General features: G+C 41.6%; 1 protein-coding gene across 6 annotated transcripts; it reads left to right on the top strand.

The window, feature by feature from the left end:
- Positions 1-2566: 2566 nt before the first annotated feature.
- Positions 2567-30499, top strand: DCLK3 (doublecortin like kinase 3). 6 transcript variants are annotated; one of them, XM_083825338.1, is made up of 5 exons: positions 2567-3368; positions 17378-19248; positions 26064-26196; positions 27168-27335; positions 28196-30499. In XM_083825338.1, the coding sequence occupies exons 1-5, from the start codon at positions 3083-3085 to the stop codon at positions 28387-28389; spliced, it is 2652 nt and encodes an 883-aa protein (XP_083681464.1). In that variant the 5' UTR covers positions 2567-3082; the 3' UTR covers positions 28390-30499. The 6 variants fall into 6 exon arrangements, with proteins under 6 accessions (XP_083681464.1, XP_083681463.1, XP_083681468.1 ...); XM_083825337.1 differs by having other exon boundaries at positions 28193-30499; XM_083825339.1 differs by lacking the exon at positions 2567-3368 and adding an exon at positions 3443-3578 and having other exon boundaries at positions 28193-30499.
- The last annotated feature ends 30449 nt before the right edge of the window (positions 30500-60948 follow it).

Here is a 60948-nt window from a genome sequence, read left to right as displayed (position 1 = left end):
TACCTTCTTCCCTTCCCGAGTACTTCATGGATCCTGCCTCTTTAATCAGTCTTGGGCCCTCTGTCAGCTCTCCGCAGAACTGCCACTGTCGATGCACAGTCCCACAAGCAGGAGCGCAACTACTAGTCACACAGCAGGGTTTATATACTTTATTTCTCGATAACCGGGACCCTCCCCTGTTTCCCCACTGAGTGGGTAATCCAGGTTCACAACCTATCCGATGCTTCGCAGACAATGCATGGCCTTCAGTTGCCGGCCTGTTAAATTTCAAATTTTTTTTGACTTTTTTACTGTTTGAAGTGGTAATGTTTCTTCACTTATCTGACTTGACTTGACACCGTGATTTTCACCTAATTGTTCTAAGGAGTCTGGTTGTCTGCATTTTACAAGGTCACCTGCTAAGTTTTCTTATCACTGCAAGCATGTCTCAATACCCCATTCCTTACCTTTAAACAATGTAACTCTGCAAAAATAACATTTTTATTCCCATAACCAGATAATAGTAAGATGGGATACCCCATAAAAATATGGGTGAATGTGACAGAGGATTATGTACCACACTCTGTCATGTTTGATACTTGTGAGGTGTTAGCTTGTGGAGGTTTAAATGCCCAACGACAATCGAGCAGAGAGAACAAATAACTTGGAGAGACCCAACAGCCAGATTGAGAATAGCTGTATGGAAACGATCCTCTATTGCCATCAGAGAAAGGGAGAAACTCAAGGAGAAAACAGGAGAGAAAACAGGAGGCCCTTTTTGAAATGCGGCAGTTCAAACACTTGAGATTGAAACAGGGTATGGGGATGTGAATGCCTGGATAGAATGGGTCAAATATACTGTCCAGAGTCTCAACCATATCAGTTGCTATGCTTGTGCCTCGGGACGACCGATTGTCTAGATAATGCCTTTCCCATTGGGGTGGACCAAGGATTCCCAGGGGATGCGATGCATGATTGCATTGTACCAAGAAAAGACTGCCTGGGGAAATGAGGCTTGTAAGTCTCTCTCTTTGCTGTTCCTTTCCTTGCATGATAGCAATATCAGGGCTCCCCCTGCATTCTCTACAGCTATAGGTAACCATACAGCTTGCCTCTCACGGCAGGGTGTGAGTGCTACCCGACATCTGGGAGAATTTGCCTTGTGCACAAGGACCTTGAATGCTACCGAGGACTTGGTGGGAAACTATTCAAGACTTGAGATCCCCAGGGCAGATCTCTGGTGGTACTGTGGAGGGAAGATCTTACGGTCCGCCCTACCAGCTAACTGGGGAGGCACTTGTGCACTTGTTCAATTAGCTATACCCTTCTCCCTGGCATTTGAAAGAGAAACATCACAAATACCCAGTAGAAGTAAAAGAAGCTTAGGAGTATCATTTGATAATAGAGTGTACATACATTCTACTGGGCTTCCTAGAGGAGTTCCTGATGAACAGTAAGCCAGGAATCAAACTGCTGCAGGGTTTGAGTCACTGTTCTGGTGGGTAGCAATCAATAAGAATGTGGATTGGATTACTTATATTTATTATAGTCAGCAGAGATTCATAAATTATACAAGGGATGCAATAAGAGGAATCGCTGAACAACTAGATGCCACCAGCAAAATGGCTTGGGAAAACAGAATAGCATTAGATATGATGCTTGCGGAGAAAGGAGGTGTATGTGTGTGATACTGAGCAAGCACTATTCCACTTTTATACCCAACAATACTACCCCGGATGGCACAGTAACTAGAGCATTGCAACGGCTTACCACCCTTGCCAGTGAATTGGCAGAAAACTTAGGAACAAACACTTCCATCACAAGATGTTTGGAATCTTGGTTTGGTAAATGGAAAGGGATGGTAATGTCCATATTTACATCCTTGATCGTAGTAGCAGGAGTTTTGACAGCCATTGGTTGTTGCACTATCCCCTGTGTAAAAGGACTAGTACAGTGGTTAACTGAAACTGCACTATTGAAACAAATGACCATGGAGCCACCACCTTACTCAGATAAGATGATGATATTAGAGGAGATGGAAAGCAAAGGAAGTGAAGAAGAGGAAGATATCTACCAAATTACACCTTAGAGAAAAGTTTTGCAAAAATCAGTATTTTATAAAGAAGAAAAGGGGGGAATTGTGGGAATAAAAATGTTGTTTTTGCAGAGTTACATTGTTTAAAGGTAAGGAATGGGGTATTGAGACATGCTTGCAGTGATAAGAAAACTTAGCAGGCGACCTTGTAAAATGCAGACAACCAGACTCCTTAGAACAATTAGGTGAAAATCACGGTGTCAAGTCAAGTCAGATAAGTGAAGAAACATTACCACTTCAAACAGTAAAAAAGTCAAAAGAAATTTGAAATTTAACAAGCCGGCAACTGAAGGCCATGCATTGTCTGCGAAGCATCGGATAGGTTGTGAACCTGGATTACCCAGTCAGTGGGGAAACAGGGGAGGGTCCCGGTCATCAAGAAATAAAGTATATAAACCCTGCTGTGTGACTAGTAGTTGCGCTCCTGCTTGTGGGATGCCTGCCATTGCGATCGCGAATAAATTACTACTTCACTGAGATCCTTGCCTGAGCCTAAGTTATTGGCTACAGAGTGTTTCTCACACCAGCAACCTGCAACGATGATAAATTTGCTTCTAAATCACGGATAAAGTGTCTCTCCATGACTTTACTGAATACTTTGCTTCTCTTACTTGATGTTAGGTAATCAGTTGTTCAGGCATTCAATATATGCTTGATTTACATGGTTTAGCGCTGATCTTCTTACTCCAATGACTAACTAAGGCTACGTGGCATTTGAGGGGCTATAACAAAAGCAGACGCAACCCACCACCCTTGCACTAACAACCGTGAAGCCAGGCAGGACACCCTGGCATCCCCAACGGACTTATCTCCCATGGCAGACAGGTGTTTGGCAACGAGGAAGGTAGGCCACACGGGACGACATCGTGGTACGACTGCACCATCTGCAGCTGAGAGGAGGGCAGCGGGGGGACAGGCTGGAAGCTCCGGGAGGACGAGGAGAGGCGTGAGGAGGGCGGCTCCGGGGGTTGCAGGTACGCAGGACGGAGGGACGGGAAACAGAAGGAGATGAGGACGTGGGCGGTGCGAGAAGATGGCGGCGGGGAGGAGCCCCCGCGTGGGGCTGCCTGTGGAGGGGGGGGCTGCTGCTGGGGAGGTGTGACCGCTTGGCGTGCCCGTAACGTGGCGCCAGCTCCCCTCCGCTGTCATCCTGGCCCTTCCACTGCTCCTGGCAGCCGGGAGAAGGACCCCGGCCCCGAGCGAGCTGAGACCGGACTCGGCACCATGCCAGCCGCCACGCCGCCCCCGCTGCACCCCGCGGCGGGCTTCTGCTGCCCCTACGGCCGCTGCGCGGGTGAGTGGGCTCTCCCTCGCCCCCGGACGGTGGGGTGTAAGGGCGGGGGTCTCTTGGGGGCCCTGGTGGTCGTCCGGGGGGTGCGGGTGAAGGGGGAGGCTGAAGAAAGGCTGAGGTGCTCGGGTGGTTGCTGTTACAGGCGGCAGCCGAGCGGCGTCGTGGTACGGCGCCGGCTGTGTCCCTGTGTCCCCGGCTACTGCACTTGGTCAGGTAGGTTTAACAGCAGAGCAGGTATTTATAGGAAAAGTGCCCCGTAACTTTGTGCTCTGCAGTATTATTTTCTGCCTTCCTCCGGGGACGTTCAGTAGGCGATGGCAGTAAGGCTGGGCGGGCTGCTGGTTGGAGCTAAAGGAACAATTTACAGGTTGCGAGACACCGATCTTGGAAACAACCCCATAAACTAAAACTTTTGCTGCAGTGTGTAATGAAAAGTTTACTTAAAAAGAAAAATAAGACCTCGCTGCAGTGTAACAAAACTCTGGCTCCTTCCTCTGAGCATTTTTACTGTAACGTTTTTGTGTGAGAGGATAATCGGAGTTTATTACCAAATCTGATAGTTCATCTTGCATGCTTTTTCTATGAGCTTTATATAGACATAAAAATATGTGCGTGTCTGCATGTGAGTTTTTCTTCCCATCTCCTCCTCGACTTTTTCTTTAGCCTCCCCTTTCTTCTCTTGGCATGTTTTTTATCCAGTCTAAGTGTGGTTTTGACTTTGAAATGTTGAGAACCAGCAGAGGGTCACAAAACAGTCAGCAAACCCAACAGTGCTTACAAAACCATTACAGCTACTATGTAGAATTCAAGTGCAGTTATTATGGCAACTCTGTCATGGTCTTCTCAAGAGGTGGCTGCGTTTTCTAGCTAAGGAAGCCGTCCTGTGGCTCTTTGGATAGAACTGATTCTGCAGAGTTTCTTTCTTGAGGTGTAACAGGTGTGAATCTCCTGAAATGGCATGACTCTTTCCATGAATGTTTGTTGTAGGATGCTAAGACATCTCATCTGAGAGTTAGCTTCTGGTAAATCTCCATCTGTGGTTCATTAACCTGAATTGGTTACTTGGGCTTAAACTGTCAGCAAAGATAACTTAGTTTTAATTCAAGTTACTGGCAGCTGTTCAAGACTCTGAATTTGAGCTGTGCAGAAGTTACCTCTTCTCTGTTGTATTGCTTTTTGTTTTTTTTTTTTCCTGTAAACTGAAGTTAATTACCTTGGACACGTTAAGCTGGGTTTTAAATGTATTCTTTAGCAGCATCACTATATACTTTGTATATGTCTGCACTGCTGGTTTTTGTAGTAGCGTTCTGCAGAGCTTCACGTTTTTGGCATCTGTGGGGCTCTCAGCTTGTGGTGTCTATGGGAAGTTGTGTGGGATTTACTTCCCATTTCTAAGATCACTTAGCTTAGTTTCTGTTTCTACAGAAACATGTATAGTTCTGTAGAAATCAGGGAAAGCTGATTGTCCTTCCTTTTCCAACAGTTCTAGGGCTAATTGAGTCGGTGTATGTTGCTGTTTTTGCCCTTTTGCTTTGACTTGATGATTCCTAAATGCTTAAAAGCATTTGAAGTCAATGTTTTATAGATTTTCTTGTACATGCAATTAGTGTCAGAACATTACGGTGACTCCAGCAGTCTCACTTAGCTCTGATACTGCTCTCTCTGAAGGTAATGTGAATCTTTTAATTAGCTTCAGTGTAACTTGGATCAGAGCTGGAAATGTAGTAGTTGAAAGGGGTGAATATGACATTTCTGTTAACTTTGCTTCTTAAAAGTATACTGTTTTCCAGGCTTTTCTTGTTTTTAGGGTACATGTTCTGTCCTTTTTGAAAGTATCCACCCAGTAACTGGAAATACTGAAAAAGGAGCACTAAAGCTACTGCCTTGAATGATTCTCAAGTAGATTTGAGGTTTTAGTAATATTTGCAATTTGTTCATCTTGCCTCACAGTAATTTGCATTCACTGCAAGTGAAAGGCTAACTCACCAACTTCCCTCTGTTACTAGTGTAGTTTACTCAGTCTAGTTATTGTAAGAACGCAAAACTATTGCCTATGTCATGTATTCTTAGAGGAAGCTCCCAGTAGTCATTCTGAAAACACCATCTCCTGCTCAATCAGTATTGCTAGCCTGCACGTATACTTTTTTTCATTTTTCTTGTCACCTCAAATAAGGTACTTAATAGAAGTACTGGATATTGTCTGGTGGTGTGAAAATCCTCATTTTTGTGCTTGTCATCATGCTTTTAAGTATAATTAACACTGGCTTAGAGTTTTGTCTGAGAAACCCATTTTTTTTTTAGAAGCATTGTGAAACAATTTGTTTTGCAGCATTAACTTTAAGTATATGGCTCTCTTCTGAAAATGTGGTTCTGTAGTAATGGGGTGGGAATTCTACATTTATATGGGAATTAACCTCTCTTAAATATGCTAGATTTCCAAGCAAAATTTTGTGGTAATGGTCCCTTTTGCAAACCAGATAGAGAATCAGGCTCTGGCTGGGTCTTTCCTTTAGTTATGCAATGAGATTATTGGTAATAAAGAATCTGGAAGCCTAATTAAACCCTCAGTGACACCTCTGCAAGCTCTCTTATTTTCACTGGATTTGCTCAGTTGCAACTGATTAGTCATCAAGTTGAGATTTAGGAAGCAATGGAAGTAAAATCCCACACTAAAGAAACATTGCTGCTCCTTTGGCTGAGACAATGCTGGCTAACAGGATTAAGAAGAAGTGAAAGCTTGCTTTTGATGAAACATGAATAAATAATTTGAAATACATGGCAGTTTAGGGGGTCAAGAGCATCAACATGAAAGCAAAACTGTCTGTACTTTGAGAAACACACAGAGGGCTTTGCCAGATGGATCCTGGCAAATCTTGCAGTCGTGTAAGATGTTCTTGTTTCCTTCTGTCAGTTCTGTCCTCTCCTGGAATATTCCTGATGGAAGGTCCTGGACTGCAGACCTCATGTCCCTGGTTATTGGGGCAGGCCCTAAACCTGTCAAACTTAAGAAAGCAGGCATGGCTGTTACTAATAAAACACACAGCTTGTCATCTTTGAAAGAAATGAGCAGTTTCATAACGTTCTTTTTTTTGGTTTTGTGCAGGGTTATAACTTAAACTGAGTCTTACACCTCCAAATGCACTGATTTATTTCACGTGTAGTGCACTTAGTCTTTACAGATTATGCATCTGTATACTTCTTTAAAGGGATTTCTTTATGGTCACTTCTTAATTTGCTACCCTTAAAATGTCAGAAAGAAAAGGTAATGAAAGTGGGGTTCTGCTATTTAAAAAAAAAAAAAATGATGGCACTTGTGACTCATTACCAGGCTACATGCAATCTTTACCTTCATCTGCTGCTCTGGGGGTGATTCAGCTCAGTTTAACACTAACACATGGCAATAGCCATCTGTGTTTTCAGTAAATATATTTTTTTTAGTTACAAATGGCTTGATTTAGATCTTAAACTGCATGGTGGAGTTGCTGTGGGCCTGCAGGGGGAGTAGGTGAGTGGCTAGGAAGGTAATTTTTGCCTATCCACTGTGACCGATGGGGAAAGGGAGTGTAAAAGCATCGGAGCAAACCAGGCTGCCCTGCAGCAGTCTCGGTCTCTGGGGGGAGCCAGATGGGAGGGGACCAGGGCAGACCGCAAAGAGGCTCAGAGCATTTAGGGACTGAGCAGGGAAGATGAGAGAAAGAGGAAAGCAAAACTCTGAGTTCATCTTCTTTGAGGAGAAAGAAGGAAGACTGGCTGTTAAATGTCATTTATCCCTCACGATTCTCAAATACAGTAAATACGGTCACATGTTCCTGCATGCTGAGCCTCCTACATGTGTTTCACTGCAGGTTGGCACCCACACTGGGCTGTTGGTGACACAGAGGCAGCATCTGTCCTCAGAGTGGAAAAATCCAGAGATTGTAGTGAGGGATCCAATGTGGGCATCCCACAGTCTTCCTCCCTTGGCTAGAGTCCAGCCAGCCGCAGGGTTTTTCATCCAGGCCCTCCCTCCAGACAGACCTTCCCATCTGAGGAGCTCTCTCGCTACGTCTGCCTGCTTTTTAGCTTCTCTGATACTCTTTGCCCTCTGTGATCTCCCATAAAGTCAGGGGTCTGTGTCCCAAAACTGCCAGTGAAGTGACATTGAGAGAACTGAGCAGGGAGAAGGGACTAGAGTAAATGCGTGAAAGAATGGGAATGGGCATTTATGGGACTGAAAGATTTGGAGGTCTCTAGATTCTAGTTTGCATGTGTGAGAAATACTCCGTAGCCAATAACTTAGGCTCAGGCGAGGATCTCAGTGAAGTAGTAATTTATTCATGGTTGCAATGGCGGGCGCCCTACAAGCAGAAGCGCACCTACTGGTTCCAAAACCCAGTTTATATACTTTTTGATGACAGGACCCTCCCCTGTTTCCCCACTGAGTGGGTAATCCAGGTTCACAATCTATCTGATGCTTCACAGACCATGCATGGCCTTTAGTTGCCGGCCTGTTAAAATTCAAATTTCTTTTGACTTTTTTACTGTTTGAAGTGGTAATGTTTCTTCACTTATCTGACTTGACACCGTGATTTTCACCTAATTGTTCTAAGGAGTCTGGTTGTCTGCATTTTACAAGGTCGCCTGCTAAGTTTTCTTATCACTGCAAGCATGTCTCAATACCCCATTCCTTACCTTTAAACAATGTAACTCTGCAAAAACAACATTTTTATTCCCACACATGACAGAGTATTTTATTCTTAAAATCAAAAGCTTATTTTTCTTATGTGCTGTCTGTGTATATGTAGAAGATTGGTTATATGTCAGGTGCAAAAGTTTTCTTGCCTGCTTGGGGCTTATGAGACCAGGGAGTAGGTACAAAGGTGTGTGTGTATTGAACTTCTGTACTCTAGGATTAGTACTGAGGATGTTTTCTTTCCTCATGGCTGACACTTTGGCTATCACTTAATGGGACCAGACATAATTTGCCCAGGAGAAGTTTAGTTCTGTTGGTGATGTGTGGGAAAGAAGGAGCACAACTTGACATGTAGCTGAGTTTGCAGGGCTGACAGTTACAGGAAAAATAATACTGCATGTGAACTTAAGCAAGCTTGATGTGAAATTATGAAATATAATGAACTTGAAGTCCCATCATATTAATTTTGTAGGACCTTTTAGGGCTAAATCTGTATTTTTGAGACAGATATTATTGTGGTTTGTCCTTTTTGTAGATAAGCCTAAATTAGTTTTACTTCAGTGAACTTAGAATACTGCCTGAGCTGCCGGGGACCTTAGTTTTCTGCAAATTAGGTTAGACTAGGTCAGCAATTGATCTGTTACATTAGTGCAAACTGAACATGAATGTGCTGACATGAGTATGACTGGAGATGCCCTTTAGGGTAGCAGAAGTAATGTTAGAGAAATTAAACTAATTCCCTTTTTTTGACTGAGTATTAAAACTGTTCTTGAAAGAGTCCAGCTGATAAGTGGTGTTTGTAAGATTGAACGTGTTTTTGTTTTACTTTTGTACTAGTGCAGACAGAAGTTCATGGAAATACCATGATTTCTTGATTTTCTGATGTCATCTGGTAAAATACACATTGGTTATCTGAATGTACTTAGATCATGCTTACTTTATTTAGTTTTGGAAACCATGTTTATGATACAGTATGATTTACAGTAATACTTAATTGCACAGTGTGTTTTACAACTGTTTTACCATCAGATCTATTTTGAACATATATCATTGCCCAATGCACTTCTACCAGGCTGGGTACTTACAATCCAACATTATTCAGATTACAAAGTCAAGCCTCTATGACTGTTGATGAGCAGTGCTACCCCCACCCCTGTTCCTGTGCATTATGATATAAACAATAATAAAATTGTCAGATGCTGCTTTTTTCCCCCAGGGTCTCTGGCTCCATCAGTGCATGGGATGGACAAAGCTTGCCTAATGAGCATCGCTGTTTACCCTGGCTGTTCCTGCCTTTCACTGCGTGCTTTTTGGACCCTGCTGTTAGTACTTGTGAGCTCTTCTGTCATGGTTATTGCTGCAGTAGCAAACATGGGCTAGTGTCTTTGTGAAACCTCTAAACAGAGGGCATTAACTGTGTTTTGTTCAGCTGGAGTCAAGACACAAAATACTCAATTCTTTAATGTGGGCAAGAATGCCACTTGAGATGCGCAGGCCCAAGATGTTTAGATGGCTTAGTGTTACGCATGTGTTGTGTTATGTATTGCTTTGTGTGTGGAGTACAGCTTCCAGCAAATTCTCTTGCAAGTGAGAGCACTGAGCACTTTTGCAGACTGGGTCTCAGGATATTGTTTTGGGCACCAGAACGTAATCCTCTCTGAAAAATTTAGATTAATTTGATTGCTCTGAAACTTTATGGGATTGCTTGAGATACAATCCAGTTCTCCAGAGCTGTATTCCTGTAGTCAAAGAAACTATTCTTCCTGTATTCTTTTACTATACTCTAATTACAGTGGTAAAGTTTCTGTAGACAACACTTTTTGACCATGCAGTCCTGATTCCGGTTCATCTGTAAAAGAGTAAAGTATAAAGTGACAACAGAAGGAGGTAGATATCCTTTATGAAGAATCACAGAGGAGGGACGTGAGGACAGTTCTACGGCTCCCAGTCTTGTCCCTTTGCCAAAGTTCAGCATCCAACCTGACTTCCCAGCCTGCTCATATTCTCACCCTCAGGTTTTACTGCTTCCCAATTACAGTCTCCATCTGCTTCCTCTGGGTCAGCAAAGTTTATAGAAATTGCAGTCAGCGGGTATCTAACTGTGGCCCTATTTGCCATGTTCCCTGCAGCCTTTCCCCATCCCTTCTTGTGACTTCTTGGTCCTCTTTTATCTTTCCAGTCCAAATCTACACCAGGTTTCCTTTTCCAGCTTCAGACTCTGGCCCTGCTACACCCAGGCTGGCTTCTGTATGGTGATACCAGAGGAGCAGTGCCCCCTCCAGTTCCCTCTCCTGTTCCCAGCTTTCTTGTTCTCTCTCTGCAAGCTTCAGCTCTTACTGCATTTTGTCTTTTGTATGCGTTTCCTCAATCAGCTTCCACTTTTAATCCCTTTGTCAGGGCTCCTCATCCCATGTTTTATAATTCCTAACCATGTCTCTTTTCTGGGAGTAATTCATCTTCCACAGCACGTGGGAGGCCTGAGTGACTCCCCTTCTCCTTAGTCCTGTGTATCTGTCTCTGTAAATATTTGTCTATAGCCCTAGTCTCCTTTGGTAGCTAAATCCCTGCACTCCATGCCTTCTTCCAGTCTCCTACATGACAAGCCATTTCCAGTCTTCTGTGCTTCCCTTACTGTCTGTCTCCTTTTGAGATGTCTCAGCCACATTTACTCAGTCCCAAGCTTTTGACCAACTGTTCATCTCCTGCTTTTTCTTATTAACAAAACAGTCTCAACCTGATAGCTGGTGGGATTTTTGAAAGCAGCCAGACACTGACTTTCCATTGAACTGGCTTGCAGAGTATCTGAAAATGTGGTGTTCAGAGGTATTTCTTTCCTTCTTCCTCTGCTGCTGTCCGCTGTTGTTTGAGTTACAGAATCATCTGGGTTGGAAGAGACCTCCAAGATCACCTGGTCCAACCTCTGACCTAACACTAACAAGTCCTCCACTAAACCATATCACTGAACTCTATGTCTAAACATATTTTAAAGACCTCCAGGGATGGTGACTCAACCACTTCCCTGGGCAGCCCATTCCAATGCCTAACAACCACAACCCTTTCAGTAAAGTTCTTCCTAATATCCAACCTAAACCTCCCCTGGCACAACTTCAGCCCATTCCCTCTCGTTCTGTCACCAGGCATGTGGGAGAATAGACCACCCCCTACCTCGCTACAGCCTCCTTTAAGGTACCTGTAGAGTGTGATGAGGTCGCCCCTGAGCCTCCTCTTCTCCAGACTGAACAATCCCAGCTCCCTCAGCTGCTCCTCATAAGACTTGTTCTCCAGACCCCTCACCAGCTTCGCTGCCCTTCTCTGGACTCAAGCGCTTGAGTACCTCCATGTCCCTCTTGTAGTGAGGGGCCCAAAAACTGAACACAGTACTCAAGGTGCAGCCTCACCAGAGCCAAATACAGGGGGACAATCTCTTCCCTAGCCCTGCTGGCCACACTGTTTCTTATACAAGCCAGGATGCTGTTGGCCTTCTTGGCCACCTGAGTACGCTGATGGGTTATATTCAGCTGACTATCAACCAATACTCCCAGGTCCTTCTCTGCCAGGCAGCTTTCCAACCACTCATCTCCCAGCCTGTAGCACTGCTTGGGGTTGTTGTGCCCCAGGTGCAGGACCCGGCACTTGGCCTTGTTAAACCTCATACAGTTGGCCTCAGCCCATTGGTCCAGCCTATCCAGATCCTCCTGCAGATCCTTCCTACCCTCAAGCAGATCGACACACGCACCTAACTTGGTGTCCTCTGCAAACTTACTGAGGGTGCACTCGATCCCCTCATCCAGATCATTGATAACTCAACTGTATGAAGTTCAGCTGTATGAAGTTCAACAAGGCACTCCCTAATGGCCCTCAACCTCTCCACTTCCTCCTTCAGCTCTGCCACCAGGCTGACTAGGTTGTCCACCTGCTCACAACTCACACACACAGTGTCTCTGCTGCTCTCAGAGGAGAGCAACAGGCTCAGGCACTCTGTGCATCTAGAGACTTGAACTGCCGCATTTTTGAGCATTTTGGGCACTCAGTTTGGGTGGCCACAGACTTTCTAAAAAGAGCTCTCCGCCTAGTGATGACCATGGTGGTTTACCTATAGGTAGGCGGCTGGTAGCTGAGTTGTTCTTGTGAGCGGGGCGGAATGCTCTGCTCTGCCTACACGCACCCTGCCTGCACAAACTGCCGTGCCTTGCCCTGTTTGCCTGTCCTGGTTACTCACGCTCCCTAGGGGCTTTCTTTGAACAGCTGGGGGGGGGGGCTCTGCTGCCTCTGCCTACTCCTCCTCAGCCTCCCTCACGAGGGCTGCTGAGTCCTGGGGGCTCCCTCAGCTGCTTCGAGTGGCCTCAATGCAGCAAAAAAGCCCTGCCTGCTTCGATTCCCCGCTCTGCTGCAGAACGCATCTCCATGCTGAGGAGCAAGATGTGATTGCCAGAACATTGGAAAGACAAGTGATTTACCTCAGTTCTGCTGTCTGACCATACTCTAGTAGTTACTGAAGTAGCTGTTACAGGGGAAAAAGACATTTTTGAAGCTCAGGCTGAGGAATGCTCGAGTCCTAAAGGCCCACCATAGTTCTCAGCTGCATGAGCCTTTTGAGCTCGCTCAGTCAGGAACTAGCTGGGATTGTCTTGCTGTATGACACTGTCTTTATCCAGACCTTGTGAAATTTGACTTCCCTTCCTATGTAGGATGTTGTTTGGGCAAAACTGACGCAGGGTGACTGCCTTTTGTCATTGCTGAAATAAATGCCAGTCCTGACTCAAAATCTCTGCTTTAAAATGCTGTAAAGCATGGCGCAGACAAGGATGAGCAGAAGGGAAGAAAAGTCAGGATACTACAGCTATGGCTATTTAGAGGAAAAATCTCTAATAATGTTTCCAGTAGCAGGGCTGTAAATAATGCCCATGTAAAATTTACTTGACGTAAAAGGATGCCTGTGATCATATTTTGTTTCCATGTAACTAATTTAGTACCTTAAGACTTGTCGTACTAATTCTTCAGCCTCGGACACTGACAGCATGCACTAGCTCTGAAAGTTGCGACATTTAGTAATTTACAGCAAGAAAAGGAGCTTAGGATAGCATGCTTCCAGAGGACTTGCATTGCATCCTGCAGCTGGCTGCTAATGCTCGCTGGTATGTGACCTATGTACTTGGCTGCTCTGAGTTAAAGGCTAGAGAGATTCTTTATTCCCAGTTACTTTGAGATGCTTCTTTGATACTTTGACATAAATGAAAAGTTGGGTTCTGATTAAGATTACTTTTTTTTTTTTTTCTTGTGGTCTTTGTTTTTCTGCATATCCTCAACAGGAATTGCTGGAGTTTAAGGAGAAGCATTTTTAGTGCTGTTCTTTCTCTTCCCATATGAAAGAGTATCTTGTTTATGCTGTCTTGGGACTAATACATCAAGATCACTCCCGATACACAATTTCTGTTATGTGCAACTTCACTTCTGTGAGTAATCCTACTGATGTTTTCAGGAGTTTTCACAATTACTTTTGTGAGTGAAGACTCCTGTATTGATCCAAGGCTGTTGAAATAAATTGCAGGGCTTAAGCAGCAACATCTTAGTCTAGAAAGTGATGCCCATAACTAGATCCTACTTCAGTGTTTCCGTCTGTTTTTAACTGTGTCGTAATGCTCCTTGTAAAAATTTACTTGCATTGCAACCTGTGACTTGATAGCAGAATTAGCTGCTGGGTAAAAGCATTCAGTTAATTACTGAAACTATGATCTCCACCTGGAGAGACAAAAAGTAAAGTAAGATGAGTGGAAATGTTTTAATTAATGAACAAAAACTTAGACTGGTCAAGGGAAGGGATAACTTTTGAAGGGCAAATAGCAGCAATAAATTTTTAATTGTGATGGTTGGTGACCTCTGGCAAACCCCATTACGCTGCTGTTGGGGGGGGGGGGTAGCCAGGCAATTCATTAAGACATTGTGGTTGAAACTCTCTGTATATGCATGTTATTCAGAGCTTAGGTGGTCTGAATTTATTTTATTTTACACCAGTTGCAGAGTATGAACCAAGCCCCTGCCAGGAAAGGTCTGGTAGAAGCTTTGTGCTTTCCTCACCCTGTACTCTACCCCAGGAGGATTGACTGTGGCTTTCACAGATGCTTTGTGAACTGGCTTTTAAAAATGAAGCCCAGAAGCTGTGCCCCATGCAGCAACCTCTTTTTCAAGGGAACACCTGTGCTGTGGTCAGCAGATGGCTAAACTTCTTATGCCTGCAACCTGCTTGGGCTCCCATTTGTGTTGATGTTTGGTGATACACAAGTATATATAGAGGGGAAAAAAAGGACTTGTTTGCATGAATTCATACATATTAAAATTTGCAAGAAATGTACGTATTTTATAACCATTAGCTCTCACTATGACAGTAAAAGGAAAGCCACGTTTTATTCTCTGATGCATCAGTTGCCAGCACTCGGACTCATTGAAGTGTTTCTGATCCCACTTCCCTCTTCCCTCCTCTCCCACTTCTGTATAAATATGGAAACAAGATTTTGAAGCAGTATGAATTGTAGTTATAGGAGTCATGCGTGACCTTTGAAGGCTTTCTAGAAAAGCTCGTAATTGCCTTGTGTGTACACTTTCCTGAAAGATTGGAGCTTGCTTCATATCTATCAATTAAAATAAATTTAGCATAACTGGAAAATAAGTAAAATGAGTAGCTGTAACAGGCGGTTGAAATTAATTTTAGATTTTGTAATATATAGATTAGTCATTGCAACCACTTTGACAAAATTTGGCACTTCCCTCTTTTCTCAGAAAACAGTAGGAGGTACCTTTGTGTTTATTTAGACGCTCAAGTAACTTCTTTCTTCCTGTTAGAAAAAGATGCGATATTATTCTTAATCCTAAAATGGTTGTTTTTATAACTTGTGACTTGCGTCAAGCTGTTTTGGTTAGGAACTAAGGCACTTTAAAAGGCACAAAAACACATCCCTGGATTGTGTGTTTTTTTAATTGAGTAAAACTCTTATTTCGTTATTTATAGAATAAAAAGTAAATGGGATTTCCCTTTAAAGCGTAGCTGACTTAGTGAAGAAAGGGAATGTTATCGATATTTGGGTAATTGAAACAATGCAGCCAGGCACTTAAAATGAATGGTTTGCAGAAAATTGTGATAATAGCAGCATGTCTGGGAGAAACATAAATCTGTGGCAAAAGTCATTATTAGTGCAGCATTGTTTTTGTGTTGTACAGAGATTATAAGCCGTAAAAATGTCACACACTGTTCCTATAAGCAAGGTAGTACTTCGACAGTGGGTACACAGGAATCTGGAAATGTTGATTAAATTCAGAGCTTCGGCAGTTCCTGGTAACCAATATGTGCAGGAAACTATTTAGATTTCAGAGAACTGTTATTACAGCTGACCCCCCCCCCCCCCCCCCCGCCTTCACAGTTAGCTTTATTCTGGGTAGAATGTAAATATCTGATTGCTGGAAACCTGCTAGCACATATGTTGTCATTTTTTGGTAACAAGAGATCATCCTTAAAAAGTAGAATGAAGGCAGGAATAACCTGTGCAACCACCAAGCATTAGTCACATAGCTCTTATATAATGCTTACGTCTTCAATCAGCATGCTGACAGCTAGGCTTCTTTGTAATATTTATCTGGTTCTTCAGTATCTATCTCATTTGCAAGAGAAAGGAAATGGAGCCAAGCACTAAGGAGCATGCTGAGGTACACGCAGCACTTAGTTCATGAGAGTATTGCAACAAAGGAGCATCCTCCATTGCAGCACTGGACAAGGCAGTAGCAGAATGGAGGTCTGTAGCAGCGTCTCCCCATGTGCTCCCCAGTGAAGGTGGCAGCGCTTGGCGTAGTTTTCCTTTTCCTCATCCTAGGTGAGGAGGCGTATTTCCTCTGCACTTATTTTTTTTGCCTTGATGGAAGGGCCAAATGAAAATATATAGCTTGAAATACTGAAAATGGCATTTCTACAGTTGAAAGCCAAAATGTGGTAGACTTCAGCTTGCCAGAGCTCTTGAACATGCATCTCTTAGCCCTAGCCCCAAGAGGAGTGCTCGTACCCATAGATTTTCCTTTGTGGATTTTCACACTGCTACATGGCTATGGCTATGTAGTCATAATAACGTATAAAAAAGAGTGGGATTCTCTGGGAGATAAACCATATATTCCCATATAAAAAGGATATGGGAATTACCTTGTAATGGTTCAGTTATCATTGTGGCTACTCTTAGGTTGATCTAGGATCAAATGTTTTTTAGTTCAAATGTATCGAATGTCTGTTCTCTACTGAGCTGTAAAACTACTAACAGGAGGTGGAAGCACTCTGATGTCATTATGAAAGGTTACTTCTTGAGGCTGAAAAGACTTGTGTGGTAATCAAGTTTTAATAAGTAGAAGAGATCTGTGTACTTTAAGTTGACTTTATTATTCTTAGCTTATTCTTGTCTTTATAGACTGAATTTTGTGATGTCTTGACTGTAACCATGTATTACGTTTTTAGTTTTTCCTTTTCAGAAATACATGCAAAAAATGGTGCTGCTTTCTTTGTTGATTGGTGTCCTATGCTGAAATACTGGAGGAAAAATAGTTATTGTCCCTAGAGGATATTTATGACTTCCTGATTTTACATAAGTTTCTAGAATAAAAAAGTTAAACCAAAATATCAAACAGAACTAAGATGCCTTTCTTTAAGGAAAAAATTAAAAGCACAATAAAAATTGCTATAAAATTACATAAGTAATACTTTATTTAAAAAAAAAATCTTATTTACTTAAGTTGTTATAGAAACCTAGAAACTAAATGAATGGCCTAGGGAACATGAAGGGGAGGTAATTATTTATAAGAATATAAGGTTGCATACACCCATCTGGTAGCAATTTAAAGCCAGGATTAATTAATTTATCTTAATTCATGTAATATAATTGTGGAACTTGCTGCTGCAGGGTTTAGTGAGGCCAAAATTGTAACTGGGATCAGAAAGGTATCAAGTGAGTTCATGGAAGGTAGATTTGTGACAGGATGTCAATCTGGATGCAATCCTAGCCCAAGTAACCCCATTTTTTCTGAGATGACTAGCAGATGAAGGCAGTTAGGAGAAAAATCTGTTTCCAATATATTTTTTTGAATAACATCTCTTTTTCACTAACTACTTACTTAGGTTTGAAAGAAAATAAGTATGTATTTTCTCACCATGTTTGGAGTTGCATGAATATGGAGTTATTCTTTAAAGACAGTTAAAGTTCTTTGCAAATACCCTTACTCCCTGAGTTCATGTACACTGATACACAGAAAACTATTACACTGAAAGATCTGATGATGGACAATGAATAATGTGCCTGCTCTTTCTTTGCTTTAGGACACGGAAGCATGTTTGACCACGCATCTCACAGTGCAAGCTCAAAAGTAACAGAGAGGAAACTACATGGGACTTGTCCTCCAGTTGGTCGTGGAAACTGTGGAAAACAATGTGTGAATGCGAGCAGCTATAAGTCTTCATTTTTTAATCCCCGGAATGGTTTTCATACAATACATTCAGAGCACAGTCCTGTGAAGCCAAGGATTATTACAGTGGTGAAACCCAGCGGGCATACACTCAAAAAGATAACCTTGCTTCTGAACAGGAGATTTGTCCAGACCTTTGAGCAGCTGATGGCTGACATTTCAGAAGCTTTGGGATTTCCACACTGGAAGAATGACCACGTGAGAAAGCTTTACAATCTGAGAGGCAGAGAAATCCGAAGTGTTTCTGACTTCTTCAGGGAGGGCGATGTGTTCATAGCTATGGGGAGGGAGCCCCTTACATTGAAGAACTTGGAAGTGGCAATACAAGAACTTTGTCCTGAAAATCCTTATGCTGCCAGTGCAATTCAGCAGGATAAGGAGCAGTCCCAAAAACTGAAGAGCAGGCTGTATGACAAAGCATCAAAAGTGGACAGTGGATTTGATGAGGCAGAGATTGCCAAGAATTGTGGTGATGTTATGTCTCCCAAAATGGTAGCTAGAAAAAGTCAAGCCAAGACAAAGCAAGAAGAGAAAATGAGAACCAAAAAAAAGTGGACTAGAGAGAGTTGGGATGGTGAGCAAGGATTGAGGCCTTCTAGAAAAACCCGAGAAAGTGAGAGGTACCTTAAGCAAGAGAGGAACCCTGAGAAGGGATTAGAAGAGATTACAGTGGAAGTAGTGAGGTGTGAGAAGTGTGAACAGGAAAGGCAGGCAAGGCAAAAGTTACGAAGGGAAAGGCATGCTGAGACTTCATTTGAGAACACAGACCTGGATGCAGGTGCATGTCAGAGGTATCAGGTAGAAAGAAATGCAAAAATCAGGAATAGCCGAAAATCTGAAATTCCTCTGGAAGGTGAAGAAGTTGGCTGGAAAGAGAATGGCTGCAGAAAGACCTGGAAACCTCTACATAGGAATGTTAATGAAGGACTGGAAAAGCAAAAAAAAAGCATTGAGATAGAAAGAGATCTGGAGAAACATGAAAACTGCGAGAAAGAAGTGGTGAAAATCAAGAAGAATGCTGTGGAAGGGCTGCAAATAACTCATGAAGTGAAGGAAGAAAATGGAAGTAGCTGTGTAACTAATCAAAATGGTTGGCTAATGAAAGACACTCCAAGGGATGCTGAGAAACCATCTAAAGTACATAGGGACAGCAGAGAGGGTCAAAGGGCTAAAGAGGAGGGTGCCAGGAGAGAGGGAAATATACACAGAGAGAATGACGTGACTCAACGAGAGAAAACAGGAGAGCGTAGAATGAATAAAGAAGAAAACAAGGCTCCAGGATTGGAAAACACAAGCCGGAGGCATGCCATTAAAAACAGAACTGATGTGGAAAACCACTATGAGATTGGCAGGACTATTGGGGATGGGAATTTTGCGGTAGTGAAGGAATGTCGCCACTGCAACTCTAATCAGATCTATGCCATGAAAATTGTGGATAAATCCAAGCTGAAGGGGAAAGAGGACATGATGGAAAGCGAAATTCTGATCATTAGGAGTCTTTCTCATCCCAATATAGTAAGCTTAATTGAAGTGTATGAGACAGAGGCTGAGATCTACCTAATCCTGGAGTATGTCCCAGGAGGGGACTTATTTGATGCAATCATAGAAAGTGTGAAGTTCACAGAGCATGATGCTGCTGTCATGACCACTGACCTGTGTGAAGCGCTGGTGTATATTCACAGCAAGAACATCGTCCACAGAGACCTCAAACCAGAGAACCTTTTGGTAAGTATGGGCAAACACACTGTATATTTGCAGGAGTGGGATTTATTTTCATTTTTGTTATGGTTGTTTGAATAGTTTCAAGCAAATAATACGTGAAGAGAATGTACTGTGGCAGTACTGTTTGGAAAGATGAATATAATCTTGAAATTAGCATTACAGTTTACTCTGCCTATATCTGCTCCACGCTGTAGATCACAGTGCTTGCAAATAGAAATTTAAATGAAAATGACCTGGCTTTCAGGGGCAATGAGCATTTGTATTCTGGGAATCAGGCATGCTATTTATCATCTGACTTTTTGGTACACAAGTTTGAATGTTTTGTATGAAGCATGCACTGAATCATCAGGCATTTTCCTTGCAGACCAAAATTTATTAAAATTGCTAATTCAGCTTATTTGATGGACTTCTTGTCCACTGCAGACCACTGTGGCAATCCTCTACTGTAGTGATTTCAATTCTGTGACAATTTTACTTTCTTCAGAGCAGAAGTACAATGCATTTTTCTGAAATAAGCTGACGGTGATATACAGACGTTTTGGTGAAATATAACACCAAGCACTAAAGTTAACTCATACTCACATTGTGCTAAGGAGTTCTCTTTTCCAACACATTTCTGAGGCTACATTCCTTGCATCCAGCACTGAAGTCAGTAAAATTACTCACATGTAAGTTGGTGTAGAAGTGTTTGCAATATTGACTCTTGGTAAGACACCCATTATAAGAGGGTGAAAGTAAGCAATTGGCTCGCCAATCATTTGTTATGCTCTTCTTCTAGGGTTCCAAATTTCTGAGCAGAGTTACCAAATATCTGCCTGACTCTAACAGACCTAATTTGATCTGTTGGTGGAAGATCATAACCAAAAAATTGTTAACAGATGATTAGTCCTATGTGTCATTGAGTTCTTTAAGGCAATTAACTTTGGAAAAAAAATCTGTGTATTTCTGGAGAAAGGACATACAGAGGTTGAGCAAAGCTGGGTCTGAAGAATTTGCATCCAAACCTTTTGACTAACCAATGACGTCTATACTAGGTCCTGCTATGCATCCTGCTTAGTCTGATGAAAATCCTTGGTATGTGGTGTGTTTGTATAAATAGAAGATGGGGAATGCAAGTGGTTGCTTTGCAGAAAGAAGTATGATTCTGGGCCCTGCCATGCCTTGTTTTGCCGTTTGAGCACAACTTCACTCAGAACTGAAGGGATTTCTTCCAGAAGCTAATTTTCCACTGTAAGCCAGGCTTTGCTCCTTCCTCTTGACTGAAAATAAAGTGCTGTATATGAAACACCTGAGACCAGATGCTTTGTTTCTCTGCATAATATGTAATCTTCTCAGTGCTGCAGTTAAGTGAAAAGAGAGGTATGATCCAGGTCTCACCTGATGGTTTTCACATGTAGTTCACAGCACTGCAAAACAGACTGGTGGACAAAGTTTTGTAACACTGAAGAAATTGTGTTGCCTGCTCTGGCTGAATTACAGAAACATACATTTTTGCAAGGACAGACTCACCCCCACCACATAGGTATTTTACCACATCAGAACAGCGTTACCAGAGCTAACAAGAAAAAAATACCTCTTCTGGTTTCACCTTGCTTGTTAAATGACTGAATGCCTACTTTACGCACCGTTTATGTGATGCTTCTTTTTGAAAAGTTAGTGTGTTCAACAACCTATGCGAGCTTGTAAGTTGTTGATACTATTGAATAGCTCATCTGCTATCTAGTAATCATCCCTAAAAATACAGGCCGTGTGAGCAAGTTTATGGCTTTCTGAAATTTTAATATGCTTTCTCTGACTCCTTAGAGTGACTGGAACAGTAATAGCAGAACAACGTGGACAGCTGCCACTAATTTGGTGTTGGCCAGAGCTACACAGTACCAAATGTTACTGAAGCAAGTTTATGGGCTCATCCACTGTTGGTGGGCCAGGGGCTGGGAGCAGCCTTCTGGAAGTGCTGGCATCCTGCGGTGTCTCCGCTTTGTCCTTGGTTGTGGGATAGATACCTCCTGCTTCACTTCACATTCCTACACCACAGATATGTCTGAATTAGTTTCCCTAGGCTGTCTTTGTGCACAGAGGACAGAAACAGGCTCATACTTTTTCATAGAACCATAGACCTATTTAGGTTGGACCTTCCAGATCATCCTAACCAAGTCCACCACTAAACCATGTCCCAAAGTGCCATATCCACATATTTCTTAAATACTTACAGGGATGGTGACTCCACAACTTCCCAGGTCAGCCTGTTCCAATGCCTACCCACCTGATCTGGGAAGAAACTTCCTAATATCCAATCTAATCAGTTTTTGGCTGTTGACTCATTTGGACTACTTTGGGGTCTTTTGGTCTGGTGAATCCTGTCCTTTCTCTTTCTTGTCAACGATTTTTTTTCCATATTTCTTAAACCTTCCCAGCAAATGGGGACTGGCAGAGAAGGGATCCTTAGCCTGTCTTCGTTAGGGAATATGTTTTGTCTACTGTAAGTCTGTTTTCTGTGGGAATCTAGGCTTGCTCCTAATGACTTTTGAACCTACTGGATCATTTCCATCAGAGTTGACAGAGAAGCAGCAAACAATGGAAACATATTTCTGGAAGTTTCATGAAAATAAGCAGCTGGGGAAAGAAGGGAAACCATGTTTCTGTCTCTACAGAGGATAAGGTGGAAACATACTTTGATATCTAGTGAGTTATAAGGTTATTCACGCAGAGCTGAAAATCTGGTTTTATTAGTTTACGGTACTATTCCTATTGCTCATGTGGCACTGTCCTCTAGTTACAGACTTGTATAACAGCCCACCGTTAAATCCTTTTTGTCTTTCCTCTCCCTCTTTCATTACTGTGCCTGCCCACAACTTTCACACTCCTTGCAGTGTAGCTGTGAGGCAGAAGGGTGGTGACCTGCACTACCAAAACAAAATCTGTTTGAGAGCTGGCGTGAAGACAGCTGCTCTGAAGCCCTCCCTTCCCACTAACGGAATCACCTGGCATAGGATGAGGTGTTTAGTGAGGTAACCTTTGCTACCAAGGCTGAGTGATGTGGTGTATTTGCCCCACAAAAGAAGCTAGTCACTACTTTCATGCTAGCTGGAAGAGCATAGGAGGAGTAGAATTTGCCACCAAGGTTTTTAGCTAAGGGACTGTTTAATTCCACAGGTGGTGGCATTTCTGTGAGTCAGAAATTAATTTCAAACTCTAGAGGCTGTTTTTCCGGGTTATAGCAGTAAAAGATGCAAAGCCACATCCTTCCCCCCTTTTTTTTCGTGGTGTAGATTTTTGTATTTGTGATTGTGAACTCATTTTCTTGTACTCTTCCCCAAAATGCTAATATGGTAACTGGGCTCTATAAGTGTTGCAGTTTTTTATGCATGTGAGTTTTTTCCTTTCCTTTTTCTTTTCTTTCTCCTTTCTTTCAAGTTTTCAAATGTGTATGAGAACTTCAACTGTAGCTGTTTTATCAATAAACTTTGGTTTTGTGACCCTATTTACAAATACATAAAGTGCTGTTGAAGGTCTCCAAGAGCATTTGAGTTAAAATCCTATTTAACCAGTTACCTATCAGGAGCTCTCAGTATGGTAAACCTATGCAGGTTATTTTCTGTAAGATTTCTTTTACAGAGAGATTATTCTAGCTACTATCCATCAAGGGATGTCTGCAACTCAAATGTAGAAGCAGTGCTTTCTTTCTATCTGTGCTTTTAATATGCAAAAAGTTGCATGGGCTAGCTTGATATCTTTATGTCTGTATGTAGAATCTGTATTTCCATACATACGTGCATAAAGAGGAATATTAATGCTATAAATCATCTTAAACACATTGAATTTCACAATGTAGATATGAAAATAAACAATAACTTGGGAGTCATCAACAGACAAAAAAAAAAAAAGGAAAAGACCAGTTTATCCCTTTTTGAAGATGAACTTGCCTTTGTATTAGTATATTATAATCTTTCAGGTGTATGGCTGCTATAGCTAGAAATCCATAAACAGTATTTGGGTATCCTGCCATCAAGAGAGTAGCAAACAATTCTGACTGTCCTGGTTCAGGACTACCAGATGCTGGCTTCCCTTACAGATGATGCATGCAATTAGTTGTATGGCTTAAACTGGCTGTCTACAGACAAAGTATGCTGGATGGATACTGCTATTCTTTGTGGCAATTAGCTCTGTAGGCAGGTAAGGGCAGCTCTTTTGGAATGAACTTTTAGAACCTATCTTTGTAGTCTTGAATGCAGATGCTGTAACAGATGTCATGATAAAGCTGGGATGATCCTCTAGTGTTACTATTTTTTCTTTGTTTATACCATTTCAAAGTATGTGGGATATGTCAAAGGCTGGATTTCTCATGGGAAGATTGTAGATTTCTGTGATACTGCTATGAGTAAAAGCTCTGCCCTCAGGAGGGAATACAAGTAACCTGAGAGGCTTTTCTTTCCGTAATGCTTATTTGCCTGCTATTTTTGCTGCCAGGTGATGGAAAGGCGGACTAGAGATTACAAAGTTTGGGATGAAGGGAATGGAATGCTTGCTTGATCTGAGCTGATGTTGAGTTGTTAGTGAAGAGGCTGAGGAGATCTGGGCTGAGGTTTTCAGGCATGCTGATAGGTTACACACTGGCTTTGAAATGATTGCCACAGAGCTGTAAAAATACAGCCATGTTGCACGCTGTTCCTACCTGTTCAAATGTCAAGTAAACTGAAAGCTCAGTGGTTTTGTCCTCAAGAACACATGGTACAGTATTGCCACCTTGTGCTCTGATGAGAGGTTAGGACTTCGGCTTCTCTGTGAAAAGTACACCAGTGTGTTTCAACAAGAAAAATGACCAGACATTTCCTAATGGCTTTCGTGGGTTGGGATTAAGACCAGGATTTCTCCCTTTGCTGGTTTCTTTAAAATAAATAAATTATTAAAAAATAAAAACAAACAAAAAAACCCCACAAAAAAACACAAACACAATTGCATAAACATTTCGGTATTATTTGTCCTGGTACAGTAGCATGCAGGCTATTTGTTGAAATTCCGTATGTGATACAGTTCCCTTATGTAATTTTAAATGCTTTATATATACAACAGAAATATGTATTCGTGCTCATATAATACACATAAAATTGAGTGTTTCAGTTATGAGTTTTTGTAGCGTTCTACCACTGTTAACCATATTGTTAGAATAGAAATCTTGTGGATAGATGCAGTTCTAGAAAATAACTGCTACTTTTGTCATTTTTCATTTTGTCAGCTGTTGAGTCCACAGTGAATGATGACAAAAAATCCTCATGAAGTTGACTAATGCAATAGAAGATAGCTATAGCATATTAGTTCTCTCCTACAGAATTTTTGTCTGTGTGGTCATAGGAAACTTTTATTTTCAATTTCACAGTGGCAAACACATTTTTCTTAAAACGGGAAAAAAAAATCACTGAACTCTTGCTTAATCAAATCTGGATGAGTGCTTACAGTTTCCGTAAAGAAGATATATGGGAATTAGTTGGCTGTAATGTAGGTGAGCAAATCTTGTCCCATCTGTGTCCTTAGTTGTCTTGTAATAGAGACCATCCTGAATTTTTGGCTGTCTCAAGCACTGTCTGATGGCAAAGAATGAGATGTTAAAGCATGAAGTATGCCTGTCGCCTCATATTCTGGCTTGTCTGCTCAAAACCCAAGTGCAGATTTTCTTGGCTTCCCTATATACATGTTAGATGCTGGTCTGTTCCCCATAGTTAGAGACATATAATTTCTCATTAGAAGCAAATTTATGACATTTTTTACTTCTTAAAGAATATTTGAGTATCAGTCACCAGTATTAAGAATAGTGATGTGTTTAATTACCCTGCTATCTTACTCATGACTTGACCTTTCAATATTTTTTCTTAAAATAATGTTTCATTAGCTGCATTATAAATTAATGCTAAAGACATGCGTACAAAATTAGAATGGGAACAAGTGTTTTGATTACCTTACACACAGATGCAGGAGATGGGAACTGATGGAAAGGCACACTTACAATGATGTTTTGTTGGATTCATTTCTCCAGCTTGTACTGTGTGATTACTGCGATTCATTTATTTTCAGAGCAGCAGATAGAGTAGCAGAGTAATTTGCAAAGAAAATAAAGCCCTTTTCTTTTTTTGGGGGGGGGGACCTTTGTGATAGAGTTAGGCTCTTCAAGTGACACTGTAAAGTCAGTGGCATACGTGGGAATATCAATTATCATAAAATCATAGCATCAACTAGGTTGGAAAAGACTTTCAAGACGACAAAGTCCAGACATGAACTTGACCTACCAAGTCCTATCACTAAACCATGTCCCTTAGTGCTGTGTCCACACATCTCCTAAATACCTCCAGGGGTATTTAGGGGTAGTACTCCTCCACTCTCCTGGGCAGCCCCTTCCGATGTCTGACCACGCTCCCCATGAAGAATTTCTTCCTAATGTCCAATCTAAACCTCCCCATGCACAAGTTGAGGCCCGTAACATTCTCCTTTGCTTTCCTAAGGTGAAAAATAAATGTTTAATTCACTCTTCCTTATTTTTGGTCTTCCTCCTTTTCATTTCTTTCAAATTAGTGTGCCAGAGTTTGAAGAGCAAAATTTTCTTTTTCCATTATTGCTTTTCTTCTTATATGCATGTGCCATCTTGGTACAAGGAGAAGAGAAAACTTTCTGGATACTGTTTATCAAAATACGTTTTCCATTTCATTTTGTTTTAGTTGACAGTACTATTATTAGAACCTCTTCCTCTGTATTATTAACTATTTCATTTATCTTTTGCAGTCTAAAAATGTATGTGGACTAAATATATATTTATATTTCAATGAATGTAGGTTCAGCATAATGCAGATAAATCTACTACACTGAAACTAGCAGATTTTGGCCTTGCAAAGCTGGTTACAAAACCTATATTTACTGTGTGTGGAACACCAACATATGTTGCCCCTGAGATACTTGCTGAGAAGGGTGAGTGTATACATCTATAATTTCTAGCAAATCACCCAATTGCTCTTAACTTTCTAATCATGGACATATTCCAGAATGTTTCAACCTAATGATATGTCTTTACAGGGTAGGAGGTTGGCTAGCAGCAAAATTTGTGAAAGGAAAGAAAACCTCTTAGCTTTTGATAAACACAAGCATATCAGTCATGTTTGCATTATTAATGTCTATGGGATATAATTGTGATTTCCAAGCAGGCAACTTAGTAAAATATCATAGATAATAATTGCTGAAGTGGTGAAATAAGCAAAAGTTTGTCTTGCAACCTCAGGATAGTTACCCCCATTTTGTGACTGTAACCCAAACAACTTTCCAAGGACCTCTGATGCAAAAGGATGGTGAACATGTATGCTAAATACATGTAACAAGCCAAAGCATCGTTCACATCAGAGAGAATTTTGTTGATTTCATATCCAAAAAGATTCAGACCTGGAAAGGAGTCAGATTTTGATGACTCAAGAAAAGCTATTTCTGTGTCTTGTTCTGTAGAGCTGGGTTGAACATCTCCAGTTATATTCAATTTCAATGGAAACTTGGCACTCTTAGTGCTTTTTTTTTTAAAGAGAAACTGAGGAAGACTATTTTAGAAATACGCCCCATGTTTTCTCAGTTAGTCTCCTATTGACATTGGCCTTGTGAGACAGACAGTGATTGTGAAATGTGTTGAAGAAGAGAGGCACTGGGTGAGAGCTGTGACTATTAACAGAGCAGATCCACTTGCAGAAGTGGTGTACCAGCCACTTACTCTTCTGCTGACCTTGTCTTTCTAAGAAGCTGAACAAAGCTTCTCTGTTTCTTAGAGAATAAAATGAGAAAAGAAACAGCTCCTACCAGTCATGAGTTGTGTTTTTTGTTGTTGTTTTTGCTTTTTGTTTATTTTCTAAAAGAAGACTGAGTAAAAGATGGTTAGCCATGGTTTGTCTTTTCTTCCTTAGGCTATGGGCTCGAAGTAGATATGTGGGCAACTGGTGTGATCCTTTACATTTTGCTCTGCGGTTTTCCCCCCTTTCGCAGTCAGGAACGTGATCAAGAAGAGCTGTTTCAAATCATACAGCTGGGTCACTATGAATTCCTTTCCCCATACTGGGACAATATTTCTGCAGGTAAGATTCAGCATGTATACCAGCTCTGAAAACCTCTTCCCTGGAGTGGCTTGGACACACAGAAGCCCCCTTTTGTTCATGACAGGGATGTCTGTCAACTTTGGGGTGTCTTACAGGTCTGTTTTATATGATGATTCTGTATTTGCTTTAGATGTCAATTTAGTCCTCTGGTGGTATCAGTCACGGTGAATCTGAATATCAGGACTGATTGATGTAACTGTTTGCTCCCTTTCTAAGGCAAGAAAAAAAAATTTTGCTCAGCTGACTTGTAAGAATTATCTCTGTAGGAAAAAAGGCACCAAAATTATCTCCAGTGTTATGTTACCTTTCTGTAAAGATGCATTTAAAAAAATCTCAAGAGCTGAAAATTAAGTCCTTGATCTGCAGAATGCAGTGTGAATTTTCAATTGAGATCAATGGGGCCATTTCTTTCCTCTTGTAGGCTAGTAGTGCCTTTTCTGCAGTCTTCAAAATCAGACAGTAAAACCTGTGTCTCCTTATATGATCTTTTAAAGAGCATACTCAACAGAGTTCTGTGACTGTTGTGCTCTTTGAGGGATAAGATTCCCATTGCTAGTTCCTGTGAATCAGAACACCTAGCTGCATGCCTTCAGCATTTCTTCAAGATTGAATTCTCTTCCCTTTTCTCTTTCTTCAGGGGAAAATGGTGTGGAGATTTAACATCTCCTGTCACTAGTTCTAAATCGAGCTGCTAAAATATTTCCTGGGGATAGCCACAAAAAAAAAAAAAGAAAAAAAAAGATACAGTAAAACTAGTAAGAAAGATTAGAAAGATGTTTTGTGTGGGAATAACCATCACTTTTATTTTCTCTTTCCTTTTTTGTCTTTCATAATAGCAGCAAAAGACCTCATAACCAGGCTGTTGATAGTGGATCCCCAAAAGCGCTACACAGCACAGCAAGTACTTCAGCACCCTTGGATCAGAACAGCTGGAAAAACTAATGGCAGAAACTTGCAGAGGGAAGTAACAATAAATATTGAGCGTCATTTCCGGACCCAGCGCAAAAAGGAAGTTGTAGATGAGGACACATGAAGTCTCTTCAAGCTCATCTATTTGTCCCTTTTTATTGATTAACGAATTATTTGTTTTCTTTTGTAAATGAATTGAGCCTTTAGTGTATAGATTTTGTTGGCCGTCATTATGCCTCTCCTTGATTCTGAGATTCTGAATAAGGATAGAGATCAAATTTGCATCCCCACCCTTGTGATGTCACTTGGGAGTGTCTCTGACAGCAGTGAGTAATAGATATTTCCTGGAGGGTGTCCATTATTTTTCTTTAAATACTGATTTGAACTTTTACATTATATAATGTATACCTTTTTAGATGGCAAATGTTTGCTTCTGTGGCCAATGTTAGTGGTGACTGAAATGTGTTTTCTCGTCTCGTTTTGTATGATACCTTCAGGAATTTTGCATTTTGTTTTTTTATAATGTTTTCTGTTTATAACATTGTCAAAATGGCTGTCTGAATACATATCCTGCACTAATTCTTAAATTAGCTTTTCACAAGTTCCTGCGAGCAGTGGAGAAGGTGAGGGAATTATTTTTGTGTGTGTGTATATACATATATATGTATATATTATTTAGCTGTAGGATATGTTAAATAAAATGTAAGATACTATTTATTAAGTTGTAAGGAAAGAAAAATCGTTGTAGGTGAAATGAGATATTTTATGATATCTCTCTTGGCAACATCTTTTCTTTGGATGTTTTCAGGGACGGGGTAGTAGAATGTACAATGTTTCTGTTAAACTACCATGGTTCTGTATAATATGGTAGTTTCATTTCTTTATAAGAAGAGGTGGGAAGATCCCATGGCTGATACGGTTTCAAGGCTAGAATAATAACTTTGAAAACATTTTTGTTCCTACTCTGGGAAGTAGGAAGTTAACAGTTCTAAGGAAATTATTCCCAAAGGTATACTTATAGAATGATAACCCAAGCTTTTTTTTCATACTGAATTTTTTATTACGAGCCATCCACATCCATCTGTGACTCCCTCATGCTGATGGAGAAGAGAGAGCTGGAAAGTTCCTTCTGTAACTTAAGTTAGCCCTTACCTTTATGGTTCCGCTCTCATCAACATCCTTCAGAGCTGAATTGCTTTTGTACACCTGTCAGTGTAGTTTAGCAAACTTTTTTTTTTTTTAAATGTTGCCTTCCTTGGGGTCTCTTTTTCCTTGATTCTGTAAGAATAGGCAATGCAATGAAGTTACATTAAAGTTCAACTCAGGAAGAGCAACTTCTTGTTAGTTCGTGGGAAGGTCTCCCAGGGGACATGTCATATGCTTCATTGCTTATGTTATTTTTAATTGGATTGGATGGAGTTTTAAAGAAAGCCTTTGGGGGGAAAAATGCAGTCCTGAGAAGGGCCATGGCCTTAAAGAGCTTTTGAATCTCAGAAATTTTCTTTAATCAAATCCAGAAAGCACCCTAGTTGTCTGTTTTATAATGCTTTGTCCATGAATTACATGTGCTAGCAAATAATATTCACAATAAAATTATCAGTAGTATTAACATAAAGTTCATAGCTTGTAGAATTGAATAAAGGTATCTTGTAATGAGATGTCAGAAGCATTTCAGAATCAGTAGAACATGTTCATAACTATAAGAAACAGGATATTATTTTTGCTGAGTGCTAAAATTGTGTGTGAATTTTCTGAATTACCAAAAAGTGTGTGGTACTGTCATCATGTTTCTGTGTCAAGCTGTGACAATTTTTGCCTCAAAAATGATGTATGGAAGTAGAAACAACTTGGCTCTTACAAGAGAATTGCATTTTCAGTTGAGTTGGCTTATTTTAACACATATTGGATTAAGACTTTCTGTGGAATTGAACAATTTGTAAAACAAATGAGTCAAATCTTTACTGTATGCCCAAGTGGTATTTATGATATGTCATACCTCTGCTTTAGAGACTCTGAGTTAGGAAGACTTTTCCTGTTGAAGAATAGATTTAAGTGCTTTCTTATGTGTATCCTCGTATTCTAAATCTGTTACATGGTCTTTGAATACTAATTCAAAACTGCTAATTTAAGTCTGTCTCAGATGTGGAAAAATAGCTTCTGACTTGCAATATTATATTTTGTAATTATTTTTAATATAATAGTTCAGGAATAAAGTTTGAAGTGACAAAAAAAAATTATCAGCAATGAATCCAATGGTATGGAGTTTGCTATGGGTTGCCTTGTTGCCTTTAAGAACATGTCTACAGCCTTAATCCTGGTACAGAAGACAGAGAATTTGTTTGTAATAAATATAAAAGTAATTATTTTATCAAAGATCTTGTTTTTCTCTCAAGTTCTCTAGGTTCTAGACTGCTTGAACACAGACTGTGCTGCGTGCTGCTATCACATAGTGTCTGTAAGCACCAATGCTGATGTGGCAGCACTGAAGGACTGGATTGGTGATGCTAACAGACCTGTGGCATTAGGCCCTCCTTCAGGTTGGAGGCTCAAAAAGCTTCCAGGTGCTTCTCAGGGCTTTTGCCACCTCCTGTATCTATCCTATTTAGATAATCCTTCCTTTCTTCCATTGCTTTCAGTGTTCTTGCTCTGCCTCTGTGCTGCTGTAAGCTAGTTTCCCAGTCATTCCAGATTACATTACCTGAAGTCTTGGCAATGCGTGTGATTTTGATGAGCTCAGCCTCAAGCATTGCTTGCTGATGTTGACAGTTGGTAAGATTAGAGAGGACTCAGACAACTGAAAGAAAAACTTGGTCTCAAAGATCTCTAGTGTCCCCCGTATCTCTTACTGTCTCTTTTCTTCCCACTGCATGACATTCCAATGTAGACCTGATCTTTACTGTCTGTAAGACACACTTTCTTATACATGAACCAAATTCATGTTACAGAGGTAAGTTTTTTTATTTGCAGTTTTTCCTTTCCACAGAAAATGAGGTAAGAACTGTAAGATAGCAGCAACAGGCCAAACTGCAAGACTTTCCAGACTTCTAAGGTATCGAGATCAAAACATACATTTAAAGGGGATCACCTATATTTCATTTCCTAGTGACACACGTGTCAGTTTTCTTTTTACTGAGCCAACACTTAAAATCAAAGCTTTCAACTACAATAGTCACACTGCAGAACAGCTGGGCTCTATGTGAGGGTGTATTTGCTACCAGAGATTATCAAAAGCATTGAAGCGTTTTGAACATCCTTGAAAGCCAGTGTAAATACAATTGTGTCATAATTTTTTCTTGACTACATTAGGAGTTTCTGAACATTAAGTCCAGGCTTTCAGTGCCAAGATTTGGGGCACTAGTCAGTCTGATTGAGAATGTAGTAAATTTGCTGTGCTTATAAACTGATCTTCCCAAAGAAGAGTATCAGTCTCCTTTTTTTACCTCTTGTCTCCTAGATTTATCTTAATTTCAGAAATGTATAGACAATGTTTTTCATTTTCTGTCTGTGCATTCTTCTATTCTGTGCAAGTCCATCAGTACAATGAATTACTATTGATGTTCTTGCTCCTGAAAGTAACATGGGCACTTTAGCTGGACTGGCAGGATATGTTGATACTTATTGGTATTACAGTATGTCTTGTATGCAACTACACTGAAAGTGTCATTTTTCTAAATTAAAATATAACTTTTCCATTGAAGTCTATAATATATTTTTTCCCCTGAGAAAGGCAAGCTATACAGTGGATATTATGTTTCAATATTTCCAATAAATTAGGAAACAATTGCCTGGGCAAGTATTTTGATTCTTTTTTTTTTTTTATTATTATGCCCCCACCCTCTGCCCCCTGAATTTATATTTTATTTATTTGGGTAATGTTTCTTGTAAAAGTTGGCATGTTCATTAAGTATTGTGTGTACTTTCATTTACACATAAAAGAACCCCTTATAATGCTGCAGTCTTTTGAGCAGTTACAAATGTAAACACACAATCCCATTAAAATCAGCACAATCACACTGGAGCTGAGAGAGATTCCAACGCTATTTTTGTCCCTGTATGTCATGAATGGTTTCCACTAGGATATTAAAGCAATCGTGATAAGCATAGCTAGTTTCATTGAAGTATAATGCACACAGTACTAAATTTTGTAATAAATCCTTATTCTGTAAAATTCAAAATTATTTAAAAACATGTTTTGTTTGTAGAGACAGGCATTGTAGTTGAAATTGAGTTGACTGCAGAAGTGGCTTTTTCAAAGGGTTTTAGTAGCTTGTGTATAACTCATTTTCTGTTGCTAAAAATGTTATTTTTCTGCAGGCCTGCAGTCTTAGTGGAAACAGTAGAAATAAAAATGCATCCAACATATTGATGGCGTTTTAGAACAAACTACCTTCTCTCTGGATGCGAGCATGTGAGATGAAGTGGCTGCTACTGTGAGAATCAGTACACGCTCTCATTTATTGTGTATTGGTACTTAGAGACCACAGCCACCTGAGAATAACAGTAGACTGTTAAGAACTGAATGGCTTAATTATAATCGCACAAAATTATTGCACTGTATTTTAAGGGGTGTACATAGGGGTCTGATTAAAAGTGATTTAATGCTTTCTTGTTAGGAGTGTGTTTCCCATGCTACTCATAGTTGAAGTCCACCAATTTATTTATTTTTTTAATTATTTTTTTTGAATAGGTCATTAACGTTCTCACTGCTACATGCACTTTGTTCAGAAAAGATTACCCCTTGTATCATCCAGTCTGCTGATTCACTCTGTTCTCTAGCATTATAAACAGCTGTTGTATTCCTGCAGAATTTTATCTTTTGAAATTACAGCTGTTTTGATAACATAGAAATTAGAAAAATGGGAAAAAAGTGAAGCTAACAATCCTAAATCGTCACTGGAAATCTTTTTGTTTTTTGAATGCAAAAACTGAAATGAAGAGCTGAAACTACCTAAAAAAGTGGATAAATTAAAAAAGTGTTCTTGTAGTAAGTATTTCTGCAATCCGAGCAATGTGAATATTTTGCCTGGTGAAAACACTGAGCCATGCAGTACATTAATAAGGATAAGTATTTAGGTGCAACAACAGTCAACTTCCAGAAGTGCTTTAAGAATGCTGTATTGAATGAGGGGTGTAGGACTGAATAAGTTCCTTCTAATCAGTGGAAAAAATGTTGTACACTGTAACCAAAAGTTTCTTTCTGTGTTGTTATTGCTGTGTTAGTTGGTAATGCTTTCTAGATTTCAGTGACTGACATTATATTTTAAGATGGCATTTCTTATGGAAAAAAAAAATCAGCGTAAAACATCATCTAAAGTGTTTAATGACAAGGATTTCAGTGGTGATGGCTTTTCCGGAAAAAAAACAGAAGTGTATGATTGTTAACTGATATAGTAAGTTGTTAAGCAAATCCTATTGCTGCCTTTTCAAAAAATGTAATTCTGTCATCCTGACCTTGTAATGCTTCAACATGTAAGTTCATTATTTAGCAGGCTCAGAAGAAACCTCTGTGCATAGTGTAAGGACGGATTTAGATGTCTCAGTTACATTTTTACACATTTCAGCTTGTTGGAAGCATACTGGCAAATGTAATGTTCGTGTAGTGACTGAGGGATGACTGAAAGATATATTATGGACGTGTCTCTCAAATGGAAGTGCAATATTGCACCCTTAAAAATGCAGGCAAGTAAGGCTGTTTAGATAAAGGCCAGCACCTGTCCCAGTGGGTTATTATTTCTATGTACTTTAAAAAGGGGGGGGGGGGGGGAGGGAGAGGAAAAGCTAAAACAAAAGAAACTTCCTTTTTCCACTCGTCTGTTTTCTTGAAGTAAATAAATGCTGTAGAGAAGTTTTAAAAAAGCTTTTATCAGTGAAATAAATCAAAAACCAAAAATCTTTACCCTTGCTGGTGTGTAATGTTCCTATAACAGTTCCCCGGTCATTTTGGTATGCCTGGGGATAACTAATTCTAAGCAGATGCTACAGCAACTGCTAATGTTCTCCCACCTGGATCATAATTCCCTAACAATGGGACAGGAGCAGAGTCCCTTAAAAGAAATAAAACCAAGCTGCTCCACCATGTAAATATGCGATAAATTATTCAACCACACAAGGGTTTTATGGATGTTTATACTTAAATGTTCTCATAACTTACACAGTTAATGTGCAAGGGACAAATAGTCAGAGCTCAGAGCTAGAATGTAGCAGTAATAAACTTGTGAGAGATGAATCCTCACATAAATTTGTCAAATGTCTGGGAAGGTTGTAAAACAAAAATATTTCAAAACCTTGTTTTTCAGTTCACCTGGAGAAGGGATGCAGGAAATATGAGGAAAACTTGAACAAAAATGCTGAGGTAAAGCCCTTAATGGCCAGGAAAATGAATAATTTTTCTGATTGCTGAACAGATCGCTGAATGTGGCAGTCACTGCAAGTGATCCTGCATTTCTTTCGTAGTGAAATACTCATTTTAAGCTCTGAGGATGGGACCTTAAAACTTACTAGCAAGAGGTTCTGATGGTCGCTTTCTGTGATATTAATGTTAAGATGTCAGCAAATGGTAAGGTTTCTGCTTCTGCAGTAATTAGTTTTGATATTCCCACCTTTCATTTAAAGTATCTTCTGCTGCTTGTTAATGTAGTTTTTCAGGAAAACAGAGACAGATTTCCATGTCATTAAACTTTGTTCCTTTGTACTTCCCATCACCAGATTCCATCACAAACATCTTACAAATATGTACTTTGAAATTTTAAGATCTTTTAGTGTTTCTGAGGACAGTTCTGGGAGTTTCAATGGGTTGGAGTTGGTGTACACCAAGGGAGACTTTTGTCCCTTGGTTGTGTGTAACTATTCCTTGTAGGGTGATAAGTATTCCTATGAGGCTTCTTGGGTCAGCAGTTTCTGTGGCGAGTGCATGTTTGTGGTAATGATATAGATGTTCTATTCCGTGATTGCTCTTTTGCGGTGTTCATACTGCTGCTGGAGTCATGTTATTTGCCAGTGTTACTACTACCTTTCCATGCAGGGGAAAAAAAAAAAAGAAAAAAAAAAACAGAACACCCCAAACACTATTCAAAATGAGCTAATAAAAAGTGTCATTAGGTCATTGTTTTAATGAATTTGCAATGGGACTGGTACAATTTGTACTGACAACTAATCAGCATTTATCAGGAGGATACTTCGTATGAACACTTGGACAGATCCTGTACAGATCCTGTCTGAGGGATTCTGGGAAGATAACAGACAAAGTATTCAGGTGCTTCATTCTTTCAAGGTAAATCATCAGGAACCAGGATTTGCTGCCTTTCGGTTTGTTTTCAATGTCGAATGAACTGGTAGAGGATGGGCAAGGATGAGAGCTTTGTTTGCAAGTGGAAGGCTTCTTATTGGCAGGCCAGAGAGGTTTTAATTCAAGGGAATTTATTTAATGCCAGTCCAAACTAGACTTAGTGAGTCTGATACTAAGTTTTTCAGTTTGCATATTCAAATATGCAAATGGATATGCATAGGTATGTATGGGCTGAAAAAAGCACTCTTTACTTTCATTGTTTTATTAGCTATTTTGCTTAGTAACATTACTAGTCTTTGGGTATGTTCTTTTTAGTGCGGAACACAACATGCAAAACTGGATTTATATTTAACCCCAAGGTGACTCATATCTGCTGCTTTGTGTGGAAAGATCCTTTGTGTTGCTGAGGTGTGTGGATGTGTTTTGTTAACATGAAGCTTTCCTACCTCTGTGCTAGCTAGTAACAGTAATGGTAATACTTTTGGGGATCATAGGAAGCCTTAATGAACTTTAGCTCCTGTTTATTAATTAGGCATTAGTGCCTTGATGCCTCAATAAATGGCTTTGCAATGGGCTCGCTGTAAAAACAGAGCAACCTTAATTCCTCCCTGGAGCAGTGCCAGCCTTGGCAGGAGGACAGTCTTGGCTGTCAGGAGCAGTGCTGTCAGCAAGGGTAGTGGTAACAAAGCACAAAACCATGAACCTCCTGGCTCCTCAGTAGTCAGAAATCAGAAGGCAAATACCTACGAGGCAGGTGGGAGTGTGATTTGCTTGAGGTGAACCTCTTGCTTTCTCTGGAGCAAGGGGTGCAGGACAGCTGGGATCCAGGATTCAAACCTCTGGTTTCTCTCTCATTCACCGATGGCACCTCATGTGTTTGCAGCACGTACAGCTTTGCGCCTTCTGATCTGGCTCAGTAGCCACAAGGACTGGATAGTCTCTCTGTGAGCTGACATCGAGGTGCTTGGCACTGCCAGCTGTAAAACCTGGGGGAGGCTGCAGCTGGGGGCTCCTGCATGGAGCCCTGCAAAGAGGCCTAGTAGTCTCCAGGTGGGACAGACTCCTGCTCCGCCAGCCGAGCTGGCACCGTGCTGGCTCAGGGGCAGGGAAAAGGTCTGGGGTATAGGTCTGGAGGTCAGAGGCTGCTTTCATCCTGCAGAGAAAGGGCAGAGACTTTTAGTTAAAGCAAAGTCTGACATCAGTCTGTTCTCTCACTTCTGCAGCTGCAGTCCAAAGCAGCCCTGGGACAGGGTCACTGTCAGTTCTTGAAATCCTCCCACCTTGTGTTTGCCATGTCCAACTTTGAAGCCTCTGCTACTAGAAATAGTAAGAATAACACTTAGTGCTTGTACAGGACTTCGTACATTTGAATATCTTCACAAACTAACTAACTAAGCCTCACCAAGTCCTTATGAGGCAGGCATTTATTCCAGCTGAGTGCATTCACAATTAAAATATGCTAGACATAATCCTGCTGTCAATCAGCATAATTGACTTAAATATCTAATTGAGTAGATTCTCCCAAGCAAGTCCAGTTTCTTAAGGCAGGTCTTCAAGTGGGGCTCAGCACAAGAAGTTTACGGAGCTGAGACTTTAGCAGCTTTGGAGAAGAGGTGTCTGAGGCTCTACGTAGCCAAAGTGGTGGAAACTTATAAGCCTCCACAAAGCAGTTACTGCCTGAAGACTGTATCAGTTCTGCAGTCCTCACTGAGATTGTACTGCTTTGTGGAGTTTCCTTCATTTCCTTTGGGAGCAGGGAGGGAGAGCAGCAAAGGGTGGAGGGAGGCTGCTTTGTGCACAAGCAAAGGTACAGACTTCCTCATCTGGACTCTTGTTCTGTTAAAGAATGACAGCTTCCCTCCATGTCTTTCAGGAGGCCATCATGTAAGCTGCTTGAGGCTGACAAGCACCAACACAAACATTTCTTCCTGTAGTGTTGAATGGCAGTTAATATGCGAAGTGTCAGTAGTTGGTACTCAAAAGATGAAACATCTGTCTGGGACACATGAGTTTAAGGGCAGTTGGCAACTGACTGACAGCAGCAATTTTGAGTTATAAGCACATAAATATACCAATGGGCATTATAAGCATTGTGTATAAGATGGATACATAGAACAAATACAATTATTAGTCATTCTTTCTAACCAACCAAAGGTATTGTTCTGAGCTCCGGTCAGAAAATTACTGAACAGATTCACCAGATTTTGTGCAACTTGTGTAGGACTTGTGCTCGGCTCCCTCTTTGCACTTCCCACTGTCTGGGACACCCCCCACGTGCTCAGGTATGTGAGCTTGGGTGCCGCAGGTCCAGGTGGTCTACCACTGGGGTGTGGAGAAGGGAAAAATAGGTCACCTGAGCTGGCAAGGGTTGCCAAGAGAAAACCCTGGGCTTAAAGAGGTACCTAAGAACTAGTTTGTCTCCCACAACCTTTCTGTGACTCTCCATGGGACTCGAAGGTACTTCAGGAGGAAACTGCTCCATCCTGTTCCAAGGTAAGATGCCTGTGGCTCCCCTGACAGACTCAGGCTAGCCTGTTCTTAAAAAGCTTGGAGAAAAAGACCCCATGTGCTTTTCAGGCAATCAACAATAAACTTTGCTGCTCTTACTCTTGGAAAGACTTTTCTAATTTTCTAACTTTCTGTGCCTGATGGTTGTTCCCTCCACATTCATCTCCTGGGATATGTGACATGGCTGCCTCATGCCTTTAGATAGAAAATACTTGGGAGATGGGTAAAAGATTTGACACCTTCAAGTCCTGTTCTCTGGTAGGTTTAGTGTCATTTTCTTAGGTATTAACAGTGGCCAGAGATGATCAAAACTCCAGTGGCATTGATATCTATGCTCAAGAGCATGTTTCCTTTTCTTTTGGTGCCTACACCTCATTTCACTACTGTCTGTAAGCTGCAAGAAATTTCCAGGTTCAGTCTTGCTCCCCATTTTGCCCCAGCCTCATTCCTTTATGTGTGGCTGCAGCACTGTGGGCACATAAAAACTTTTATAGCCTGGAACATCATGGCAGGTGAAATACTTCGGAGACTGAGGATTTAGTGGCACTTTATATGAAGCCTTTAAGTACTTCACTTAGAGAAGTACTATGAGCTTTCAGAAAAGGTCTACAGAGACCTCACTATCATTAGTATTTAAAACACCTACTGTGGGGCAACATCCAGAGACCCTCTGTGGTGAACTCTTGTGCTAGGAAACGTACAAACAAGGTGTAAACTGCAGCTTACAAAGCAACAAAAATGCATCACCTTTACTCAAAATTTAACTGCTGAAAGTCCTAAAAATTTAACTGCTGAAAACAATCTTTGTGGAAATTCACAGTGACAGTGAGCAGCAAGTCATATTTTTGCAGTTGCTGCAGAGATACTTTTTTTTTTTTTTTTGGTCTGCATCCTTTGCTAGAATCTGCAAACTCAGCTTTAAAAAACAGATGTGGCTGTAGATTCAAGCTGACAAGTGTTACAACGTGAAATGCATTTCAGAGGGGAAAAAGTGACAATATGAAAAAATGTGTTTAAGAAAGAGTATAGCTTAGAATACTATATTAACCTGTTGAAAATGTTGCTTTACATACTGTGAAATCAAGAATATTTATGTCAAAGTAAAATACAATAATGTTACTGTGTTTTAGAAGCAAATGCTGCTTTAGTGATCACTCATTTCCTACACTTGAATGGTGTTCTGGAACAAAAATACCTAAATAAATTCCCAGAGCTTAAAGCAGAAGACAGATAATTTAGTGTTCCTTCTTCCCTCCTTTTTTGATATATTTTGATGACCTTTCTGACATGAGGTTCATCAAACCTCTGCTAACACCTGGGAAACACTGAGTTTTCCATTAGTGTGTGCTTATCTTTTCAGTGGCTCTCTATAAAATTGAGACCTTGCAATTTTAGGAAATTAAAACTTGACACTACATTTTGTCACTTAGCACATACATACATGTCCATATTGACTTTAATGCTTGTATGTATTTGTATGCTTTTTTTTTCCAGTGATGCTGACTTATTCCAGAAACTATGCTGCTCACAATATAAAACACTTCAGAAGATTTTTCCATTAACTAAAATGATACAGGCTCACAATGCTGCAGTCTCTTGAAGTGTCTCTTGAAGTTAAGAGCCTTCTAGGTAATTCTAGCTTTCCTACAGCACTTTGGATATGTTAGCAGAAACCACCTCTTATGATGTGGCTATATTTAAGTGAAGTGACATCCACGAGACAAACAGGGCAGGCAGAAGCTGGATGTATTTATTGCACATCTGTCATAGCTGTCCCAGGTAGGACCACACAAACAGCCAGCTGGTTGGCTCACAGATGATGTAACCCTCTGCTTCTAAACTCACACACACCAAAAAGTGGAAAGTACAAGAAAGAGAAACAAAACAGGTGAAAAAATAGGCAAAGTATTGCATAAGCAACAGTTCTGATGTTTTTACTGTGACCTATGGGCTAAAGACAAAGGGGCAACCCAAGCTTGCACATCATCTGGTGCTGTTCAGCTCTTACAAAATCTCCCCAGAGCAGCATGCTAGAAACACTGGAACTTTATCATCCTTTACGGGTGGGGTTCCTAGCACAGCTGCTGGGAATTACTTGTTAGATGGATGTGCTCCTTTTTTGTCTTGATAGAGGTATGTTTTTTTTCTCCTTCCCAAACATTTCCATCAGCAGTCAGTAACACTTGTATGAATTATTTCCCTCCAGGCCACAGCTGAGTTATTTAATGTGTTCCTGATGAGGCAGCTAGAGAATACACACAGAAACCCCACCACACTCAGGACCGTATTCTTTGTGTAGGAGGCCCTTGAGTGCAAAAGCCCTAGGCAAAGCATGGGAGCTGTACACAAATAACTACTGATGGATATGTGCTAAACTCAATATTAAACCTCAAGGTCTCCAAAAGTTCAGAGAAACTTGCCGAAAGCCCACAGCACACTCTGTGTAGAAGCGAGCTCACTGTGCTGTACTTTGGGATTTTATTCGTTGCTCATTGACTGGCCGGGTTTCATACAGCACAGGGCTTTTACTCAGCTCTTTGCACAACTCTGAACTTCTGATTTTCCTTCCCCTTCAGGTATTTCATGGTTTTGCGGGAAAACAGCCATGGCCGGGACAGGCCACCGGGTGGTGCTCTTAGCACAAGAATATGAGAACTTGAGTGCTACAGAGTGTTGCTCCTGCACGGGAACTGGCTTTACAGGAAGGGTTTGCTTTGGCTGCAGCACTAATTTACAAATGAACTTTGACATTAGCAGCTGGTGTTTGTTTGTTTGTTTCTTCTTCTTCTTCTTCTTCTTCTTCTTCATTTATTTATTTATTTATTTTTGTTATTTTATTTTTACAGGATGTGCAGAAGTCCCCTGACTTTAAAATGAGTCCAGAAAAAGCGGTTTAAAAATAGACATATTCCAAAGTCTCCAGAGAGAGATAAATGACCAGTTTAAAAATGGGAGTTTTCTTGACACCCCTTTGGCAGGGAGCACCAGGAGTCCAGAGGATGGCCCTGATGATGTCCTCTGATGATGTCTCTACTTCTGTGTGACAGAGGGCTGGGCTGCTGTGTGCGTTGGCACCACTTTTGGGACAAGCGCCCCAGTCCTGTTGGGGTGTCCCAGCCCTCTGAGTATCATATGCCAGCCCTGAGCCAAATCCATTTGTCACCTCTGTGGAAGCAGGGCCAACACCACAAAACATGGTCACAAAGGCAGCTTCCTCTCTTCCTCCCAGTGATGTCCCTTAGGGTATTACTGTTGGGGGAACCAGCCCCGCTCCCCAGTTTTTCCCACCATGGTCTTACTGGAACAAACTGTTCTTGTAGCAATGCCCCTTCTCACAGCAAAAAAACTTGGTTGGTTTTTGTTTGTTTGATTGCTGTTTTGTTGTTCTTTTCAATTCCTAGGTTTGACTGGTTTTGCCCACAGTTTTGCCCTTACCTCCTATTCAGCTTGTCTGCTTGGGAGATGAGCACCAAGACCTGCGTCCCTTGCCAAGATGAGCAGAAGAGTTGTCAGCGTGGTGCCATCTGGCACCATCAGATACCAGGGAGGATCCAGACAGAGGTGAGCAAGAGGACGGTCTTATCAGTCATGTCTTGGAGTGATAAATAGATCGAGGGTGGATGGAGATGGTGGAGATTAAATGCGTTATTTTGTTCTGCATCTTACTAAGCTCCGTGGGCTGTTTTCTTTCCTCTGAGTCAGAGCTGAGGAGCTTCATTCCTGTGCCAGGCTAAGCCTGACCCTGTGCTGTTGGAGCTTGGATACTGTGGTCCTGTTTTTTCTGAGCTGGGGCACAGCTGAAAGAGGAGGTTATCTCCAGACAGGGTCTCAGCAGCCCCAGCTAGACAGGGTTTCTGTGCCTCTGTCCCCAGATCACTTTTCTTTCCAATCTCCCCTTCTGCTAGGAGCAAACACTTGATTTTATTGTACTTTGCCTCTTCGAGTTCACATGTTTCCCCGAGAAGACCCCAGAATCAGCATGAGAAGATGAGTTACCTAGGGGAGAAAAGGCCTTTGAGGTGCTGATGAACACTCCTCTGCTCACCGCAGGAGATGGCAGCCCAAGATGTGGCTACTAGCTTTCATTTCAGGCATGGTACAAATTACTGCCTATATGTGTCCCGATATAGAAAGCATTGACCACCAGTGCCACTTCCATAGTATGTTACATTAAAAATGAACAGAGACCAGAAGGAAACACTGGAGTGTCTGTGTGCAGTCATCCTGTAATGGCTCACCACCGCACTTAACCAGTGAACAGCCAGTGTCTGACAGTGAATTTATTTCTTCCTCTGTTTTCAGGCTGTACTTGGGGGCCTCAGCTCTTTATATTTCACATTGTAATGGCTAGTAAAATGACTGCAGACACCTCTGCATTCTGGAAACAGCAACTCTTTGGGACATGCGGGGTATTCTGCTGGGTGATTTTTAGCCCAAGTTCTGAGACTGGATGTCTCAAGTCACAGATTTCATAGAATCATAGAATCATAGAATATCCTGAGTTGGAAGGGACCCTTAAGGATCATCAAGTCCAACTCTTGATACCGCACAGGTCTACCCAAAAAAGCCATCTAGGCTGCAGTGAGGCAGTGCCAAGGTGCCTGCTGCATGTCGGTGCCCTACATGGACAAGGACCACCAGTGAGCTCAGTGGAGTGCATTTGCTTTGAAAGGCTCGGTAACTTAACCTTGCACTGTATAAAAAGCTTTCTGACATGCCAATGAAGCTGTCCTTAGACTTGAGTTAGGATACACAAGCTGTTGGGGCATTGATATGCAGACAACTCACCTGATGCTGTTGTAACATCGTATTTAGCAGGGGCGTATGTCTATACTTCCCTCATGGGAGCTAGATTTACAGAGACACCTGCTCACTGTGACAACCACTTCTGCTGTCACTGTGTAACACAGCCAGCTCGGCAAGCAGCCAGCTGGAGCCGAAGCTCCGTAAGGTTTTTTCATTATAGAGAAATTAATTCACTTGTATATTTTTTTTGGCTTTTTCAGTGTCTGTCCCAATATTTTGTTTTCCCTTGCTTTCTGACATGCTGATATTTTTATGTTCTTCTTTCTTTTAGAGTCAAAATAAATAAAAATCAGGTGGTTGTAAAGCATTTTGAAAATATATACGGATCTGATTTCCAGTCTTTTGAAATAAATAGAAATTTTTATGATGGGTGAATATTTATTCTCCTTCCTAGGTTAGAGTGACCCTCCTATCGGGCTGTCCTTCTGACCAGGCAGGGCAGGACAGGGACAAACAGGTCGTCTGAGGGTGTATCCTTCTTATTTGAGCACAAAATCAACTTACGGTAGAAGGTGTTGTTATATATATACTTGCAGTGCATCCCTCTTTCACACGAGGTCTCTCTGTCTTCTTCCAAAGCTCTGGTAATCTGAATTTGGTAATAAAAGCTATGAGGGAACCTTTCTTTTTTTTTTCTTTTGTTCGCATAATTAAAATGGTGCCAGAGTAGAACACCCCTACGTGTTTTTTGTTGTTGTTGTTTGTTTGTTTGTTTGTTTGTTTTTTCTTCTTTTAATCATTTGGATAATTAAAATGGTGCCAGAGTATGACAGGATATATATTTTATGCATCCCTCTGATCTTTCTTCATGGAGAATAACCTTGTAGCAACATACATCTTTAGAATTTTTAGACTTTAAACTCAAATGGAATTAAAGTGATCCAGCATAGGCAGCAAATAGGTTATATGATCTAGTAGATCCTCTGTGTCTTCTACTAGATCAAGACTTTCCAGTTCTTGAGACTGAATCTACCACTCACTTGCAACTGAAAAACTTAAATTTGTCTCTTTGTCTTCTTCCTGGCAACTCAAACTACCAAAATAAGTTCTGTGGGCTCCTCAGCAGTTGAAACTAGCTAAGGCTGTAAACAGCTCTGCTTTTTCTGTGTGTCTCTGTTTTGTGCTCTGCTGATGGGGTGGTGTGTGCCCGAAAGCAGGACCCAGGACCTCTAGCCTGCTGTGTTTCTCGTGGAGAGAGGTGCTGTGCAGGGCTGCTGCTGAAGGGATGGAGGCAGGGGCAGATTTGGGATCTGAAGCTGGCCATGAGCTTGATGAACTCTCCACAGGTAGCTCCTGTTGTTGTGAAAATGCTCGTTTAGAATTAAGATATACAAAAGGGGAGATAACGTTCTGTGAAAGTGATGAGTAGAGCAGCTTTTTTTTTTTTAAAAAAAAAAAAAAGCTTTCTTTTCTCAGTTGCAGGTGGAAGTTGGAGCCCTTCTTGTGTGGAAATGTCTGAAGGGCCGAGTTCTGCAGACAGGACACGAGGGAGGACTCCTGTCTGAGGCCTTTGGGCAGCCTGCTCCCTGTGCTGGAGGTGGGCATAGAGCTGGTAGGGGGTTGAACTCCTTTCTCTTCCCTGCTGAGCCCTGCAGTATCTCATCTGGCTTCTTGGCACTGCTGATTGGTTCTTGGCAAAAGGCACAAGTTTTAGGCCTTGGGGTTTCTACACGGGTGAGTTGGCTGGGAAATCCTGTGGTGGGCAATAAAATCTGCCTCTGAAGGCAGGACTCTGTGTGCATGGGTGGGGATACATCAGTGTGGTACTGGGATAAGTGAAAAGACATTTATTTGGGTATTGAAAAGAATCATAATTACACTGATTTGGTGGTCTGGAAATTAAAGTGCTGACCTGAGTTATTGGTAGGTAATCTGCTTTAGAAGAAATTTCCTGTCTAGAGTACACATTTAATGAGAAATGATGTTACTGCTGATGCTTCCAAAAGAGGTTCAGGGGCTCTTCACATGCACAGCTTAGGAAAAAAAGCCACACACAAAATGTAATTTGCTTTGCAAACCTAGAGGCAAAAATGGCCCGAATATTATGAAACATATAGACATTTCCTACCTGGTGTAAATGTTCATGCCAGGAGAATGATGAGGGTGAACTTCCTACGTTTGCTGTGGAGATGTTATTTAAATGTAGGTCACTGCAGTGCCCAAAGGTTCATTAGTAGCTGCCGGGTGTCAGATGTGTCCCTGTGACCCTAACAAGGTTATGGAAACAAAGTGCAGGGTCTTAATTTTCTATTAATAAAGGGGGATTTGCTCAGCATCAGTGTGCCTACATCATCTGTGAGTATCTCTGCTCCTTCTGTAGAAAGCCAAAAGGTGTGTTTAGTGGCCTGCTTTGCAGACCACTGAGTTGCTTTCAGGGAATTTTCTGGGAGTGAAACATTTTGGAGAGATCTTTTTTTGACCAGGTGAAACCAAGACTTTATAACCAGGTGAAACCAAGAATCTTGAGAATAAACACATTTCGTTGCAGTCCTTTACATCCTCGGAAAACCCAGAGGAGCTTCAGAAGAGAAAACAAAGTCTCCTCTCCTTCCTTAATATCTCTTCCTGTCCCTGAGTTATAGGCACTGGCTTTGAGCTGTGTTTTTCCTGCAGTTCATTTCCTACCAATGCCTTACTGACTCCCATCATCTCAAATCTGGGTTGTTACTCAGTTGATACACTGCCCTACGTCTAAAAATTTATCCCTGGCCTTTTTTTTTTTTTTTTAATATTAGCTTTGTAATCCCCTGGAAAACAAAACAAACCAGTGCCTATAAAACACTTACTGAAAAAAAAGAACAACACTCAATGCATAATTATGGGGGGTTGAGATCAGCCATACTCATACAAATTCACAACAATAGAAACTTCAGGACTGGGTCCTTTAATCTGAATATATAAAGCTGTTGTGGGAAAAGAAGGCTGCCAAGTAGTCTCTGTTAGAAGATCAGCTGATTACACAAGCTCAGAAGATGCCTGGCTTACAGCAGACTTTATTATTTGGCATATTTGGGTTTGGTACTGCATTTGTCTTGCCTTGAATGGAGCATAAATGGAAATATGGTTCTGCCTGAAGCCACAGAAACCCCTAAGATTTATGTAGGCTTTAAATGTTGAGCTCTGAGTTTATCTATTCCCATTTGAAAAGGCACCTGAGTTTAAATATCTAATCTGATTTCTTTCACCTCTTAGAAAAAATAATAAAACAAAAGGGGTTTTATAGAGCTTCAAATATAACATTTTAAAAAATCCTCTGGATGGTTTTTGTTTTTCCTCTGTCTGACTTGCAGGATAAGCACTTAAGCTCTGCTGGGTTGATTCAAAAGATAAAATTGTAATGTGTTATCCTGTACATATCTCTGATTATCCCTTACTAGATGAAATGTCACACCTGCCAAAGTGTTAAACATAAAATATTTTTATATGGCATCTTTTATCTCATTGCGTTCTGCAAAGCACTGAAATGGCACTCTGAACTTCCAGATGACGGTTACCATTACTGCTGGGTGAGTCATGATTTCAGAAATGAGTGAAGGATTTGGGATTTGGATTCACAAGCCTCTTATGTTCTCCCCTGCAGTTAGGAATATTTCTGGAGTGTTACAGGGAAAATCTGCTCGACTCAAATGTTTTAAATCAAATCGGAATCAAAGCATTTCCTTGTTTCTGTATGGGTATCTCATAAACTGTCTATCTGTGAACTATGTGTTCACTGTCAGTATTAACAATACAACAGATAAACCATGATACTAAATACTGACAAGATGTTAATTAATGTCTATAAATGTCTAAACTCCTCTTATAACTAAGCCCTCCTAATGCTCACTCCTTTCCTCAAGCCTCTTAGGGATTTCCCCCCAGCTTCTGTTAGTTCCAGCTGATCACTGTCTTAAGCAAATTTTGCTATTGTTTATTTCCCTGGGGAAAGATGAATTTTGGGAATGAATTTTGGGACAGGCACCCTCTCAGCCCAGGTGTTTCAGGTCTGTATTCCCAAGTGCTATTGACACTTGCATCGCTCTCACATCATCCCTTCTTACCCAGGAACCATTTCTAAGGGGGGCCGCGCAGGTACCCCCATATTGGGGTAATTTCTGTTTCTCCCTAGAGTTGGAAGTCTTGGCCCTTCATCCAACAGTGTCAGTTCCTGAGTTAACATTAGTGGCTCAGCCGTCCTTGCATTGATTCTGGAGCAGGCGAGGCTGCACTGGTTCTATAGCTTCCTTTGAGCTGCATGCTCAGGCACATGGGTGTTAATAGACCCCATGGAACTAACAGGGTGAAGTCCTGCCAGAAAATGCAGTGAGCTTTTCAACTTCATGGGAGTATGGAGGCAAACAAAAGGAGGAGCATGAAAACCCAATTTCCTTTTCAATTCCAATGGCAGGGAATGAGTACCTGTGATCTGTGTCAGCTTGCTACACAATTGTTTTCTGAGTTTACCTGTGGGTCCTTGCACAGAAATCTGATATTTCTGGTCTAGAGAGCTCATATTTTATGAGCCATTAAATAAAGTCAGCATTAATAAAGCTCTTAAGGCATCAGTTCAATAAACATCAGGCTGTTCTTAGGGTAGCATATGTTCCTTGAATGCATCAAACTTTAATTCCTGTGGTGCAGATCAGTTCTTCAAAGTTATCTATTTTCCATGAAGCTGCTTAGAATTTTGTGTGTGCACAAGTGAATCTTGCATTGAATTCAATGCTGGAGATGATGATAAGCTTAATTAACATCTTTACAAAGAAACCTAACTGCAATAGTCTGTCCACTGTGGTCTAGAGAGCTTTACTGCAAAGATGTATTTATCCTGCAGTGAATGGCTCTGGCAGTACTCAGGGGTGATGTGGGTGCGATAAGGCACTTGCTAATGAGGGTTTCTCATAATGTCTATTTGTCACTCAGAGGGAAGCTGCAGGGAATAAGAAACATCCCCTGTTTCACTATCTCATTGTCGTGCCTTGGACCTCTCCCATGTCGGGAGCTCCTGGTTGTCATCCTCCATTGCAAATGGTCTTTTCCATTGCAAAGGGAAAAGTGCAGCTCCAGTTCTTAGGCAAAATGACAGCTGAGATACTTGTGAATGGCAACAGCACTGCAGCTGTGCAGAACATTACTCCCAGTCATCCTCCATCTCCTCCTTTTACTCCCATGTCTTCCTCTCCTCCCATGTTGGTGTTCATGTTGTGCAGTCAGCTGGCACAGCCTTCTGGGTTGCATTTTAATTGCTGCAGGCAGGGGTGCTATGCTTTTTGGGAATTATGCTTCTTGGGAAACATAAGCAACTTGCTGATTCTCGTTTCTGCCAAAATCCCATAAAAAGTGTAAATAAACCTTTTGTGTATTTATTGGATGTGAGGAAGGAGTACTGGCTTGTTTGAGATAGAGAAAACAGATTGTTTGCCTTTTTATTTATTTGTTTTCTCTTGGTTGAGTAGGTGAGAACCTGCATGTCTACCTCAGACCTGAACTGAGCCTGAATACAGTGCTTGAAAGAGTGACTGAGTAGTTCAGGTATTTACCAGGAGAAAAGGGAGCCCTTTCACTGCTAAGTTGCTTTCCAGCCCCCAGCCTAAGTTAATATTAATTAAGGGCCTAATCTAAAAGCCAGTGAAAATCAATGAACATTTTCTGTGACTAAAACAGAGAAGTTTAGAGTTCTAGAGTTCTAGAAAACTTTATCTACTTTTTCACTGCTCAGATGAAATAAGGTATGTGTTTGCGTGAGCTGCTGGATAGGGACCTTACCTCTGGGGTGTGTGGCATCTTCCCTGGACATAAGAGCCATCTCTCCCCAACTGTCTACTTCCAGGACCTAAACAAACTTGCCTTGAGACTCTGCCCCTTTAATGCATACCCGTTTATTTTGAAGAGTGGTGATAACGTGTTTTCCTTGCAGCTGAGGTCAGGATGTGCTGTAGACACTGGATCAGTTTATATCCTTCTGAGGCTCTTACAACGGATGGTTTAATGCCAACCTGCATAGGAAGGAAACACCCTCATATCTGCACTCTCTTGAATCTGCCCCATCTCTGCCCCTAGGAAGTCCATCCATCATTAATGCATTGTGAGCACTTTTCTGCAGGGAGGCCAGTGTGCTGTCCATTGACAGAGAAATTTAACCATTAGGAAAATCTGTGTTTGACTGGAAGCCTATTTGATCTGTTGAAATGAGTACTTGCAACACGTACAATGGCTTGAATTTTGACCTTGCTATAAATTACAATTTATTACATGGTGAGGTGTGCTATGGAATATATCTGAGCTACCCACAGTCAGCTGGGGGTGTTTCTTCACAATCTCTTCTTGGACACAGGGATTTTCAACATATACTTTTCATTGCAGTCGATACCCTATTAAGGTGATGACAAACCTTAGTGACTGTAATTTAGCACTGGTTCTGAAGTGAGGTAACCAATTTGCTTACCTAATGATATAATCGATAGGCACAGAAATGTGCAAGGGCAAATCCACATTTTTCTGCTTGCTGCTGGCAAGAAACACAGTGATGTAGCTGGGTGAATTACGTGAACTGCCTGTTGTGTGACTTGAGAGTCATTAAAGTTAAAAAAAAAATCACATATATTTTGGGGAAGAATGTCAAAGTGTTTTGGAGGACAGAGCAATGTCGCTAATCAATTGTCATTGGCAAAATACCATGTTGCGTTTCTTATGATAGACTTGCAGTGTGCACACGTATTTTTTTCCTACCACTTCTGTGGTTAGTGAGAGGCCTGTGGGAAACTTAGAGGGGTTTCCCAGTGCTGAGACTTTTCTCAGTAGTAGCCAGACCAGCACTCAGGGCTTTTATTGCTTTTCATGGGTGTTTCTGTTCACTTGAAAGCATTAACATTGTTCAGGAAATACAGAAAATATGTAAAAAGCCTTTTTATCCCCTTCTCTGCTAAATCAGTAGGAGAAAATGATGCTTCCTCACTGTCCAAACCAGTCCAACATTCATCGTCCTCTGGGAGGGCCTTGCTCACTTCAGTTGCAGGTGTTAGTGATGGACTTTAGTCCCATCATTTTGTTGGTCATTTCATCAAACCAGTCTTGCCAACTAATTAGTGCCATGTCTATGCCCAGGGAAGCTGGCAAGCTCTGTGTACCTGCAGTTCACACGGCACACTGTGGTGGCTGTGGTCACTCTGACCACTGCCAAGTCAGAGCCAGCCTTACCCAGATGAAGCCAACACTTCTTGTCACATTCCTGTGCTTTTCCAGCCAGCTCTGATGTCCTCCAAAGGCAGAGATGTTCTGCAAAGCTTACAATGTATTTGGGCGTCTAGTCTGAAGAGCATCAACATCTATTCTGATATCAATGAAACTTAAGCATGTTCTAACTTTAATTGCTTATTTATGACACTTTATTTAATAAGCACACATTCCTGAACAGTACCATTTTCTGCTATTTTGTATTAATAGACTATGATAATTTCAGGGGTATGGGATAGCAAAAAAGAAGCATTTTTCACCTGAAAAAATCCTTACTCTTAGCAAAAGGAGTAACTAGTGCATTTTAAAATTTATTTGGGCAGATTCATGATTGTCCAACACAGGTAGCTTACAGGAATTTTGTTTTGCATTGCTATTCTTTCAATTAGATGTAGATTGCTGAAACTTGGGACAGTTCTTTTGATACTGATCAGATTGAGTTCTAAAAAGTTAAGGTCTCCTTGGGAGGGTGGGCATGGGGGAGAGGAAGCAGTGAGTTTTTCTCACTGAGTACGTGAGAAAAAAATGAGTTGGTGAGTCTACTGGGCTTTAACTCTAGTTGACACACTTCAAACTGGGGATAAACTAGGCTGAGAATTATTGTGCATTGCTATATATCTATATTGCAAAGAGTCAGTATTTTTATTCACTGACTTTCATAGTAAAGACAGTATCACTGAAGATCATGCCATTAACTGTGCAGGACAGGGCAGGAGAGTCCTGTATCTTGTAAGGTTTGGATAGGGAATGCAACCTCTGTGTAACTGGAAATTGCACTGTGCAATGTGGGGAAAGTTCAAGTGTGGGCTGAACTTTCACTTCTATAAAGACATTGTTCTTTGTGTTCAGTACTTATTTCTATTTATTGATCTAATCTGCATTGAGTTTAGAGGTTTTTCATTAACCATCTAATTTGTCTTATTTTTTTTCTTAAACTGAATTTTGTGAAACTTAATACATCTTAGTGTGTTGTTGGTCATTCCCACCCATTTTTTTTTTTCTCAGAAGTCTGTCTCTAGCTTCCATGGTAGAGCTTTTACCTTTAGTGGAGATGAACTATGAAAGATGTGAGTAAACTCTGGGGCAGACTTCCACTGAGATGTGTAATATACTCTTTAAACATGTGGTGGTACAAGCTGGAGACTGCTACATCTCAGGACATTTTAATGTGAAGATAGCAAGTCCATTAAGAGTGGAGAGGGGATAGATGCTTAAATGAGTTTCTCTGTGTCTGTGGGACCTTCGCAGTTCCCTTCCACCTTCTCTGTTAGAACACAGAGAATCCTGATAAGTTGATACAAAGCAGAAGCATGCTGTTGAAATAATGCTCTTGCCTATCTTCTCCAGGGTTGTCACAAGACACCAGTAAACTTTTTGGAGACACTGGTTATAATTACCTCCATCTGACTGGAGTGGAAAGTTAGGTGTAGCATCAACTCTGCTGACACTGCTGTCTTCCTAAAGTAAACAGGTATGCCACCAGACGATCTTCCTGCGATAATGTCTACACGGACTCTCTCTGGCTGAAAACTAACAGCTGGGAGAGAATAAAGTCAAAGACACATGAGTGTTAGCTAGAAGAAACAGCATTGCTTTAGTATCAGACCTTCCCAAATATGCGCTTGAAGGTACTTGGAAAAATTTCCTGCTTTGTCCCTTCCAGACTAATCTGGGGGACTTCACGATGCAGGGAGCAAAACACTTGCCTGGGGGCAAGCAGTCACCTGCAGTCTCCTTTACATCTCCTTCTAATCTCCTTTGTGGCTCCTGATTATCTAGCTATTGTGCTGATCTTCTCTCCTGTTCGGCTAGACTGAATTGAACCTGCAGCTATTTTTAGAATATTCCCTTGAGGTACCCAGTTGCAAGCTGCCTGTTAGCCTTGTATTAATGGAAGTCAGGCCCAGTTATATGCATTTGGGGGAGAAGTTGTTTCCTCTTACTCATAATGAATCCTGACCTTTCTCAGGGTCTGGCTTGTCTGTTTATTCAATAACACACTACCCACCACACTAAGGAGAGAAATGAAAAAAATCCCTAAACCTGCTCAATGGCTGTCATCTGTCTTCTGTTTAAGCTGATAAGGTTAACAAAGCACATGTAGTAAGCAAGCAGATATGACTATCCAAGTATACAGGTTTGACCCTTTGGCAGGAGGAGCACTTCAGCTGCAGTAGCCGATGTGAACACGCAAAAGAGAACTCCCATGCTCCACCTGGAGAAGCAGCACTTGGCGTGGGGTAAAAGAGTGCTGTTGTTCTGGTCACACTGGTTTGCCTCTCTAGGGACTAGTCTCTGAGGAGGGCACAGGCTTGTGGGGAGCATGTCCGGGTGCTGGATCTCCTAGGGCCAGTGAAGTACAGTTGTGGGTGGGGATGGCCATTTGCCTTTATGCTATGGGACTGTGGTGCCAACAGGGGAACTGGATTTCTGCACAATGGTTTGCAAGAGAAGTGTCATGGAAAGTTAAAACTTCTGCTCTTGGGTAGGATGTGAGTGTATAAGCCACACAGGCTCTTTGAAAATTTCACCCTCTAGCCTTTGGCCATGGTAGCTTTGAGCCCAATTTTTCTGTCATTGTTTTAATCCCTGTGTGGGTGTGAAGATGAGGCAGCTGCCAGCTGCTAAATTACTGGAAAAAAGGCAAGTTTTCTAAAGAGTTTTATGTAACACTTATACCCTTTCATTTGATGAATGATCCATTAATGTCTCTGTTTGAGATAATTATTGCAAGGGCTCTAACCTTTTTAATTGTTTGAATGAACACAAAACACTACAAAGAACTCTAGAAGGACCTAATTCCTGCCCAGCAAAAGAGGTGATGTTCTCATGCACTAAACAGCAAAAAACATATTTGCCTCCTGAGTTGCAGAGCAACATAGTCTTCCTAGAGGTAGATTTAAGAAGCTGATGCATTTTTGTTGTTGTTTAGGAAAGGTCTCCAGTCATTGCTTCCTTGTTAGTGCTTGTCTGGGTTTTTGTTGGCTGCTCCTGCCTCTGCTAGGCTTAAGTCTGAGCTGACCAGCACAGTAAAAGCACAGATGCTCATCTAATGGCATGTTAGTTTGACCTCAGTGCCAGGGAAGCTCATGGAGCAGATTATCTTGAGTGTCACTATCAAGAGTGTCACTTGCAGGGCAACCAGGTGATCAGGCCCAGTCAGCATGGATTTATGAAAGGCAGGGCCTACTTGATGAACCTGATCTCCTTCTGTGACAAAGTGAAGTGCTTGGTGGATGAGGGAAAGGCTGTGGATATGGTCTACCTTGACTTCAGTAAGGCTTTTGACACTGTTTCCCACAGCATTCTCCTCAAGAAAGTGGCTGCTCTTGGCTTGGACTGGCATATACTTTGTTGGGTTAGAAACTGGCTGGATAGCTGAGCCCAAAGAGTCATGGTGAATGGAGTTAAATCCAGTTGGAGGCTGGTCACTAGTGGAGTCCCCCAGGGCTCAGTACTAGGGCCAGTCCTCTTTAATATCTTTATCAATGATCTGGATGAGGGGATCGAGTGCACCCTCAGTAAGTTTGCAGAGGACACCAAGTTAGGTGCGTGTGTCGATCTGCTTGAGGGTAGGAAGGCTCTGCGGGAGGATCTGGATAGGCTGGACCGATGGGCTGAGGCCAACTGCATGAAGTTCAACAAGGCCAAGTGCCGGGTCCTGCACCTGGGGCACAACAACCCCAAGCAGTGCTACAGGCTGGGAGATGAGTGGTTGGAAAGCTGCCTGGCAGAGAAGGACCTGGGAGTATTGGTTGATAGTCAGCTGAATATAACCCATCAGCGTACTCAGGTGGCCAAGAAGGCCAACAGCATCCTGGCTTGTATAAGAAACAGTGTGGCCAGCAGGGCTAGGGAAGAGATTGTCCCCCTGTATTTGGCTCTGGTGAGGCTGCACCTCGAGTACTGTGTTCAGTTTTTGGGCCCCTCACTACAAGAAGGACATGGAGGTGCTCAAGCGAGTCCAGAGAAGGGCAACGAAGCTGGTGAGGGGTCTGGAGAACAAGTCTTACGAGGATCGGCTCGGGGAGCTGGGATTGTTCAGTCTGGAGAAGAGGAGGCTCAGGGGCGACCTCATCACACTCTACAGGTACCTTAAAGGAGGCTGTAGAGAGGTGGGGGTTGATCTATTCTCCCACATGCCTGGTGACAGGACGAGGGGGAATGGGCTAATGTTGCGCCAGGGGAGGTTTAGGTTGGATATTAGGAAGAACTTTACTGAAAGGGTTGTGGTTGTTAGGCATTGGAATGGGCTGCCCAGGGAAGTGGTTGAGTCACCATCCCTGGTGGTCTTTAAAATATGTTTAGGCGTAGAGCTTAGTGATATGGTTTAGTGGAGGACTTGTTAGTGTTAGGTCAGAGGTTGGACTAGGTAATCTTGGAGGTCTCTTCCAACCTAGATGATTCTGTGATTCTAATGTGTGACCATCAGAGCCTATTCCTATACTTTCTCCCTAACTTGCTTTCCAGTCCTGGGAGCAGAAGTTTGCCCTGTGGAAGGCAGTGACAGGGTCTGTGTTACCCCAAAAACTGTGAGCATGAAAGGGCTGACAGCCCTGTGGTCTGTGTGGGAGAGTGAAAAGGGAATGACCAGGCACAGAGGAAGAGAGAAGGGGAAAAAAAATGAGTCAAGCATGAAGGGGAAAGTGGTGGTGGTGAGTATGTTGATGTCACCTGAGAAGCTGTCACAGGAACATCTGAAACAGGAATCTCTCTTCATGGTGTTGATTGGGTCCTTATTCCTCTTATGAGAGTAATATGAATAGACCACCCCTTAAGAATGATGCTCTCCACAGGAGCTGTGGTTTACCCTTATTTTTCTTTTCCACGCTTGCAACTGCATGCACTGCTGTCCTGTTTCACTGCCTTTTGTGCCAGCTGTTATTGTGATGGGCAGCATAGTGCTTCCAAATATCTTGAGGTGCCAGGCTGGTCCAGTGATGCTACCCAGGGCCATCCAGAGGAGGATAGCTTGCTCTGTTTGGAATATCTGAGCACAGCAAGAAAATCTTCTCTGCTCTGCTCTGTTAAACCTGAGCTGGGACTCTTTATTGTCAGTCTTTGTTTTGTCTGATGGCTTCTGTGCTTCCATAGGAATCACAGGGGGAGCGCAGACATTTGCTTCGAGCATGATGTCCCTTCCAGTGTCCTGGATATTTATTGACAGTTCAGGTTTAATTTTACTGTGTGTATGAACAATTAGAAATGTTTTGAAACATTAGTGTCCTAGCCTGTTGGAAAAATGTGAGATGACGGCATCACTGTTCAAAATCTTAATTGAGAATAGTGTTTTCTAATCTGCTGGTCAATTTCTTTCACCTGAGATTTTTCCTCCAATGAGTTTCTTATTTAATATCAGTTCTGAGTCACAGACTAGAAGGCCAGAGGGGCCATTAGAACAGCTAGCCTAAAACCAATTACAGTGAAATATTCCTTGAAAGTATTCTTTTTGAGTACTGAAGCCTCAGATGGCAACATCGTTTTCCTGAAAACAGAAAACCTTTATCAACGTTTCTAAACTTTTATTGCTGATTTTGCACAATTGAACTTTTCATAATTTTTCTAGCTAAAGCAAGTGTCCAATGGGTTGCTGTCATCACTTTGTAGAGAGCCTGGATATAGAGTGTTGGTAAGTGATAATTTAATAAGAGTTTGCCAGTCTTCACAAATTTGTATCATGATAGGTTGTTTGTAAACTTGCCTTAAAGCTGTGTAGTATAACAGATAGATATGTTACTGACTGTCCTGGTTTCAGTTAGGATAGAGTGAATTTTCCTCCTAGTAACTGGTAGGGTGCTATGTTTTGGATTTAGGATGAGAATAACATTGATAACACATTGATGTTTTAATTGTTGCAGAGCAGTGCTTACACTAAGCCAAGGACTTTTCAGCTTCTCGCTCTGTCCTGCCAGCAGGTAGGCTAGGGGTACAGCAGGAGCTGGGAGGGGACAGACCCAGGACAGCTGACCCAAACTGGCCAAAGGGGTATTCCATACCATCTGACGTCATGCTAAACAATATATAGGGGAGGCTAGCCGGGATGGGGGGGCCGGCTGCTCGGGGATAGGCTGGGCATTGGTCAGCGGGTGGTGAGCAATTGCATTGTGCATCACTTGTTTCATACACATTATTAGTACTAGTACTAATTATTAATATTATTATTATTATTATTATCCTGTCTTAATAAACTGTCTTCATCTCAACTCACAGGCTTCACTTTCCCATATCTCTCCCCCATCCCAGAGAGGGAGGAGGGAGGGTGAGCGAACGGCTGTGTGGTGTTTAGCTGCCGGCTGGGTTAAACCACAACACTGACGTTAACTTCTTTTTAGAAGATCTGCTAGTGGTTTTAACAATTCATAAATGTAAATTTAATGTTAAATGTAATCTTACAACATTCAGTGTCATAAAAGCTATAGAGAACAGTATTGCTTCATTTTAATAGATGCTTTCTGCTCCAGAATTGAGCAGCACTGCCACAGGTGACTGGGAGTGGGGTATGAGGACTCTTAAGGTTGCACAAGTTTTTTGAGGGGTTCCTTTGAGCATTTGTCCTATTTAGTTAGGCAAAATCATACTGTTCACTGCTAAGTGCAACAATAGATAGAGACAATTAGTGACAGGTTCCAGCATAGTGGGAAGTGGAATCACATGTGAAAGCAAAAATACATCTTTGTTCATAAGTGGTGTGCCTGAATCTCTGATAGAAATGATAGTTTCCTTAGTATTTTGCAACAATACAAGAGTTGTGAGAGTTTTGAGATAGATGAAGTATCATTTCTTAGAGCTGTCTGCAAAGAGATGCATATAATACAATGTATTTGCTGTTAACATTTCGTTGTTGTTGTTAGTTAGTGGGTTTGTTATCCTACCCCAGCACTGAGTAGGGGGTTATATGAAGTTTCTAGTGGAGAACTACCACTCTCTAAACTTTCTGAGAAACCTTTTCAATAGGCTTGATTGGTACATAAAAATACATTTCCAGAAATTTTTGTGCACCAAAGGATGAAAAGGATATCAGGGAAAACAGGGCTATGAATATCTTCAAGGCTGATTCAATATCATTTTTCTCTGGTGAAGACTCCAGGAAGCTCTGCAGAAGGAAGAGAGTCCTCATTCACTTGCCAAAATGGGAGATTTGGTGGCATCTTAGTGCTTTTACAGTCTGTACTTTATTGTATCTGACAGAACTGGATTTCTAATTGGGAAGCTGATTGTTCAATCAGTTCGGGAGTGTGTAAAAAAAAGAAATGGATTATTTTTATAAAAATATAAGATGTAAACTGACAGCTGTTATTTTGATTCCTGCCTGGTAGAAATCTAGTGAGGTCTGCCACTGCTCATCCACAAAACAGGATTAGAAATATGTGAACCATCTTGCCTATACTGAGAAACAATTCAAGGTGAGAATTTTGAACTTGAGTTCTAAAGCTTTAAATTGTGTTAGAATTTTTTCCATTTTTGACAGTTCCCTCCCCCTCTGCATACGTAACACATACATGAATAACATCAAAATTAGGGAAGTATAACAAATATCATAGACCTAAAGAGTTTCTTGTCTCTACTGCTGTCAGATCACAGTTGAGCCAGAGGAAGTAGAGCTACTTTCCAGACGTTAAACCAGTGCGGTTTCTGTCCATTCTTGGTCTTTTTGTGTTAGATAGGAAGGAGAAAAAGAATATTTCATCCTACTCCATGCATCCAGTGAAACATTTGTTTTAATGTGATGTGAATGGTTAATCCAATGTTGTACTCTGGTTCTGAAATATTTGCATATGCCACAAGGATAGGATTGAGAATTGGAACAGCCCAAGTTTGTTCTTCGCTCTTTCAGAAGTGGAAATCAGGCAATCTCATTTGACATTTTCGTGCATCTGCAAGATGGGGAAAGATATATTATTTAGGATCAACAAAGCCAATTTATTAACATCTGAAAAGCAGTTTGAAGTCTCTAGGCACAAAGTATTGTAGGAGATGTAGAAAAGAGACACTATCAGAATTCAGACAAATATTTTTTTTTTTCTTTTTTCTTTTTTCCTTTCAACCACCTTGGTTTGCTCTGAAATGCCAAAGACACGTATGGTATTTTTAATAACAGTTTAAGCCTGTATTGAATTTTCATCTGGGCTAAGTTGCTCTTTAACCAGCCTGTGCCCTTTGGAGTAAAGAGTGGTCAGTGAGGGACAGTGATGTGTGGTGTGGATTAATGTGTGTTTTGTGGGCCTGAGAAAAGGTGAGGAAAGTTTGCTAGAAGAGTTGAAAAGTTTTCTGGCTCATTATTCAATTAGCTGAAAAAAATGGAAGTGACACAGTAGTGACAGGACTAATACAGAGCATCTCAGCACACTGTCAGCCACAAGCACGCCTGCTTCCTAGCATTAGCACTTGTCAGTTTTCATAGACTCTGCTAAATACATATTTACCGAATGTTCCTGAGGGACAAGAGGAAAAGGAATAAAAGCCTTACTTCTCCATCTTGCTCACAGCAAACGCTGAAAGCAGCTCTGTGCCTCACAAAAGGATGACAGTCACAGTTTCTCATAATGACTCTGTTGGTCCTGCTCTGACAAGTGTACAGTACACATGTTGATACTCCCTGCCAGCAGCTCACTAAATCATCTGTGGAAGCACCATCAAGGGTCTGTGAACTGGGTCATTGCTACTGGAGGAAGCAAGCTAAATCAGCATGCAGATGGTGCCCTGATTTGCAGACATTTCCTCTGCCTAGGCCAAGGACACCTCTGCCTAGGCCAAGGACACCTCTGCCTAGGCCAAGGACACCTCTGCCTCTGTGATGGGCTGGTTTCTCTTCTATCAACTGTCGCCTGTCTGTAAAAGTGCCAGTGCTGGGTAGTTTTTGTTCAGCTCCTGGCATTGTTCCTGGCCCAAGGACCCAGCAAATCATATGTCCTTTTTTTCATATTCATGTCTTGAGCAAAGACAGGATGAGCTGTCACCTCCTCAAGCTAGGTCTCCATTTGTACATGTTCGTAGTGCTTTCTGATTGTCTGACTTCTCAGGACCAGGAGTCAATGTGTAGTTTTCTTTCATTCAAAGAAAACATTGCTGAAGGGATGCAAGACATAGACTCCTGATGGCTCTTGAACAGGAGACATTTATTGCCCTTTTTTTTACTACTACATATACTTTCCCTGTAGCCCCATGCACTGTCCACGCGCCCGAATCTGTCATACAATTGGTTAGAGACCCTCACGTGCCTCGAGCCAGCCAGCAATTGGCCACTGCCCAAAGCTCATCTTTAACACTGTAGCCAATTTACTTTATCTCGACCTTGCTCGGTGTGGGATAGAAATGTTGTTTTTGCAGTGTTACATTGTATAGAAGGAAGGAATGTGGTATTGAGATATGCTTACAGTGATAAGAAAGCTCAGCAGGTGACCTCCTAAAATGCAGACAACCAGACTCCTTAGAGCAATCAGGTGAAAATCACTATGTTAAGTCAAGCCAGATAAGGGGAGAAAACATTACCATCTCAAAAACAGGCCGGCAACTGAAGGCCAGGCATTGTCTGTGAAGCATCAGATAGATTGTGAACCTGGATTACCCACTCCAGTGGGGAAACAGGGGAGGGTCCTGTCATCAAAAAGTATATAAACTGTGTTTTTGGAACTAGTAGGTGAGCTCCTACTTGTGGGACGCCCGCCATTGCAATCGCGAATAAATTACTACTTCACTGAGATCCTCCCCTGAGCCTAAGTTATTGGCTACGGAGTGTTTCTCACAATTTGGGGGCTCGTCCGGGATCCAGTCACCTACCGGGGAGCCCCACCGCCGCAGCAGCAGGAAGGCATGCCCCGCTGATTTCAGCAGTCCTGTGCATCGACGGCGGCGGTTCTGCGGAGAGCTGACAGAGGGCCCGAGACTGATGAAAGAGGCAGGATCCGTGAAGGAGTGGGGAAGGGAAGAAGGCAGGCACTCCGGGTTTGAGAATTGATCCGGTAACTCTGTGCACAGACCAAGGTAAGAAATAGGAAGTATTGCCTTGGGGGTCAGGTGAGACTCTGTGTGCCATGTGATTGAGACGTACTTTTGTACGGAGCGAGTGTGGAGTCCTGATCCGCGGTTCCGTAACTCCGCGAGGGGCACGGCCGGAGACGGACGAAGCGTGAGATAAGGGAGAGAAAGGAAGAGTCTCGGGAAATTTGGTGTATGGTAAGCCCTTGCACAGGGAAGTGCTTGGCAATACACCAGGGAAATTTGGTGTACAGTAATCCTTGCACGGGGAAGTGCTCGGAAGTACACCAGGGAATCTGGTAAACTCATAGGTGTGCGGTAGCCCTTGCACGGGGAAGTGCTTGGCAGTACACCCCCATTTTCCAGAATAGGAAAAATGGGAAATATGAGTTCCAGGGGACAGGGAGATATCCCTGGGGGAGTGCCTACCGAAAGTTCTTCCTGAAGAATGATAAGAAATTGGAAAAATAATCTCAAAATTAGAGATGATAAAAAAAAAGGTTAAATATTGTGTATTAGTCTGGACAAAAGAACCAATTAAGGAAACAGCAGTATTTTGGCCAAAATACGGGCCTGATGAAAATTCAGGCTTGAAATTTATGTGTAAACAATAAGATTCCTTTTTTTTGGAGGAGGAGCCAAGTTATGCTCCCTATAATCCTAATATTGCACCGGTGGCAGCAGCAGTCGCTCCAGGAAAGGAGACAGGGACTGCAATTAACACTGTCCCTAGAGAACAGCGTACTCTAGGCTCTGGCAAGAATTAAAACAAGGTAGAAGAGGTACTGAGAATTTTGCCTTCCCTGATACTAACAGTACTAGCACTAACTGTGTATCCTCTTAAGTGAACTTCCCCCCCTCCTTACCAGCAGAGAGGTTAGGAGTTTACTAGGACCT

Source organism: Anser anser (assembly GCF_964211835.1).
Source record: "Anser anser genome assembly, chromosome: 2".
In the NCBI taxonomy this organism is placed as follows: Eukaryota; Metazoa; Chordata; class Aves; order Anseriformes; family Anatidae; genus Anser; species Anser anser.
Note: the sequence above shows the minus strand (reverse complement) of the source record. Positions and strands in the feature narration are given on the sequence as shown.

Coding starts and splice junctions, on each gene's coding strand:
- DCLK3 (XM_083825337.1), top strand. CDS start 3,083: ATGAGGACGTGGGCGGTGCGAGAAGATGGCGGCGGGGAGGAGCCCCCG. Junction 19,249..26,063: donor TCAAACCAGAGAACCTTTTG/GTAAGTATGGGC, acceptor CAATGAATGTAG/GTTCAGCATAATGCAGATAA. Junction 26,197..27,167: donor TGAGATACTTGCTGAGAAGG/GTGAGTGTATAC, acceptor TTTCTTCCTTAG/GCTATGGGCTCGAAGTAGAT.